At 36.4% G+C, this 58,954-nt stretch overlaps 2 protein-coding genes and 2 long non-coding RNA genes across 5 annotated transcripts; 2 read left to right on the top strand and 2 right to left on the bottom strand.

The window, feature by feature from the left end:
* Positions 1–18,296: 18,296 nt before the first annotated feature.
* LOC125192345 lies at positions 18,297–19,646 on the bottom strand. Of its 2 annotated transcripts, XR_007171369.1 has the most exons (3): positions 19,213–19,583; positions 19,025–19,143; positions 18,297–18,415 (listed from the first exon to the last, which is right to left on the bottom strand). It is a non-coding gene; the product is annotated as an uncharacterized LOC125192345 (long non-coding RNA). The 2 variants fall into 2 exon arrangements; XR_007171368.1 differs by lacking the exon at positions 18,297–18,415 and having other exon boundaries at positions 18,872–19,143; positions 19,213–19,646.
* On the top strand, positions 18,415–20,928 carry LOC125192346. Its single transcript, XR_007171370.1, has 2 exons — positions 18,415–18,782; positions 20,668–20,928. It is a non-coding gene; the product is annotated as an uncharacterized LOC125192346 (long non-coding RNA).
* A 13,911-nt stretch (positions 20,929–34,839) lies between these two features.
* Positions 34,840–37,403, bottom strand: LOC125196590 (receptor-like serine/threonine-protein kinase SD1-8). Its single transcript, XM_048095173.1, has 7 exons — positions 36,647–37,403; positions 36,370–36,501; positions 36,178–36,299; positions 35,910–36,120; positions 35,583–35,820; positions 35,357–35,507; positions 34,840–35,281 (listed from the first exon to the last, which is right to left on the bottom strand). Exons 1-7 carry the CDS (start codon positions 37,386–37,388, stop codon positions 34,973–34,975), a joined length of 1,905 nt encoding a protein of 634 aa, XP_047951130.1. The 5' UTR covers positions 37,389–37,403; the 3' UTR covers positions 34,840–34,972.
* Positions 37,404–47,778: 10,375 nt separating this feature from the next.
* Positions 47,779–50,808, top strand: LOC125197315 (G-type lectin S-receptor-like serine/threonine-protein kinase At4g27290). The gene is made up of 7 exons (XM_048096050.1): positions 47,779–49,045; positions 49,116–49,244; positions 49,323–49,447; positions 49,526–49,736; positions 49,822–50,059; positions 50,133–50,280; positions 50,349–50,808. The coding sequence occupies exons 1-7, from the start codon at positions 47,779–47,781 to the stop codon at positions 50,655–50,657; spliced, it is 2,427 nt and encodes an 808-aa protein (XP_047952007.1). The 3' UTR covers positions 50,658–50,808.
* Positions 50,809–58,954: the final 8,146 nt, after the last annotated feature.

Genomic DNA, 58,954 nt, shown 5'->3' with positions numbered 1-58,954 from the left:
TCGAGGTGGGCTTTACTCTAAAAACTCTCTTTTATTTTATCAAAATATTGTTTGGTGTTATAAGGGTGGTTTAACTGTTATGCCATGCCTATGTCTGTTTTATTGTGATATTGTGCGCCTGATGCCTAGTTTATGAGTTCGCTCCATTGGGCTATATGGCTATGGATATGTTTATACGAATTCGGGTTTGAGTATGGGCCGCAAGCCCTACCAGGCTGTGTACACGAGGGGATCGGGAGCCGTCCTTGCTAGTCGGCCGGTCTCGTGGGCGAAAAGTGTGGCCACACTTTCGTCGCACATTGGAATGATTGTGGTAATGGATTCTGATGAGGAAAATGGGGAGTTATTTTGACTGGCCAGTCTATGGAAAATATATTTTGTGATACTCGTGATATTCTTTTATAACTGCTTAAAACTCGAGTTCACTTGGTAAGGGTGGCATAACTTATAAAATGTTTTGGCAATGAGCTCACGAGTATTTCAAAATACTCAGCCCTGCATGTGTTTTCCTTATGTGCGGGTTGAATGATGACGATCGGTGGCGGGTGTTGAGCAGCTTAATTAATTAATATGGATATGTTGAACTCTAAGTGTAGTTGTGTCACCATACATAGCTATGCTTTTCTCTTGGTCGTTTTCCGCTGAATTTTTGATACTCTTTAGAATTTCTTTTTGGAATAATTGCATTTTGCTTTCGGTTGTGGCCTTAGCCCTTTTCTTGTGACTTTGTCTCGGATACTATGTCGTACTCTTAAGGTTTTGATCACCGTTTATGATATCTATATTCCTTTAAACTTTTAGGTTGAGTTGTGGCATTAAATACTCTGATATTTCTTCCAATTCTTTTGGTCAGTACTCCTTAAATGAAACCCTAGCCTATGCTTACTTCTTTTGAGTCGGTTTGGGTAGCAGCCGCCGCATTTATTGTACCCTAGGAGGGCGGGCTGTTACATAACCCTTGCAACTTTATTTTTCTCATAAAAACATTCTTGAAACATAAACTCATTTTTCTATCAGCCAAAACCGAACATAAAAACCGACAGAGACTAATAGTTCACAAGCACTCGTAAAGCAACACATAACATCATCATACTATAAATCACATCACTTTCACTTTATGCAAATAGCACTTTTCATAAAACTGCACATTAAATATCAAGCTCGCACTTAACATCACATCTTAAATAGAAGCACACAAAAATACTTCTCATAAAAACTTTATAGTAAACTGAAAGCCCACATAATCATATCTTAAATAGAAAGCTCGTAAGATACTTAGTTACGAAAGCCCACCTTGTTCGCTTAATTTCCTTAACTTGAATTTCTCGCTTTGATATTAACTCGCGGAGATAGTCCTTTGTGAAAACATAAACATAACAACATACTGATTAGACTTTAAGAAAACTTATACTTATAGGAATGCATGCCCTAATTAATTTCTTTTATTCTTTGCTTACTTCTTGGAAAATTCTAGAACTTGCATATTAATTAAATCGAGAAATTTAATTAATAGCACTTCTCTAATAAACTTAATTATTTATGTGTCTTGAGAATATCGTGGGGCGACATAGTCGGCTTTCCGCGTCCCCAGCTTCATCATTTTCCATCTTCGAAATTTTAACACTTATTCCGGGAATTAATTAATTAAGCTTCGAGCCCAATTCCTTAAATTAATTCCACTCCAAGAACTAAAATCTCAGCCCAACTTCCCAATTAAAATTGGTCCATGCTCCATTCTCCTTTAAGCCATTTCCAGCCCACTTCATCACCAATTCCATTGAACCCATCTAACTAATTAAGTCAGCCACCACTTCAATTAATTATTAAAGCCCAACTAAAATAAATAATTTGGCCCAATAAAAGAAAAGGAAGTATTAACTTATAATACTCCCTTCCTCCACACCGTGACTTCTCTTCTCCCTCATTTCACCTTTTTTTTCATTTTCCCCAAAATTAGAAATCCCTAGATTGAGAATCGCTGAAGCAGCAGCTGATACGCTCGGATTTTGCACTATTTTAAGGTCATTATTTGGTCCGTTTTTTATGTCAAAGTCACTCTACACGTCCATTATTTGCATATTTTGTCTATTTTGGTATTTTGACGTGTTTTGTTAGAAACGTGCATAATTGAGCCGAAAAAGGGGGCCAAAACGCAAAGTCCGGAAATCTGGAGTCGACGGCGACCGGATGTGTGCGGCGACCGCCGGCGCCCGGCGGGCAGATCAATGCAGCGGTCCGCCTCGGAAAAATACGCTTGGAAGAGAAGTCTCGTACGACAACCGCCGAAAGTCGTGCGGCGGTCCGCCACCGAGGGAACAGACTCTCTGGAGTCCAACGCAGCGACCGCCGGCCAAGGTGCGGCGGCCCGCCGAAGAAAGGCAGCGAATCCGAGAAGCCCTAGATTTGCGCCCAGATTTACCATATTTTGGAAATCTTTTCCTTCTACAACAAGGATTGGATTTCCCCTGTAAATAAGACCTCAAGCTTCATCAAAAAGAGAGAGAGCTTCTACTTGAAAAATACTTCATAGAGATCAAGAGCTAGAGTACTTCACTTGTGCAAGGAGTTGGAGAAGGATTTCAAGAACATCAAGAACGACAAAGATTCAACCTACGGGTTTTATTTGCTTTAGTATTATGTTCAAATTGTCTTCCCTTCAATCTATGTGTTTAGCTTATTCCATTATGTGTAACTAAACTCACAGGATTCTAGGGATGTGTTAGTAACGACTTTGGTTATACAATTCCTCTTTCTATTTAATATCCGTTTTGTTTTTACTTTGTTTCTTCCCTAAGTAGTTTTGATGTTGCATGATTGAGTGAAACAATGTTGCATGATTGAGTGAAACAATGTTGCATGATTTAATATAACTTGCTTCATAACTGTGACAGAGTTAGATTCACTTAGTAGACGCTACAGTTAGCTTCCCTTAAAACGGCACTGTTATTTGAGAGTGAGGACTTTTCAAGGGTCTTAGGAGCTTTTTGGAGTTACGTGTTAGGATTGACAACCCTAACTTTGTAATCAACGTTTGTATCGCATGAGCATGAGCTAGGTGACTCGTCCTTTCAAAGTATAAACTGTGTTAGGGTATTCTAGTTGGAATTTGTATAACCATAACTGTGAACGCACATCCCTGGGATTCCCTTATCTCTATCGCTTATCTCCGTGTTTTATTTGCAATTAGTTGTTATATGCTTTTTATTGTTTTCAGTTTTTAAAAGTTTTCCAAAACCTTTTCGTTTTTCCAGATAGTAATTGAGTCTTAGTAGAGGATAGACACTTTGTGTTTGCCTTCCCCGTATTCGATATCCGGTACTGACCATTGGCTATACTATATATACTCTGTATACTTGCAGGTTTATTTAGTGCTAATAAAAAGTGCATCAGCAGCGCCTCCAATCTCTTCTTCCTCACGGCTCCTCGACGTTTCTATGTCCGCCTCCGACGGTGAATTCACGCCCGACGTGATTCTCCATCAATTACTCTCGACAAGTTACAGAGGAGCTCTCGGCGTTTTCGATTTTCCGCCGTGCTTCATCGGCCGCCCCTTTGACAGCAGCAACCTGCCACTGTTTCCCCTCTTTCGTACTATCCAACTCCGACTCCCTTCCGAGCCGGCATCGGGTCTCCTTTCGCTTCGCGTCGGCAAAAATCTCACTGATGCTGCTTGCGTCGTGAGACTGGACAGTGTCGCTGATGTCCGTCACTCCTCAACGCCGCCGTGCGCCGCCTCGCAGTGTGGCCCTCTGTCGCTGCCGGTTCGTCGCTGCCCCGTGGTGATTTTCGGGGCTCCGTCGTCACTCGGCTTCCGCCGGACAGCCTTACACACTAAGCTAAGTCCTCTATCTCTTTCTTATCCTTTTAAAGCTCGGTCGATTAAGCTTTGAGTTCTTGGGCAGTAGCTATGTTGGAAACATTTGATTATAGTGTTTTAAGGTTGTGATCTTGGAGAGAAAAATTAGCTCACTGGAATGACTCTTTACATATATATGCTACACTATTCCCTATTGACTGTTATGTTTTGACTATGCATTGGCTCATAAAGATCATATCTTTGGCTATTGACGTTATTTCTATGACTTCCTAAGTGATCATGCTTCTATGATTCTAAGTTCTGGAATTTACTCTTGTGATTGTTCTATTTGATGCAAAGGGTATGGTGGTGTTTACCTCTTGGAAAGACAAGGAACTGTGGTGAGATTGGGGAGTTCTCCTTGCTGACTTCAAACTCTCGATCCAACTTACTCATTGTTAAACTCTCTCCTTAACCTCTATTCTTTGGCTACTGATTGTGAAGTGGATTTGTGGAGAGAGGATAGAACTGGATGGCTATGTATCCATGTATATATAGGCTGAAAATCTGCTTGGTTGTTGGGATTTTGGCAGAGGGATTGCAGTTTGTTGGGATTGGGTCTGCCTTAATCTCTGCCAAAGAGGGATCCTGTCCCCTTGGTCTTTGTTGGCTAATTCTGGTATGGTTAAGGAAGTCTGCCCTTTTTGGCTTGGTATGGTTAAGGAAGTCTGCCCTTTCTTGGCTTCTTACTAGCTGTTGTGACAGCCTTTGTAGAGTGTACTTGTGGCATTATTAGAGCTGATTTGGTATCTTGTGAGGACCTAATTGGGGTTTTTATTCTCTCTTGTCTTCTCCTTGCAGCAAGATCTCTCTTTGTTGATTCTTCAACAACTTTAATTTAAGAAAACTTGGTGTTATTAGGAATACTAGGTACATGTCTAATAATTATCTTTGTTTCATATTTTCCACCACTAATTTGAGCAACTTTCCTTACTTGACTTGTTGAAGTATATGATCTTTCACTAATTTGGCATGTGGCTTCTTTTGCAGGTTTGAGCTGGCACTTTGGAGTCTTACAGCTGCAAATTCGAGAGAGATGGTGGGGGAAAGAGGAAAAGAATCTCTTCCTACGACTCTTTGGTTTGATTACCACTTGTAGCTAGAAATAAGATCCTAATAGTTGTAATTCATAATTTCCTTTTGTATTTGAAGAAGTAAAAGACAAGTGTGTATGTATTTGTCTCCACACACCTCCAATAGCACGCCTCTTTTTACTATGGCACCTATTTAAAAGTGTAGCATAACTTTTGCACTAATTTCTTCTATTTTTATTAATTTTTTTTTTACTCCAAAAAAAATCGATGCACGAAATCTCGGGGTGTTACATTCTACCCACCTTAATAAAAATTCCGTGCCGAAATTTGCTTACATCCTTTAAACCGTTCTCCATGTCTCTTTCACTTATCTCCAATTCTCACATAGCTTCTTATCTGTGGTTTTCCTTAAAACCTTTAACGAGAAGGATCGGCCAATTTTTTTTTCTACTATTGCGCCCCTTGGCGAAAAATCACTTTAGGTTTCTCTTTATAGCTCCAATCATATTTCTCGATGTTCTCCTTTTGAGCCCTTTCCCATATCTACTCCTTCTGATATTCTCATTCTTTTTTATCGCTCGGGAAAGCGACAGTGATCTTGGAAATTATATTAAGTTCGAGGTCGAACCATGTTTTAGAAGACATGCATCCTATGGCACTCTATGTTCTCTGAAAAACGTCTATGTTCTCTACTCTAAATGCCTCGCAGTTTGAAAACTCGATTCATAAAAGATATCACATTCTTCTTCCAAATTTCTGCCTGAAAATAAACATCACTGTAGAAAAACTTTCTAACTCTCACTTTGAAAATCAAAACCATTTTCTCACTTCAAAACTTACTTTTTTTGCAAAACACAACATACTTTTCCTTCTTTATAAACTAAAACTGTCCCACAAATGGAAAACTTAGCACCTTCCTTTAAAACTAAAAACTGTTCCAAAACGGGAATACGCTAATCCTTCCTGAAAACTGAAAACCGTAAAACTGTTCCACAAAGGGAATATACTTCCTTTACTACATAAAACTTTTTCAATCACCCTCTTTCTTTTGGAAAATGTAAAAGTTACCTCCTTGCCTGGTTGAGCGTGATAAGTCGGGGTGTTGAGCCTTCGACATTTAACCTGTTAGTCTAGGGGTACGAATCTAGACAAGGACTGAAAGAAGACTCTTGGGTCCAGAGCAGAAAGAACATTGCTCTGATACCACTCTGTCACGACCGCATTTTCTAAGGATAGAAAGCCCGGTTGATCGCGACTAGGGGTGGACGAAAGAAGCGGGGAAGAAAGGGGAAAACTGTGGCACAACTGAACATGAACTGAAATAACTTGGAATATATATATATATATATATATATATATATATATATATCAGAGTGCATGGTACACAGAAGGTAAACTCGACTTTTACATTGCAGCGGAAGAGTCAAGAGCAGATGACATTGTGTATGGAGACACGACGCATCCAAGTACTATTCTATCGAAGGATCTTCATTTGTCTGTGCTCAACACCGCCCGCTATCATCACTGCTCAACCTATACATTTTTAAAACATATGCAGGGTGGACACGTGCCGAAATATATTTTACTGAAAAACTAGTTATGTCAAGCCACTCCTGAATGAACTCAGGGTTTTACTTAAAACATCCGAGAACACTAAAACGCTTTTCTTTTCCTTTGCCAAAAGCGTTCTGTTGATCTATTATCCTGGAACATATGTCGTATCTGAACTAACTTCTGGTGAATCGGAATGTATGGGCTCGTCCCACTTACAAACCCGAATTCAACTAACTCCTGGTGAACCGGAATGTATGGGTTCATCCCACTCACAAACCCGAATTCAACTAAAACTGAAACTCCTGGTCTAGTACAGATATGCTTTTGTTCAAAACAAAACCTGGCGTAACATAACCCTTGCAACTTTATTTTTCTCATAAAAACATTCTTGAAATATAAACTCATTTTTCTATCGGCCAAAACCGAACATAAAAACCGACAAAGACTAATAGTTCACAAGCACTCGTAAAGCAACACATAACATCATCATACTATAAATCACATCACTTTCACTTTATGCAAATAGCACTTTTCATAAAACTGCACATTAAATATCAAGCTCGCACTTAACATCACATCTTAAATAGAAGCACACAAAAATACTTCTCATAAAAACTTTATAGTAACCTGAAAGCCCACATAATCATATCTTAAATAGAAAGCTTGTGAGATACTTAGTTACGAAAGCCCACCTCGTTCGCTTAATTTCCTTAACTTGAATTTCTCGCTTTGATCTTAACTCGCGGAGATAGTCCTTTGTGAAAACATAAACATAACAGCATATTGTTTAGACTTTAAGAAAACTTATACTTATAGGAATGCATGCCTTAATTAATTTCTTTTATTCTTTGATTACTTCTTGGAAAATCGATGCACGAAATCTCTGGGTGTTACATTAGACATATATATAGAGGGTTTAGGGTATATATTACGTTACAACCTCTCGACCAAATTATGCTAATGAACTTTTTTGGGCATTTCACTAATAATTACTTACGGTACAAAGTCTTAATAGGAATTAAATAAAATTTAATAAATTTTCATAATGGAATTATTGTGTAACGGCTTATGCATTGATACATACTATAATTTGTACAATAGTTATAATACATTCATTTGATTTAAATTAGTGCCTAAAACCATATAACTTTCCATTAGTAACGACAATACCTGAAATTAAATTGAGTAGTAATACTATTATTCTTTATGATTCTTGTAACTCAATTAGTAGCCTCTATATATATGAATTTCAAACCCTAATACTATGATTCTTTTAATTCATTTAATCTGTAATATATACGTTAATAACTTTCTATGTTTTTACTTATAATTATTTCTCGATTTTCATAAATTTTCTTCATCTTTTTTATTTAATTTCCAAATTTTGGGGGTATTACAATTTACTTGTTACAAACCGATTGCTGCATGAGTTTCTACGGTGAGCTCCCACCCCGGTATCTCGTCGTGAGTTACTGCTCGATTTCGCCTGAGAAACAATGCTAGCCTGTGGTAATATTATAAATGGAATAGTGTATTGAGGGAATTCGTACTCTTTGTCAAGATTCATGTGTAAATGAAATTTTCTACTCCCTCCGTCCCGGCTAAGATGACACACTTCTTGGCCGGCATGAGATTTTAGGAGTTATTGGTTAAAGTGTTTAATTGGAGAGATAAAAGGTGGGTGTAAGTATTAAAATAGAGAGATAAAGATAGATGAATATTTTAATAGGAGTGGGAAAAAGTGGTTGAGTGTATTAATTGGAGAGAGAAAGTTACCAAAAAGGAAATGTGTCATCTTAGTTGGGACAAACTAAAAAGGAAAACGTGTCATCTTAAGCAAGACGGAGGGAGTAATATGGATACATTTTGCGGTTGTTATTTAACTCTCAGCCATTCAAAATTTTCACATTTCTTATACTCCCTCCGTCCCAGTTTTATAGTCACATTTTGCCATAAAAGTCCGTCCCACATTTATAGTCACATTTAGAATTTTTCATATTTGGACATAAAATTTTACCCCATTATTCACTAAAATTACACCCAAATGACATTATCAACATAAAAATAAACCAAAACAAAAATAAAAAACCAAAAAGTCAACAAGGGACCCACCTTCAACCAACTCACTTAATTCATTACACACTCCTTCATCTCACTTAATTTATTACACACTCCACCATCTCACTCTTCCATCTCACTTTATTTATTACACCCTCCACCATCTCACTCTTTCATCTCACTTCATTAATTACACACTCCACCAATTCCTTAAAACTCGTGCCCTAACTAAATGTGACTATAAATGTGGGACGGAGGGAGTATATAATTTGTCTCAACCTAAATAACTTCTTTTGATAGACTCCTATATAATAAAAAAAATCGATTCTCTTATTTATAAAATTATTTTTTCATTATACTCAATAATTCCATTTAAAATCTTTGTTATTTAATAAAAAGTGAACTACATATTTAGGTTATGAGTATAGTACAATTTTGGTCCTAGACATATGGCCGATTTATGATTTTGGTCCAGAACATCCATTTTTCAAAAAGAAAGTCCAAAACAAATGAAAAAGGGTATCGTTTGCATCCATTTTTTACGGAACCGTTAATTCTTGACGGTCACCAGTCATTTAGCGAAAATTTGATCAGCTTAGTCTTAATCTGAGATTATTAGTTGGTTAATATTATGTTAACTATTTTGCTAAATAATTGAATATTAGAATTTGAAAAAAAAAAAAACCAAATCTCCTCTTTCTTCCAAAATTAAAACCCTCCATTCTTCCAAAATTTTCGAAGTCTGAAAAACATGAAACATCACTCTCTTTTCTATCTTCTCTCGCGCCCCCTCCTAAGAACCCTAACTTCGATTCTAACCTATTATTGTTAGTTGTCATGAGTTGGATTATGCCCAACTCGTTGTTCCGTCACGCCGACGGTCTCGATGAAGTGAAACACACATACTCGAGAAAGAGGAAGATGACAGAAGGACGTCCGCCTGACGAACAAGGAGCGTCGGCTTCGTCGGATGTTGTGGGTTCAAACCCTAGTTCTTCTCCTCCGGTTCCAGAAGTCCGTTGTTCTCCAATTCCAGAAGTTGAAGACGACGAGGAAGCAAGTCGGAAAATGAACCCTAGTCCTTTAGTGGACAATCCCGATTTTGAGAGGAGGAAGAAGTCCCAATATCCCCATATTCCGAAGCCGCCGGGTCTTGATGGTTTTTGGTTGTTGATGGTGTTAAGGTTCATACATTGCCTTTATGACAATATTTTTTTGTGGATGTAACTGAGGTTGTTTTTGAGCGTGTATCAAGTGTAAATGGCTTATGACAATAGGACTCTGTTGTTTTTGATGCAGTGCCTTATGCCTATGGCTTTTTGATCGTGTAAATGTTCAGGACCAATTCGAAGTAAAAAATGAATATGAAGGACCACTCTGTATTGTACTCTGTTGTCCATTTATTGGTTCAATTTTATGTCAGTTTATTGACATAGTCGATGAAGAAACAATCACATACAAAGAAGCAATACTATAACGTATGAAACCAACATCACTTACAAAATTTTTTACCTGTAAGTCTACAATTGGTGTGCGTAAATGTTCAGGACCAAATGGAAGTAAAAAATTTATATGAAGGACTACTTTGTCTTATATTTTAGGATTGTCCAATTAGGGCTTTCTGGTGATTTTTCCAAGAAGATTATGAACGATTCACTTCAAAATTGAAATATGAACAACAGTTTACAACAACAACAAATTCAAATTACTTATCTACTTCAAAATTCAAATACGATTCACTTTGCAAACACTACATCAAATTACTTGAATATACACACAAGTGTTGCAACAACAACAAAACAAATAACAAAGCTCAAAACATTCACTAATTTCTGGATTTTTTTCTTAATTTCGGTAAAATTCAAAGCAAGCTCCTCAAAATCGGCACCACCGACTGAGGTTGACGATGAAGAGGCCCGAGCTTTGACATCACGATTTGGCTCGCACCACTTGAAGAAACTGCATTCCTTCCTCTCACATACGAAGTAAAGCTTCCCTCTCGACGATTTGCCTTGTCCGGTGACAATACGAAGCGCTGCCGTCTTCTTATAGTAGCAGAAAGCGTAGCTAAATCGGAGGTCTCCGAAGTCACGAACACGATCATGGTCGGTGTCGACGTCGACGGAGTTCCGGCCACACGTCGAACGGCCCATGTTCGAAGGTGTTTGGTTGTTGCAGAGATGGAGAAAAAGAATTAGGGTTCTTTGGGAGGAAGAAGAAGAAAGAGCGGGAGAAAAGGGGTGGAGAAATTTGAATGAAATGAGTGTTGGATTTTGTGTTTAATAATACAGTATTTTCACTATTTTCATATAGGATTTAAAAATGTAAAATCCAAAAATTAAAAAAAAAAAAAATCAATTTGCTACAGTAATTAAAATAAGCTAATCGGGTCAAATTTTTGCTAATTAACAGTTGACCGTCGAGAATTGACGGAACCATCAAAAAAGGACCTATTCGAGATCGTTTTCATTTATTTTGGACTTACTTTTTGAAAAGTGAATGTTCTAAACCAAAATCATAAATCGACCATATGTTAATGACCAAAAGAGGATTATACTCTTAGATTATATATCATCCACCATGTACATGTACTCCCTATACTTTAAAATGCACTTTTGCACTTTTTCAACACTTTTTCCAATAAAAATGCCGCCAAATCCATTAGACGCATTTTGTATAATTAGTTATATTACTCTCCAATAACCTAAAATGAAATTTGCTTTGCTATAGGACCTAGAGTATGTTTTTTGGTATATAATTTGTGATTTATTCAAATTATTTACGATTGTTTGGAATGGTTATAGTGTGCTATTCATGATCTATATTTGAGTCGATCCAATTCATGAATCCGTAATTTAGCTGGGTTTATTAGTTGTGAACTAAAATTAATTTTTCATAAAATGCAATTCTTACGAACATATAGTATAATTTTCAGAATAGTTAAATTCTAGTACTCCCTCCGTTCCAAGGAAAATGACTTCTTCTTTGAGCGGCACATGATTTTATGCAGTTTTATTTTGTGTGTTAAGTGGAGAGAGTAAAGTAAGAGAGAGGTGATAAAATAGAGATAAAAGGTGTTTCCATAATTAGTAATGGGTCATCTTAGTTGGAACAAATTAAAAAAAATGGGTCATCTTCAATAGAACGGAGGGAATAATATATAAGTGTACATACATAAAACATATTTAATCTTCTAAAGTTATATACTTGCATATTAAATTAGAATTTGATAAAGAATGGAAATTATATACTCCATCTATACCATAAAAATAATTTTCTTTTTCCATTTTAAGGTGTCTCATAAAATTAGTTCATTTCTATTTTTGGCAGATTTTTTTTCTTTTATGAGGTGGGCCTTCACTTATGACACTCGAGTCACATTTTATTTCTATCTTTCTAGTACTTTGCCAATTTCGCAATAAAAGTTATGGTGTCCAAATTTTATATTTTTATGAGACTCAAAGAGTAATTTTTAAAATAGCTAAATTATAGTACTCCTGTAACAGCCCGAATTTCTAGGGTATAATAAATACGGCGACTGCTACCTAGGCGAACTTAAGGCAACAAGAATGTAGACTAGGGTTTAATTTAAAGAGATTTGACCAAGTGTTTAATGAAGTACCGAGGCAATAAGTCAACGGCTTAAATACGAAAATCAAGATTTAATAGATAACATAGGCTAAGCTCAAAAGTCAAGGGTTTATTGTAACTCCAACAAAACGCAATATTTCACAATATTCCAATCAGAAGAAATAAGTTCAAACCAACCAAAGATAAATAGTTTCAAAAATTCAGCGGAAGCAATCCAAGAGAAAGCGAAGCCATGTATGAAGACACGACTACACTTAACGTTCCAAACATCCATTTTATTCGATTCAACTGTCTCAACACCACCGACCGCCCGTCGCCGCTCAACCTGCACATAGGAAAAACACATGCAGGGCTGAGTATTTTAAACATACTCAGTGGACTCATGCCAAAACGTTTTAATAGTTATGCCACCCTTACCATAGTGAACTCGAGGTTTAGCATTTAATTGAAAAGATAGCATCGAGTATCACAAAATATTTCATGGACTGGCCAGTCAAACAATACCTCTCATTTTCTAATCAATCAACAATATCATGGTGCGACGAAGTGTGGCCACACTTTCGCCCACGAGACCGGCCGACTAGCAAGGACGGCTCCCGATCTCCCGTGTACACTAGCCTGATAGGGTTTGCGGCCCTACTCACACCCGAATTCGTTTATATAGCCCTATAGCCTAATGGAGTGCACTCGTAAACTAGGCATCAGGCACACACAATATCCAAAATAATCATAGGCATGGCATAACAGTTTTATCCACCCTTGTCGCTCCACTTTCATAAATTTGCAACATAAGAGAGAGTTTAAAAATAAAGCCCACCTCGATTTCTAGGCCACAAGTATGTTCTTCTTTTTGTTATCACTCCGTGAACGCGAGTTCTCACCTTTAATTTATGTATTACAAGTAAGACTCAATCATGGATCAAAATCATGCATGTTCTCACGTCTCCCTTCTTCCCATCGATTATTTTCAATATCACCACTTAAAATCAAAGTACGATTATCATATCGTTTTTATTCGCACAACAACTCCATACTCATCATCAAATCGTGTCACGCATGAGTGTTTTCCACACACAACACACGCACACACACACACAACACATGTGCACGCATACCGAGGCGTGCACACACACACACACATATGCATCCCAAATTCATCGATTAATTTCCCTTCACTCATTCTAAATGCATGAGGACTCAAGAACACCGATTGATCGGTAGAGGAAGAAAAGATCAAAATAAAAATACCTTTTCAATAGAACAATCGGTAGGAAACAAGTAGGATCTTGATTCTTCAACGAATTCTTGAATTTCAGCTTCAATTCTTCACACAAGATGAAGAAATAATGGAGAAAGTAGAAGAAAAATTTGAGAGAATGGGGAGAGGGAGAGAGAGCGACGTGAGGTAGGGGGGCGATTGCTGTTGTGATCTAGGGTTAGGTTTCTCACTCTTATTTATAGAGTGCAAAATATAATCTAATAATTAAATAAATAAAGATTTGGAAGAGATTTGGTGGTTGAAGTGGCGTGAATTAGGGGAGAAATAAGGGGGTTTCGAATTTTAAGCTATTAAATTAGCCTATGATTTAATTTGAATATTTCACGGAGTAGAACAAAATATCACGGAGCAAAATAAAATAATAATTCTCCCCAATTAAAAGGAAATAGGCGTGATTTTCATTCCTCCCACAAGGAATTTAATTAAAATCCTAATTTAAATAGGATACGGCAAGATTTTCTTAGATTTGGCAAGATATGCTAGGATATTTGAATTTATTTATGGAAGAGAATAAACAAGGGATCAAATAATATAATAAAAATCCCTTCTCCCATAAAATAAGGGTTTTTCGAAAATCCCCCCTAGAAACAACATAGGGGTCGAAAATCTCATGGAACAATTAAGGAATATTCGGACTTTATTCGCACAACAACTCCATACTCATCATCAAATCGTGTCACGCATGAGTGTTTTCCACACACAACACACGCACACACACAACACATGTGCACGCATACCGAGGCATGCACACAAACACACGGTCACACACACACACATATGCATCCCAAATTCATCGATTAATTTCCCCTTCACTCATTCTAAATGCATGAGGACTCAAGAACACCGATTGATCGGTATGTTAGGTTTGGTATACTGAAAAGCATGTTTCGAGCAAGTTTTGCTCGAATAGAATATTGCTTGTATACGTAAAACTCTACAATCCACTTTTAACCCGATTCAGTATTATTCGAGCAGTCTCGCACGAATAGAATCACCATTATTATTACATTGTGTTTGCTTGTGCATTTATAAGATGTTTTACAAACATTTAAATGCATAAGAAGTAAACAAAGTCTAAGTCTTTTGCTTAGTAGACCGGTTGTGGGCGTCGTCCACTTTAAGGTAACACGGTCAGATCTATGCAATGCTTTGCAAAAGAAAAGAAGAATTTCACAACCTAGATAGGCTTTGGATACCTATCGTGAAAGGTTGCAATGTCAGTCCGCATATTTCTAAGCCTTACTTGAAATAAGATGACATTGGTGTGGTATAGCACTGAACGGATCTAACAGCAAGACGTGTCTTTATGCTATCTACTGAAAGACTAGGTCTTGATAAAATACTATTTCTTAATCTACATATGTTAGCATTGAGCATACGGTATTGATTATGCACTAATTTGACTTATCAAATGGTGCGGGTTTTTCGCAACCCAATAATCCTGATATATTGGGTAGTGGTGATTAACATCTAGCGGTGCTAGGATTGCTATTATGTTGAATCGTGCGCGAGGTGAGTCTCGTTTGATAATGTCCTCAAGAGGAGCTCGAACAAGGTTTTATTATTAGGAAAACTGGCCAGTTGGAGTTTTATTACTCTATGAATAATAAATAAATGTTTCTTGCTAAGTCCACTCTTGGAATTAATAAGATGTTAATTAATTAAGTCCATAGCAGATATTAATTAATTAATGGACATTTATATCTTAAGCGTGGGAAATAAATAATAAACAAATTAGAAACCCGGATTACTTGTAATTTCAGATTTGGATGTGGAGAGCCCAATATTACTTCTGTAGTGGCTGCTCGTAATATTCCAATATAAGCTTGTATTAAATTGTGGGTTCAATTTAATTAGTAAAAAGCTAATTGGGGGAGCCCATATCCAAAACCTTCCATAGATCCCCTGTCTGGGCCCAAAAGGAACTTAATATAAATAGGAGAATAAAGGAGACAGAATTAACACAATTTTTATTCTCAAAAAAATTTTCGAAAATTTCAAAAATCTCCAGCTGTGGGGAATTTCGAATTCTTCACCTATTCTCATAAGGATTTCTTCTGTCTTCGTTATTTAAGTCCTAGTATTCTAGTAAGATTAGCCCACACTGATATTGGAGTACAGTTCGGGAACCAGAGAGAAGATCCGTGGTCTAGTATCGAAGATCATCACGTGGAGAAGGCGCAAGCAATCGTCTATTCTTTGGAGAATCGAATCGTTAACTCTAAACCGTAGAAATCATTAGGATTTTTTTTCTTAGAGCGTGAATTATTTGCGTTCTAGCATGCAATTATCTGTTTAACATGTGAATTGATTAATCGCATAATAAGTCAAATAGATTCGTGTCTGATTTATTTGTTTTGTACAAGTCTTCAGTTGTGCAAGGGGCACCAAACCCCAACAATTGGTATCAGAGCCAATTTTTGGCTCTGATTATGTGGATTAATTTCATGTTATGTGAATTGCTTGATTGCATGTTTTTATTCGTTGTGTATTTGTCGAATGACATAAAATGCTTGTGAATACGTCTGTTGCGTAAATCATACTACCTCCGTCCCTGAAAATTTGATACAGTTTACTATTTCGGTCCGTCCCTAAAAATTTGATACACTTCACTTTTATCATTTTTGGTAGTGAACCCCATATTCCATTAACTCATTCCTACTCACATTTTATTATAAAACTAATACTTTAAAAATAGGACTCACATCCCACCAACTTTTTCAACTCACTTTCCATTACATTTCTTAAAACCCGTGTCGGGTCAAAGTGTAGCAAATTTTGGGGGACGGAGGTAGTATCTTTTATGATGCTTTGACCTAGTTTGGAAACTAATTGATAATATGTTATTATTACTTCCATCATTCCATGTAATGATTACAAAATATGTACGTGATTCTTTTCTAATCAAGACGTACAGTTTGTGAATTCAAATTTCATGTTACGTGATTTAAAACTGAATTCAAATTGATTGGGAGCTCCGCGCGCAGCGAGTTGTGCCGCTGCGAAGGCAACGACGCAGCAGCGTCGGAAGCGCAACAAGGGCGCTGATCGGAGCAGTTGACGTCAAGTTCTGCTGATGCAGCAACGGCGCAGCAGTCGCAGCGAAGCCGCCGTCGCAGCAGCGACGACGTCGCTGCAGTAGCGCCGGAGATGAGGCAACGACGTAAGGAGTTTCGCACAGCAGCGACGGCTTGATTCGGTGCCGCGCAGGGTGTCCTGTGGTCTAGAACGGTGGTTTGCTCGTGGGCAACACCGGTGGCTGCAGAGACGGCGCGAGGAGCCGAGGAACATCAGCCGAGATGGCTGCATCGTGCAGGCAGCTGTGACATCTCCGACCAGCAAGGGCAGCGGTCAAGATTCTTTCCAAAATTATTAGGTTTCCCAACCCTTAAATTAATTTTGGAAAGTATTCAAGATTATTTTAGAAATTAGATTTGAATATATCTTGTAGATTTTATATATTATATATGTTTGATTTTGTATTAAATCATGGATTAATTATAGATTTTATCCTTATTTTATGGATTTATAGGAATTTAATTCCTAGGTGAATCCTAGTTAAATTTGGATAATGACAATCTAATTTTTATCTAAATCCTATGGATTAATGTGGATTTATCCCTAGATAAATCCTAGTTGGATTTAGATAATGAAAATATTATTTTATTCTTATCCTATGAGTTTATATGAATTTATTCATAGATAAATTCTAGATGGATTTGGATAGTGATAATATAATATTTTATTCTTATCATATAGATTTATATGGATTTGTTCCTAGATATATCTTGGATAGATTTGAATAACTATAATATAATATTATCTTATTCTATGGATTTATGGATTTATTCCAAGATAAATCCTAGATGAATTAGGATAAACATTTATATTAATTTATTTTATCCTATGGATTTGAATAGATTTAATTCTATTAAGCCAAATCTTAGATGGATTAAAATAAGTATTAATCCAATTTATCCTTATCCTTTGGATTTATATCCTAGATAGATTAGGATAAAGATTATATATAAGAAATCCTTATTCAATTGGATTTAGATAAATTTATTTATCTAAGAAATCCTAAGAAATGTTTGATATATTCTGGATGTCTATTCTAAATAGAATTAGATTTGTATAAATCTTGGTTGATAGGATTTTATTTTTATCTTATGGATAATGGTGGAATTGTTTCTATCTAGTAATATCCTAGTACGATTTAAATAATGATAATCCTAGATCAACGTTATCTTGAATTGTAGGATTTGATTTTATCGAAATAAAATCTTGAATAATCCTAAATGGATTTAGATAGTTAACTCTATCTTGATAAATCATATCAGTAATTGGATAATTATGATCCAATATAAAACTTAATTATTCAATTGATTCTCCTTTGACTAGATTAAATAATTGTCGTTAATTATCATGTATGTTTAAATGCCATGCATTGAATAGATTTATCTGGTTATTTTGTGTTTATCTATTTTAAGTGGATTATCTGCTTATTTGATAATTATGCAAAAACCATATAAACATATCTAAGCGAGAATTACAACAAGTGCGTTGTATACGGTCTCCATCGGTTGGACTGTCAAATTTTGTGAAGCTGATTTTCTAATATTAACTGTAACAACCCAAGTTTTTGTATGCTTAAGCTATGAATCTTAGGTTACAAATTATTATTATTATTATTATTATTATTATTATTTATAACTCCTGGAAAACGACATAAAGAAATTTCCTATATTAGTTGTTAGAAAAAAAAAATGAGTTGTTAAATAAAAAGTTTTCTTGGAGTCCTTTAGTGTGATTTATAAGAAATAAACGCGTTGCGACGAGCGTTGACCTAAGCAAAATAATAAACAACGAAATCATAAATCTCAACCCGAGAATTAAAATATCCAAGGGCGTACAAATAAAAGTCTGATAGAAAATAATTTTTGAATATTTGGATACTAATCTATTACAAGTAAATTAAGAGACATGCAGATGAAACGCTCGCCCAATGCATCTTCGAGTAACCACGAGATCTTCTTTCAATTCCTACGCCCATAAAAAGAAATAAAAATAAGTGTACATATATAAGTTAGTCAAGGATTCTACCAAGTAAATGGATTTATGAAGAAATTGAAAGAGTAGGTATTTAAAAAGGGATTTCCGTAAGACCATGAGCTTATAAGCTCTCCTAAATGCCACATGTCAGAATATTTAACACTTGTCAAGAATAGGGATACTTGTCAAAATTATCCTTGGATATAAAAGAAGTTAGCCTTCCCGATTTTCACTTGCTATACACATGATAACCGAGAGAAACATGGAGGAGGAATTTTAGAGAAGTAGAGAGCAACGAGAGAAACATGGAGGGGAATTTCAGAGAAGTAGAGAGCAAGTTCTTCTTCAATAAGTTTAAGTAAGTAATTGGTAGAGTTCTTTTTGTATGATTATGCATCATATAGCAGCATATGAAGAAAATAGAGAATCTGCCTAAAACCTAAATCCTCTAACAGTAATACATAATTTACATACAACTTCCAAACCAAGATTTAAGAACACCAAACTTATGATTTGTTCAATAAATATTCAATAAATATGCTCTAAGTAGCCTAAAAACATGAGAGTAATAAGCAAAGGCCTATGGAATTAAATAACTACATGGTTAGAGGGCTTCCCGGATTTCCGGCATGGCGCTCCAGCGACGGCACACCGGCAGTAAGAGGGCGGCAGCTACGCCGAGCCAATCCCGATAGCGACAGTTTCACGATCTATCCAATCTGAGTTTTAGGATGAAAATGAATAGATCTAAAGCTAAAATTTAATGAAACAGAAGCAAAGAACTTCACCTTGACAAGGCTGACAGCACACGTGATTACGTGAAGGAGGGGCTGGCCATAGCAGCGTCGAGTAGATCCGACGAGGGCAGAAGGCGGTGTTACCACCGCATGCAGTGGCGACCACCACCGTGCTTAGCCACGGTGGGAGTGGTCGAAGGCGTTGGATGGCGGTGGTGTTGATGGAGGGAAGAGAGAGAGCAGCGATGGCGGCGATCGAGAGGTACGGTAGACAGATCGCGAGAGGCAACCGGCGTCGCCACCGGTGATGCCATGGCCGCAGCAAAAATCGAAGGAAAGAGAGAGAAACCAGATTTGTCAAGCTAGGGATTTGACGGAGAGGAGTCGAGAGGACGAAGGGCGAGTATTAATTGGACTCAATGTTGGGCCATAATAATTTTGATTTGGGCTGGTTTTACTTGTTAAATAAACCAAATAATTCCTTGGCCTAATTTTAAAATGAATCCATGAGCTAGTATAAATTATTGCCTTCGTGATTAAATCTTCCTATTTAATTAAATAATTAATTTTGAATTAATAAGTGATCCGTGAAATTAAAGTGTTGGATTCGAGTAAGACATTAATGTTATGAAAGTAAAATGTGTATTCGAAATGATCAAGGACAATCACCCGACAGTAATAAAGTAATTTTTTATTGTACAAGATCGAATCTCTAAGTAAAGAATAGATGTGAAAATGAGAAATCCTTTGTTTCGATCTTACATTTTTATAAATTAATTCACGGATTAGTTTGTAACTCAAAACTAAAAGGGAACGTAGAAGAGAATAGAATGCATATCATCAAGTTAGTATCTTTCTTGAAACTGAAGTTAGCTTGTTATTTTATTTCTAAAGTGAAGACTCTTGAGAAAAGAAATGATGAGAAATGAGAGAATGATTTACGAGAATCGTGGAAAAGCAAAAAGGTGAACTTTTCTATCCTACATACTAATGTGGATAAAATATCAAATATTTTTGAGATAATATTTAGTTATACAAATGATGTTGTCTTGCCATAAATGATTTGTTTTATGTGTATTAAGCCTATCTGTTTGGTTGGAACTAAGGAATCGAATTCGGATCCGTGTGAGGGTGGTGTCCCTACTCGGATTAGTGTACATAGGTGACCGTTGGAAGGTGGCCACCTTCCACGGCACAAAGATGATATAGTGGAGGCCGTTGGGAGGTGGTCACCTCCCCGGCTGGAGAAAGATGTAGGTGACCGTGGGAGAGCACCATCTCCACGGCACTTGGTGTTCAGATATGGCAAAAGTACAAAAAGAACTTAGACTGATCAGTCGAACTTTAGCTCACAAAGAATTTAGTAAGCTCGGGCCTTTTAAGAGAAAACCCTCGAGTGTTACTGTGATGGCATGACAACATTTTCAATTTTATGTATGTATATTTCGGCAATGTGTCCACTGAGTATTTTTATACTCAGCCCTGCATATATTTCTAAATGCGCAGGTTGAGCAGTGACGGTGGAGAATGCTGAGCAGAGTTGTGATTTTCCTTTTATTTTAAGTAGAGGCTCTCGGTGGTGCATGTCTCCATACATGTGACCGTGTTCATTCCGCTGCGTACTAAAATTTTAGTTAACCTCGATTGTTCTTCTGTACTCTGATAATTATTTATTGAAAAGTAAGATTTATATTTAAGTTCTGGTGATTAAGAGTTTGTTTGAGTTGTTTTCCCCTTTATTTCTAAATGAATATTAGCCATTGTTCATCCCCTTTCTGTTCCCCTATTCTTACTTCCCACCCCTAGTCACGGTTTCCCGGCTTTGCTATCCTTAGCAAAGTGCGGTCGTGACATTAACGCCACCTACAAAGTAGGGACAATAATCCTACGAAAACAGTAAGTTCATAAGGGCGGACTTCTCACATAATAAATAGAATGAACTAGAAAGTGGCTTCTCAATATTATTGCCACCTGCAAAGTAGGGACAATAATCCTAAGGAACTGCGAGTTTCAGGGTTCAATCAGAATTTATGAGATAGCTTGGTTTTGTTATCAACACATGAACATTGTTATGGGAGTGTGTTGTAGAAATAAAATGTTGTAATGCTAAATCTGATGGTCGTGCTTAGGCAACATTAGACGTATTAACCTCCAAAGGAGGATACAATTTAATGCGTCGGTGTTGTGACCAGTAAAATTGTCAAAATTTTAATGTGTATTAACCTCCAAAGGAGGATACAATTTATTAATTTTGCTGTTGTAAGATGCATAATTGTTTTGTGGTTATTTGTGATTATGTATTGAGCATGAGTATGTGATAATAAGTTTATTTGTCAAATCTTCATTATGTCATTTAATATTTGTCTGCGATCCTTAAAGAAAGAAAACTCGAATGCCTAAATTATGTAGACCGGAAACGAAAATGGATAAGTTTCTCATCGCTGAAAACCTTGAGTTTATACTCAATGATTCATGTCCTCCATTTTCTCGACATAATTCCACGAAGAATGTTCGAGAATGCATTATGCATGTACTTGACAAGCTCTTTGAGGAATAAGGTCAAGCTATTTTCCTTTAAGTAACTCGACAAGTCTTGGTTAATAACGATGAAAGATGGATATCAATAGAATCTGTCAAGATGATTCGATTGGAATATCCTAAAGTGACAGAATGTTTTGAGGATCTTTTCATCACTCAAATAGTTTCTGACACAAGTCATCGCCTAAAGTAACAAGAAATGACTACAAGAAGGTTTAACTGAAAAGTAGAAAATCTTCAGAATAATAGTCGTTATGTTACTGTTAGAGCAAAGTAACATGATAGATGACAAATTCATAAAGGCTGCATTTTTTTTAAGTCCTAGTTCATTTGAACAAAAGACTAGATGTGGAAATGGGAGAGCCTGAATTGTCATAAAAGTTTGTTTAAAGCGAGAAAAGATGTTTTGTGAGTTGGATTGACCTATTTTATAGAAGGACAATGACTTACATGACAATGCAACTTCTAAGTAAGAGATCTTGATCCAGTTAGGTTTTTGTTGCAGTGGGAGCTATTAATGCTCAACTATTGTTTTATGGTTGATGCTTAAGGCATCATAGTATTAAAATAATATAAGTGCGACAAGGTTGAGTATTCAACAACACATCAACTTCTTAATCATTGAATGATAAAGTATTTATGGCTCTTAGCCTTAAGGCCAAGAAAATACTTAGAAATTGTTCAAACTGATCTAGACTATCAAGATTTTAACATTTCGATAAATAGCTTGAGAGTTGAGAAAGTCTATTTGATGCACTATGAGTTAGAATCATTTGATTTTTCAAGAGATTCAGAATACTTATAGAAGTGCAACATAGAAAGACTAGCAAGTCTCAATGGTTTACACCATAAGGAGACGAGCAAAGGGTTATGATCAGTAGTGGGAGTCTAATCTCCATTAATGAATCCAAGCATTCATCTAATGAATGTGATAGTTATGTAAGAAGGAATCAAAGTCTTTCTAAGACAAGTTTGATTATGTGATGAGTTGTACTCATTAAAATCTTATCATTGGTGGGATAAACATTAAAGAAACTACCAACATCAGTACCTTCTACAAAACACGAGTTGTGGACTAGAGCGTCTCTAGTCTAGCACATCTCAAGGTGTAATGTTGTTCCAACACGTGTTGGAAAAGTGTCCAAGAAATTGGAGTTGTGTACTGAGGCATGTTTTAAGGTTTGTCCCAAATGATGTAAGGTTATAAGTTCTGTAATCTTCAAAGATATAATTCTTGTATGAAGATCTAGAGATGAACTACAAGCCTAACAGCGTGATAACTCTCAAAATAAAGAGAGAGATATCGGATTTTCCACATTACCAAGAAGTCATACCATTAGAAACTTTTGCACTAATAAAATCAACTTCAGTACCTAAGATTGTAAGAACCATATCGTAGTGGGAGCGTTCCACTGGAACACAACAAGTTCATGGGTTTAAGAGTAACTTGAACATAATCCCTTTAACTACAATGTAGTATTGGTTAATTTGGATAATCATCTTTGAAAAGGTGATAGATTCCATATTACAATCTAAAATAGACAACATGTTTTACAAGACTTGCAAAACTACCTATAGGCTGTGTCAGTCAGTGGGAGCTAGTATATTTGCAAGTGTAAATATGGATCTCAAAAGGCTAGACAATGACAATGGGTTATGCCCAAAGAGAATTATCTTCTCGCTATCGTTGTGCCAGGATTTATTCGATCCTATTGTCTATTAGAACTTACATAAATTAGAATGTATGTATTATGATTGTTAAGACAGCCTTCTATAAATAGAAGTCTTGAGGAAATCATCTACTAGAACATTCTAATGGATATGTAATTAAGGGCAAGAAACGCATGATTGGAAGCTTATATAGACCTTCGTGGTCTTAGGCAAGCATCTAAATCAGAGTATATGTGTTTTATCAAAATTGTCAAATATTTGGTATTTGACTTGTGTCCTTAACAGTGCTATAAGCACAAGGAAGTTGAAAGTGCATTACATATGGTATTATTGGTACTCTACGATGATGAAATCTACAAAAAGTTGCAAACAACTAAGATTGGCATCTAGCGTAGGAAACTGGTTGTCTACCCAGTTTAAGATAAATGATTTAAGAGAAACTAATTACATTCTTAGCATCTAAGTCCTTTTAAGATTGCTAGAAAGAATGTTGAGATTCTCTTAGGAATCCTATATCTACACATTGCTTGGAACATTTAAGCATTAGAAATTCCATGAAAAGGTTTATACCTCTCAAGATGGAATTGTCTTGTCTCTAGTCAAGTGTCGTTTGACACTTAGTGAGATCAAGAATTATGAGACTAGTTCCGGAGATAGTTGTCTCATGTATGTTATAATGTGTACTAAGTTTGATATTAGTTGTGCTTATGCATAGCAAGTATACATCATATTAACCATGGCAAAGGATTTTTATTGAGGTAATGAATATACCCTAGTGCTTGAGAAAGACTAGTAACTATATTCTAGTTTACCAGTCATTCATGTAATGTCCTTGGGGTTACACTGTCTTAGTTTTATGACTAATCAGTGATCGAGTAAGTCATTCTCTGAATATGTGTTTCATTTAGGAATATCTTCCTAATAGCTTTAATCGTAAGTTTGAGTATGCCTATGAGTATTATTTTTATTACTCTAGTGAAGGCTAACTCAAAGGACACACGAGTTTATTAAGCTAAGCAATCACATATGGGGATGAAATTAATTAAAGATCAAGTACGCAGCAAAGACATTATGGTGAAAAAGATATAATCAGAGAACAACCAAGCAGATTCTTCTTTCACCTTGTGAAATGAATGGTAGTTCGATATATCTAGAATCAATACCTGCTTTGTGTATAAGTGGGAGAGTTTTTGGCAGTGGGTATACTCGAAAGCATGTTTTGAGTATAAGTGGGAGATTGTTAGGTTTGGTATACTGAAAAGCATGTTTCGAGCAAGTTTCGCTCGAATAGAATCTTGCTTGTATACGTAAAACTCTACAATCCACTTTTAACCCGATTCAGTATTATTCGAGCAGTCTCGCACGAATAGAATCACTATTATTATTATAATTCAGTCTTGAAACCTTCCCATGTCATTGCTTCTACTTGGTCTCGTGTCAGGGTCTTCGTTCTAGTATCCCACCAAAAGTCAGCTGCTTCGGTTAGTTGGTGGGTAACACAACTCATTCGTTCCCTATCATTGCATCCCAAAATTGCGAAGATACGCTCTATCGCGCGGATCCATGATTCGGCCTTGGCCGGTTCTCCAAGTCCATCAAACATAGGTGGTTTCTGCTCCAAGAACAGCTTCACTATTTCCCGATTAACCGGGGGTGGGGGAGGCGGCGGTGTCTGAATTGACTGCGTCACACTCTCCTCGCTCGAAGGCTGAGGTGTCGGTTGACGGTTATTGCGTCTCGGCGGCATTCTGATTTATCAATACACGGATTATTCTCAAAATTCTAGCAACAGTCGCGTGGTATAACAAGGTGCATGGGACAATTGTTTTGGAGTATTTTGGCCAAGCACAAGATCTCAAAAGTTCGTCACATAGATGGATTTCACAAGTAGTGTCAAAGCATTATTATCACAAAATTGGTTGCGCCATAGGGTATCAAAAGAATCATTGGTTTTTATCAACAAGGTAATTGTAATCAAGAGGCAATTATGCAATTTAAGTGGCAAGTATAGGGCGCAATAAGGTATTCAAAGATAGTGGTGTGATAATATGATGGCATGATAACATAGTGATAGACAATTTTCACAATGGCATGGGAAAAACAATATGGAAATCCATTGCATTATAAGGTAGTGAGTAAAAAAAAAATTCTCCCCATAGCATATCAATCAAAACGTTGCCTCAATGAGGTCTTAGTATCAACGGAATTTCAAAAGAGCAAAAATAGAAAGGTACGGCAAAAGTTTAGCAAAAATCATCAAAATATGGGGGAAGCAAAACAACGTTCTCCACGACTATCACTCCTAGTCAATATCATTCATATCCTCCTCGGGGTCCTCATCCTCATCAACATTTCCCATGTCCAAATCGTGTCCTTCCTCGTAAGGTTCCTCGTCCTCGCTTGATCCACCAACATCCGGGGGCGGAGGGGTTATCGCACGCATGTCCTCCACATTCCCATTTATGACCAATGGGTTAGACGTACGAGTCCTAAGCCTTGGTTTAGTAGGGACACGATCAACATGCGGCTCCTTATCACGACGATATCTCCATCGACGGGCCTGACTCGGCGGATACTTGTGCGCTGGGGGACTAAGCGGCGGTCCATCCCTTGCAGCTGCCATGGCTGGGAGTAGCACTCCTATCAAGCCAATCATATCGCCTCGAGGCGTATACTCGGGCGGACTGAACCACGTAAACGGTAACGCAGCTTGAGCAGTCCATTCACTCCATGGAGAAGGCAGGCTGTGGATCAATTTCGAGATCCCCGCGTGATGGGTAGCTCCTCCATACGCGTATGCATCCATCCAGCGATCGTAGAATTCGGTGACGTAGGTTAGGAGAAAAGACTTTCCATCCCACTCAAAATCTTGGTAGGTCTCGACAGGGAAAACCTTGTTCTTCGCGTAACGGTCGTGCATCGGTGTGTAATACCGGTTAAGCATCTCAAAAGAAATCTCAGCATCAGCACAAGGATCGAAGAAAATATCAATAGTGTATGAGGTTTCAAATGATGTTGAAAGTATGATGGATATATATATATATATATATATGATTTTGATCAAAACAAAAATGGCTTTAAACAAAGAAATACAGGCCAAATTTCATCCTTAGGATTTGGCGAGATCATCTTGAGATTAAAAAATCTAATGGCTCAATTAATTCCCTAAATTATATTATTTTATTGACTAAAAATCCAATAAGGTCACTAAAGTCATTAGCTACATCTCGATTGTTATGGCAACTCCTATAATCTTGCCATTTCTCTTTCTACTAACAAATCATATGCGTGAATTATGAGTTAACATTCATCAACTTCATCTCCTTCGTATCTTTATCTTCTTTAGCCGATGTACCATCAAATTTCCACTATACTTTTTTCCATGAAGATTTATTATTCGTCGATGTCGTATTCCAGATTAATATGTTCCATCCTCAATTCTATATCATCGTCGTTGCAGATTCCAACTCCAATCGTGTTCCAAATTAATCTGTTCCATTTCCAATTCTATATCATTGTCATTGGCAGCTCCCAACTCCAAAAATGTAATCCGACACACATTCTACTTCGCACGTAGATAATCAATCATACTCCGATGACGTTCTTGAGAATACAAGGTTTGGTTATGTTTTTTTTTTCATTTGTTTATTATGCTTCTATTCATATATTTGTATTTGTTTCTGCCATTGTCTTCTGTTTAATGAATCTTTCCACCTATATTATTTGATCAATTTTTCCGCTATGCTTCGATTTGGGTTTAGTATGACGCATTTTCGTAGAAGATAGTTGTACGCGTTGTATGCCATGATTTTTCTTTATTATGGCCTATTATCGTTCTAAATCCAGTAGATGGAAACTTGTCTTTACTTCATCGATAGTTTTTAAGTGTGTTCTGATTATGAATTATTACAGATTTAAATACACCTGAATGCCCTATAGAGCTTAAACCATTTGTTGGTCGTAGCTTCCCCACATTGGACAACGCCATTGAATTTTACGAGAACTATGGTTGTCGTGTTGGTTTTGACACAAGGAAGAATGGTTCAAAGAAGGCTAATGATCTCACCATATGGTTTTACATAGTGTGTAACAGAGAAGGTGAACAGAAATTTAGCGATCAACAACCCAAACGACGACGTAAATCGAAAAATGTGGATGTAATGCTCGGGTTGCATTCAAATTCGATTCGGACCGTGGTTATGTCATTCAACATTTGAACGAAGAACACAATCACCCAATGGTTTTGATACAACACCAGAAGTTCATGAGATTAAATCGTCAACTTGATCCAGTTCATCAAAAATTTATTACGGATTGTGCTGGTGCTAATATCGGCCCTTCTCTCACTTTCAAGTTGTTGACTGAATTGATGGGTGGATATGACCCAAAAGAATAGATTAAGTTTTTGGCATACAAAACAGTGGTTTTATGTCATGACTCGAATATTGGATTATTATGACCCAATATACCCACATATTTTCATGACTCAAAACATCGTTTAGCATGACCCAAAAGCATAACTGTTGTTTTTAGTTATTGCTATGCATTCTTCTGTTGTGCTAGCTTTTTTAATATGTTTAAAACATGATACCCGTCGCGTATTTGTTTTTTTTTTAATATGTTCATAACACGAGAATATTCTTCGGTCGTACTACTAATCAGTTTGTTTCATGCGAACATTTCAATCAAATTGTATAAGGCATTCTGGTACTAAGTAGTTTTACGTCATGCCTCGAATGTTGGTATATTATGACAAAAATTAACCTAACAATTCTATGACACAAATATTCATTTATTATGACTCAATGTATCGAGTAATGTTTATCGCATCTTACATATGAAATAGTATATAGTACCAATGAAATCCAGCCGTCGTATAAACATGATTTAAAAACAAGAGAATTACAAGCTCTAAAGAAATGAACAAAAAGTTTCACTAATTTTAGTTACGACATAACCATTTGGCGAGATCCGTAGTTAGCTATCATATTTTCTACGTTGATCATTTTTTTCTTTGTTCTCCTTTGCGTAATGTTTAGATGCCGCCTCTTTATTCAGTAACGCGCTATGATTATTTCCTGCCACCATAAACACACGGTTGTATTTAGCTCTTAAATACTGAAGCACACCTTTGTTTTTAGTCGATAGTCCACAATTCCATTGACCCTCTCTTTCACCCATGTAGACTTCAAGGTGTCTAAGCAAATAAACCCAACTGTCATCAACATTGTCTGTCGTTCTCCAACTCATCTTCAACCTCTGAATAGGTACGTTGATCACTGATTTGCATTGACTGTGATAACCAATCATTGTCAAATACTTACAAAAGAACGTCCTCTGCAAAACATGCAATGTGTTAGTATCAACAACAATGGAGTAGTACTGTGAGGACTAATGTGTCATCCATACCAATGTCTCTGGAATACAACCGTAGGTGAATCGAGCTTTGATTCCTTCCTATAGCCGTGAAGATACTAATCTCCGAAACAAACTAAAAAAATAGTAATATTAACTAATGTTTTCGTATGTCATAGATCTGCAATAATAATTTCTACATACTGTACGATAAAACCATGATAGAACCCTATTTAGATCATTAATCAATAAAAGTAAAGAATTATTACACAAGATATACCTTGTTTACTCCAGTATGTGGTGTACCAACACAATTTTGTAACTCATTTATGTTAGTTATGTTTCCTTGTTTCACGTCGATTCTTCTTGCGAGACCACCCTGCGATTCACTATGTTTGTCGAACCGAATACTTTGGAAAATAGTATCAAACATCATACTAAAAGAGCAATTATATGAAATATATCAGCTTAGATAAGCTGGTCATGGGTTGCAAATATTAGTACGACCAAAGAATATATTAACAATAACCAAAAACATCAACTATGTTATTGGGTCATACTAATCATATATTTGAGTCATGGAAACATATGGTTATATTGGGATATAATAAGCTGCAACTGGGTCATACGACCAAAGAATACACTACCAATAACCAAAAACATTAGTTATACTTTTGGGTCATACTAAACGAGGATTTCAGTCATGGAAACATTTGGTTAAATTGGGGCATAATAAGCTGGCACTGGGTCATACGACCGACGAATACACTAATAATAACCAAAATCATCAACTACGCTTTTTGTGTCATACTAAACGAATACTTGGGCCATTGAAGAGGTTTGGCCTTTTGCTTATGGAACAAAAAACCACAATTAAATACCACAGTTCCAAAATCGAAACAAAACTACATGCATCCAAATCCTAGAAAATGAAATCGACATACCTTTCGGTGCTTTTGGGATCCGCAGAATCTTCTTCTTCACGTTCGTTCTCTGATACACTACGTGCCGAACAACCAACTAAAGTGAAAATTTTGCCTGATTTAGTCAAATTTAAGCCTAGCATTGAACAAAATCTTACTAACCTTTTCCGTCATGACTAGCGAATCTAGATGCTCGAGTGTCCACCATTGTTGAAGTAGGCTTTTGGTTCACCGTCTTCGCCGATTCCAAAATCGTGGAGGAATCGGTTTTGTGGAGGAAACAACGATTTTGTGAAGAAGACGACGATTTTGAGGCGGATACACTTTGATTTGGAGGAGACGACGAATCTGTGGAGGAGACGACGATTTTGAGGGGCCGAGACGATTTTTTGTTGATTTGGTGGTAGAAAAAGAAGAAGATTTGAGGGAAATTGGAGAGTTTTTGTTGAAAGAGAGTGAAATAGAATGGCGTGTGCAGTAATTACTCCCAAAGCCCAATTAATCAGCGCCTAAGAAACGGAACGACGGTTACTAATATTTTTTATTCCTAAATTACCCCTAACATGACACGGATCGGTCTTATTATGACCCATACAAAACGAGGAGTCACTCCAGATCTTAGCCATTAATCTCCAGATCTCACGGTCTAGATATGGTCTATATTTCTATACTTATGGACTGATTTTGGTAGATGAGGACCCCATATATATATATATATATATATATATATATATATATATATATATATATATGGGTCGAACGATGGAGGTGTGAAGGTAATATCATATCAAGAATGAACGGAATTTCATTTCCGAGGCAAAAGGTTCGTGTATATATATATATATATATATATATATATATTTTCGCATTTCGGTAGTTCGCGAGTTCGTTCTCGTAAGTCGTTCGCCTCGCATTCGGCGTTTTTATGCCTTCAAGTTCGATATCGTAATACAATATTTCCATTAACAACACGATTTACAACTAAGTATAGCATGCTCAAGTTCAACTCATATCGTTGTTTACCGAACAATCACGCAATCACAAATCATATAGAATTTCATTTTTTCGATTCGTAGAGATCTTAGTGCAAAATCACTTGCATGACAACATTCATCATTTGTTTTGCATAGTCGCAATTAGCAATTTCACATGCATGCATAATCGTCATTTCATACTCCAACACAAATCTCAAAATATCACAATAACTTCCATTTGCTTCAATTTCCAACATTTCATAATTCAAATCAATATTCAAAGATACGGGTTACCTCATTCTTCGTGGTTGAGCGGAGAATTTAATTGAAAAGATAGCATCGAGTATCACAAAATATTTCATGGACTGGCCAGTCAAACAATACCTCTCATTTTCTAATCAATCAACAATATCATGGTGCGACGAAGTGTGGCCACACTTTCGCCCACGAGACCGGCCGACTAGCAAGGACGGCTCCCGATCTCCCGTGTACACTAGCCTGATAGGGTTTGCGGCCCTACTCACACCCGAATTCGTTTATATAGCACTATAGCCTAATGGAGTGCACTCGCAAACTAAGCATCAGGCACACACAATATCCAAAATAATTATAGGCATGGCATAACAGTTTAATCCACCCTTATCGCTCCACTTTCATAAATTTGCAACATAAGAGAGAGTTTAAGAATAAAGCCCACCTCGATTTCTAGGCCACAAGTATGTTCTTCTTCTTGTTATCACTCCGTGAACGCGAGTTCTCACCTTTAATTTATGTATTACAAGTAAGTCTCAATCATGGATCAAAATCATGCATGTTCTCACGTCTCCCTTCTTCCCATCGATTATTTTCAATATCACCACTTAAAATCAAAGTACGATTATCATATCGTTTTTATTCGCACAACAACTCCATACTCATCATCAAATCGTGTCACGCATGAGTGTTTTCCACACACGACACACGCACACACACACAACACATGTGCACGCATACCGAGGCGTGCACACACATACACGGTCACACACACACACATATGCATCCCAAATTCATCGATTAATTTCCCTTCACTCATTCTAAATGCATGAGGACTCAAGAACACCGATTGATCGGTAGAGGAAGAAAAGATCAAAATAAAAATACCTTTTCAATAGAACAATCGGTAGGAAACAAGTAGGATCTTGATTCTTCAACGAATTCTTGAATTTCAGCTTCAATTCTTCACACAAGATGAAGAAATAATGGAGAAAGTAGAAGAAAAATTTGAGAGAGTGGGGAGAGGGAGAGAGAGCGACGTGAGGTAGGGGGGGCGATTGCTGCTGTGATCTAGGGTTAGGTTTCTCACTTTTATTTATAGAGTGCAAAATATAATCCAATAATTAAATAAATAAAGATTTGGAAGAGATTTGGTGGTTGAAGTGGCGTGAATTAGGGGAGAAATAAGGGGGTTTCGAATTTTAGGCTATTAAATTAGCCTATGATTTAATTTGAATATTTCACGGAGTAGAACAAAATATCACGGAGCAAAATAAAATAATAATTCTCCCCAATTAAAAGGAAATAGGCGTGATTTTCATTCCTCCCACAAGGAATTTGATTAAAATCCTAATTTAAATAGGATACGGCAAGATTTTCTTAGATTTGGCAAGATATGCTAGGATATTTGAATTTATTTATGGAAGAGAATAAACAAGGGATCAAATAATATAATAAAAATCTCTTCTCCCATAAAATAAGGGATTTTCGAAAATCCCCCCTAGAAACAACATAGGGGTCGAAAATCTCATGGAACAATTAAGGAATATTCGGACTTTGGATTTAATTTGGATAATTATCCCAAGCAATAATTAAATCCAAGAATAATAGAATTTATTTCCAATAAATAGGGGTGGTCGAAAATTCCACTTAATTAAATAATGCTACTATTAAATTCTCACTCATCCCTTAGGAAAATAATTCACCACAATATTATTTCACCCCGCATCAAAATATTCACATATTCGAATTTCACCTCCACTTCACATTTTCCACCGACTTTGATCATTCCACGGCCACGTCGTATTTTCCACAATATTGACTATTCAATAGCCACGTCACATATTCAACAAGTTTGACTATTCAACTCAAACTCAACTCCATATGGCAATTAGGTCACAAAGAATATTGCAATAAATCACTCATCATTTAATCCACATATATCATAGCATAAACAGCATTAAATGCCAAAAAATTTCACGTCTCAAAAATTAGGGTTCGAAAAAGTGGGATGTTACAACTCCCTTCGTTCCATAGTAATAAAGGCATTTTATTTTCGGCACGAAGATTAAGAAAAATTGTGTTAGGTAGTTAAGTAAACGGAGAATAAAGTGGAAAATGGAAAAGGTGGAGAGATAAAGAGAGAATAAAGTAGGTGTGGAAAAGTATGTTGACTTTTACTAAAAAGAAAAACAACTCTATCACTATGGAACGTACCAAAATGACAAAATGACTCTATTACTATGGAACGGAGGGAGTAGTATACTACTAGTATAAATGTACTTACATAAAACATATTTAATCCTCTAAAGCTATATGTATATATATACATATAGGAGGTGTCCGGTTTGCGAGATTGTTTCCCATGATTAAATATGTAGTGTGTCTGGTTTATGAGATTCAATTCCACAACTCAATCTTAAATTATATCTTGGTACTATTTTATCTAGGAAACCAAACACCACCATAGTCCATAGATAACTAGAGTCTAATTATGCAAATCAACTACTTATTCCAGAACTACAGAACTAGAGGCAAAATTAGGATTTTTAGATCTAGTTTTTTATGGATGAGATGTGTAGATGTATAAATTACTTTCGTCTTCATCACAAGCGTATTTTACTTCATCCATATTAAGAATGATTTAACTTCAATCTAGAATATATTACTTCATTCCAGTAGTTTTTACTTCATTCCAGTAGGATTATTACTTCATTCTAATACAGGGGCGGATCCACACTTATAAAAAGAGGGGCAATTGTCCCACCTCATATTTTCATATCCATATAGATATTGTATATTTTACCATTTATTTCTTCCATTTTCTCACTAAATGCCCCTTCTCAAATTTTTAAAATTTCCTCATCTATAAATTTGCCTTCTCCCTATAAATTTCTAGCTCCGCCCCTGTTCCAGCACGTACATGTGGTTTCGTTGTCGTGTACCGCTCTTTCTCTCTGCAATGTCTATCACCGCCTCCGCGGCGCTCTCTTGCCGCTGCAGTGAAACGACTCCACGTACACCAGCACCGTGATTGGTCTTGTCTTCATTCGTTTTCTCGGCAGGAATCAATTGAGGAGACATCAAGGCCATCTCATCGATGCTGTGACAGTCCCGATATTCAAGCAATACAACAAAATGAAGTGACAGTCTAATTGAATAGCTGTGGAGGAGTCAGGGAATAAAAAATCGTCATTACTGAGTTGGAGGCCAGATGAAGACATTCTGCAAATATGTATGTAAATATTTTTTGCAAACAAGTGTCAAATGTTGATATTGCTCTTTTTGGATGATTAGTAGAAAGTTCACATTCCTCAAAATGTACTATATGCCTACATAGTGAAGGCTCCTCTTAGTATATAAAGTAGAAAAAATATGACATTAAATAAGAAGACTTTTGAATGATTTAAAATATGAAAAAGTGCAATGTCAAATTAACACCTTAATTAGCTGGTTATTACGTTGGAGGCATGGTTGCTTTGGAAAGAAAACAAGATTATAGAGTTGATGGATGAGTCTTTGAAGAATACATTTGTAGAGAGTGAAGTGAAGAGATGCATGCAAGTCGGGTTATTATGCGTTCAGAAATTCGCACACGATAGGCCAACCATGCCATCAGTGTTTTCGATGTTGGCAAGTGATGGAGCAGTTTTGCCTGAACCGAAAGAGCCAGGATTTTTCATCGAAAGAAGTTCAAGGAAGTGATGAGGACATTATGCAAATATGGCTTTGTGGAACATTGAAGATACATTGCACCTTAAACTCTTGTCAACTTGGAATTTAGTCTTTATTTGTTAAAGAAAAGTCAATTTCCATCTCGGCCAGACATATTGTTAGTTCATTTTTATTTTGTGGAAAATTGAAGATAAATGCACCTTAATTGCTTGTCAATATGTAATCATGTAAGCAGACATCTTTAGCTTCGGAGTTAGTACTATTTAAAATTGTAAAGCAGGGAACACATATATTAGAAGCTTTTACATGAAACTAATCTGTAAAACAGATTAATAGAATTGGTCTGATATAACAAAGAACAGTAGAATTGATACAAATTTCATGTGAGTTCTCCCAATCAGGACAAATCTCTGCTTTCTCTATTCATCTGGCCTCCAAGTCTGTAATGGTGAGTGTATCATTCTCCGACTCAATACGTCGTGATGTACTACTTCTCGAAGGACTGCAACTTCTTTCCATAAAAAACCCGGGTTCTTTTGGTTCGGGCAAAACTGCTCCATCACTTCCTAACATTGAAACCACGGACGACATGTTTGGCCTATCATCTGCGAATTTCTGAACGCATAATAACCCCACTTGCATGCATCTCTTCACTTCACACTCCTTAAATGTATCATTCAAACACTCATCCATCAACTCCAAAATCCTGTTTTCTTTCCATAGTATCCATGCCTGCCACAAATATAGCCAGTTAAGTTGTGTGAGAATGTGTGTGATTGTACTTATAAATGAAAATGTATATTATACATGGCCCAAGAGGTTAACAAAGTAATCCGAGTCTCCATATCCTCTGTTCTTTTTTCCGCTCATTATCTCCAACAAAACCACTCCAAGACTAAAGATGTCAGATTTCACCGAGTATTTCCCATCAATAGCATACTCCGGTGCCATGTAGCCACTGCATGAAAATATTGATCTCATAAGTCAATTATAGAATAGATTGAAGCTATTCAATCGCTGAAAGTAACCTTACTATGTCCCAACAACTCTTTTTGTTCTAGCAAGCGCCTGATCCTCTTCAAAAATTCTAGCTAAGCCGAAATCTGAAATTTTCGGAGTTAAATTTCCATCTAGTAAAATGTTGTTCGTTTTGAGATCCCTGTGTATAATCTTTAATCTGGAATCGTGGTGGAGATATAGCAGTCCCCTTGCGATTCCCATGATAATGTCATAACGCTTAGGCCATGTCAAAAGTGTTCTGCGATTGTAATCTGCAACGCCATGCAAGTGTTAATGATGGATGCATTTTTTCTTTCAGATATGGCAATGTAAAAAAATGAAGAGTAAATCTAAAGTGTACCAAAAACAAAAAGATCCAGGCTTTTATTATGTAGGTATTCATATATTAGCATCCTTTCCTCTTCTTCAATGCAACATCCTAATAGTCTGACAAGATTTCTATGTTGAAGTTTTGCAATCACCATAACTTCATTTCTGAACTCTTCAAGGCCCTGTGTTGAAGATTTTGACAATCTTTTAACCGCGACTTCTTCTCCTGATGGCATGTTCCCCTGCTTATGCATGTTAGTCTACAAGTATTGTTCAACTTCTGCACATTAGAACATTACCTTGTAAACAGTACCAAAACCTCCTGCTCCAATCTTGTTTTCCATTGAGAAATTATTTGTTGCTTTCACAATAGTTGTCATTTTGATCACAGGCAATTCCAAATCCTCTTCCTTGCTTTTTACTGTGAAAAGGGCATGATGAAATAAGAAGTGCTTCAATATTAGCTTGAGTTTATGCTTGACTATTATTACCTAGGATCTTTCGCCTTGCCATCAAATGTAGACCTCCATTAATAAAGGCTGAGACGACAGCACCAGAAGCAATTGATATCAGTATTAACTTCAATTTCTTGTCCTTATCCTCCTTTAAACCCTTGTTAAAATCTACAGCCAAAATTACGAGTCGATGTAATTAAGAGTAAAGGGAAAATATGAGGACGTGAAAGGTTATGTCGTTGAGATCGCATTCCATTATTTCATTCCATCAGGTCCATCATAAACCCAAGCAGCTTGTATTAAAGTGACGTACCTAGTTCAAAAGCTGGCACACGGATATACATGTTTTGCTTGCTATCTGCTGCAGTGAGTTGTTTGGTATCAATGAGATCACCAAACCACATCAAGCAGCCTATGTCTCCGTTGGTGATGAATGGATTAGCGTATGCAACACAACTACAGTTTTTGGAGCACTCGGTTTCACACTCACCGATGCTCATTGTTGTATTCAACCAAAAGCTGAGCACATCAGGATATTTAACCCCTCTAACCTGCACAAATCCATCTCCTCCAAGGCAATTCATTGGTTTAGTTCTAGTGCATCCGCCCGACCAATCTTGAAGGTCCCAATCCTTTTGGAACTTTGGGGCATACCCCCTAAAACACTGGCACTTGATTGGCCTGTCAGATCTGCAGATTGAGTTAGGACCGCAGCTAGCATATTCATCGCACGTATCTTGAGGAAATGAGATGACATGATTCCACTTGTCTCTTCCGGCATTCATGGTATGGCGCTGGAGTGAACCAGATGTATCCAATGTAGTTCTTACTGGAATGGAGTTCTGGTACGGCTCTCCTATGGATATCAGCCTCTCTTGTTTGAAAACCAAGTCTGGTTTGTAAACGGAATTGGGAAAGCGTGTGCCACCACAAAAATACATCCCATTCCACAGTCCGACTCGGTATCTTATTCTTCCGCCTCCTCTCACAGTCAGCACTTCAGCCAAGCCTCGGTTTTCGGATCTTATGAACAAAGTCACCGGGAGAAGGATCATCTGGACTTGTCCATGATGTCAAATACTTTTCGACACCAGTGTCAATATCGTCCACCATCGCCATTCCTGGTATTAAGGTGTCTGTTGGATAATCAAAACTCTGCCATAGGTACTCTTCTGTTGTTGTGCTCGTGTCGTCTACAAGAACCAAGTTTCCCGAGTCCAGGAGGTGTAACACTGGATTTGAGGCCACCCTCGATGAATTAGCCAACCAGATGATGCTTCTGCCACTGCTTATAACAAGACTTGCATTTTCAGAAATCATCAAAACTGGTGATTCTGAGGCAGTGATGGGATGGTTTCTGTTGGCAACCCACACTACAACATCTGGTGTGTTCCTGTACCATATTCCCAGGAATCTCTCCAATGATTTTCCAGGTGAAAAAAAGCCGATTTCGAAAACTTGGTTTTGAGAGATCAAAGTGTGGCCAATAACAAGGTTTTGATTTGGAAAAAGACTGTCATCTGCTCCAACTATTAAACTCAGAAAGGGGGACAAGTGTAGCAAGGAGCAGAGGATTGTAGTGACAAAGAAGAGTGCCATGTTCAAATCCAAATTGGTATTGTAAACAAACAGGGAGCAGATAAGCCTGAATGTGTGGTTTGAACAATGATGGTGACATCAAATTAATCAGGAGGCGTGGCCAGTTAGAAAGGGAAGTATTAATCAGGAGGCGTGGCCATGTGTTGCACTAGTATTAGTCATTGACTAACAAATGTCAACTTCAATCAGTTATAGTGATACAAACATGAATTGTTTTCGAGCATATCACTTTTCTCTTAAGATTTGGGTCACCACAAAAGCAAATATTGGAACACAAATTTACCACATGCTTGACAAATGACACTCTCGCTTTGCACCTAGATAGATTATTACGTAATTTTAATTAATTGAAACTTGACCTTTAATTCTTGTAAATTAATTCCATTAAAACGTAGTACATGCGTTAATAACTAACTAAGTTTTTCTTATAATTATTTCTCGATTTTCATAAAAAAAATTATTTTCCAAATTTTGGGTATTACTACAACTAGTATCACCCACGTGCGTTGCACGATCTATTTTATTTTTCTCGAGTTAATATTCATATTGTTGATTAATAAAAAAAATATGAAAAACGATATAGTTATACGAACTTTAAAAATAAAAATAAAATAAATATTTAATACATATTTTATTGTTGTTAATTTAAATATTAATAACAAATTCTGGAGAGATTTTTTATTGTATTACGTTAAACACCAACGGAGTAATAAATAATATATTTATTTTAATTAATTATTAAATTACTTAATTAGAGTAGTATATATAAATGGTAATTTATTTAATTATGGAGAATAAAAAACGGCTAAAACTTTAGAAAAAACATTCAAACAACATAATTGACATTATCAATATTTTGGAAGAGATCACAGCTTCTACCTCTGCACCACCACCATTGCCCTTTCATTCTTCATATTTGTTTCCCCACCGTAGATCGGACGCTAAAACCGTCGATCCTTTCTTCAAGAGATCATTATGTAGATAGGCTAACCTACTGCTAATGATTTTGAGTTAAGTTTTTGGTCTTGTATTTATAGAATCGTGCATTGAACATTAACCATTATTTATAACATCAATGGTCATTAATATGGTCATTATGTTGTACTGAAAAGTCAAAATGGAATTTTATTATTAGGATTATGGATTTGTAACTGCTATTTAAACGACTAATTTGTATTTGTATATGACAAAATGACATATATTACTGCGATTGTTGGCGGTTACAAATGATGTGGCTAAGGATTAATGACATATTGCTATTTAAACCACATTAATTTATTTTACGGTTTTTTTGAAGTATGACAAATGACATATTGTTGCTATTTTTTTGCTAGTTTTTGAAATTACCGTCCTCTTAAATGTTTGAAACTTTGAATTGCATAGGACCTATTAAATCTAAATGACATGTTAAATTCTCCAAATCATTGTCCCACATCGGTTTGGTGATGATCCTAGCTTCTCTATATAAGTGTGGATAACATTCCCCCTTATGAGGCCTTTTAAAGGGTGAGTGGCCCATTTTTAATATGGTATCAGAGCAGGGCCCAAGTCGATGATGGTTTATCTCTTTATCTCTTCTCTTGCCTACCCACGTGATGGAAGTCCGATGTGTCATTCCGGCCCACACGTGAGGAGCGTGTTAAATTCTCCAAATCATTGTTCCACATCGGCTTGGTGATGATCCTAGCTTCTCTATATAAGTGTGGCTAACTCTCCCTCTTATGAGGCCTTTTAATAGGTGAGTGGTGCATTTCTAATATGACAGTTACTAAACATCCATGCACATTTATTATAATTATTTTGTAGAATGCAGCCGGAAATTTGTAGCTGATTTTAGGACTCATAAACCCCATTTTATAAATTGATATCCATAGCTGAATTATCAATGCACATTTATAATTAATTTTTATGACCTTTCATGTTCTACATTGATTATGACATGTTTTATAAATTTTCAAATCCAACCTATAATTTATAGATATTTTAAAATAAGGCCAAAACTCGCCTTTTATATATGTATAGATTTAGAGTCCAGGTTAAAATTGGTCTCAACATTACGCTTTGCTCTATCTAAACCCTAAGTAACGGTGAACAACTTTTAATTAGATTTTGACAGGATTAGGGATTTAAATTAGAATATTTAATTTTTTCAAAAATAATAAAAATTTCATTCATCTAAAAAGCAGCAATTCGACCCCAACAAGCTGCAAAAATTCGGCCAATAAACTCCAAATCTCTCACCAAATTCATCCAGAGTCAACACACATTAGCCAATTTCACAATCTGCAACATTGAAATGCCCCCAAAAAATCCAACCCCAAAATGAAAAAACCTTTATTGAGCTTCTTCGCGGGCCGCTGAAGGGTGGCCTTCTTCCTTGACAAATTGGGCGTGACTCCGCCGGTGGAGGCGGTGCCGATGCGGATGAAGGCGCTGGAGGGGGCGAGGCCTCGAGCGCGGCGTCGGTATCGTCCTCAATCATCAGGGAGAGGGCGGGGGAGTCGGAGAAGTGGAGTGGGGTGTATTGTGAGACTTGGCCTTCTTCATCGCGGGGACAATTGGAGATGCGGCGGCGGAATGAGGGAAGGAGGAGGAGCGTTTGCTGGGGTTGGTGGTGGAGGTTGGGCGTGAGACATAAGAGAAAGTGAGGAGAAGCTCGAGTTGGAATCAATATTTATTTGTTTTGCATTTTGTGTGTTTCAATTCATTGTTTAGTACTAAACCCTAAACCCTAAACCCTAAACCCAACCCTAAACCCTAAACCCTCCTCGTCCCCAATTAAGAGTCACACTTAAGAGTCACACTTCATTTTTATCATAAATGGTAAGTAGGTTTCACATTCCACTAACTCACTTCACTCGCATTATATTATAAAACCAATATAAAAAAGTGGATTCAATATTCCACTAACTTTTTCAACCAACTTTTCTTTACATTTCTTAAAATCCGTGTCCTGTCAAAGTGTGACTCATAATCAGGAACGGAGGGAGTATTTTAAATTAATTAGTTACTAATAAAAATTAAGGGCGCTAATAATCGTAAATTAAATTAAGAGTTTAATCTGGTCAAAATGTAATTAAAAATTGTTGACTGTTACTTTTAGATGGAGCCGTCCAAAATAGTCTGATTTCGGCCCGAGTTGAAATGTGTGAGATGCAATAATTCAAAACTGAATGTTTAAAACCAAAATTGCTAAATGATCATATGTTTAGGACCAATTTTAGTCTTTCCTTTATAATTTACAATTTGTTTGTGTTCCAAAATGATTGTTGCATGAGATCCTACGGTGACCTCCCACCCTGGTATCTCGTTGTGAGTTGCTGCTCGATTTCGCCTGAGAAGCAATGCTAGCCTGATGTAAAATTATAAATGGAAGAAGGTATTGAGGCTGTGTTTGGTACACAGAATTCAAGCCATGGAATTGGAATTGGAATTGGAATTGGGAGCTTCAATTTCAATTTTATTGTTTGGCACCGGAAAGAAAGAAAGAAAGAAAAAGAAAAAGAAAAAAAGAAAGTGAATTTGGAATTGAATTATAATTCCAAAGTTTGAATCCTAATTGGGTCAAAACAAAAAAATGGGTCAAACCAATTTCATTCTCCCTCTCTCCCTCATCTCTCTCTGCGACAGGAACCTAATCTCCCATTCTCTGGAGAGCTTCCCTCGTCTCACTACAATCAATCAGGTATTATTCGGCATCGAAAATTTGTTATTATTATCACCATCCTGTGTTGTGCTTGATTTTGTTTCAATTTTTTTAAATCTCCATTTTTGCAGATCTGTCAAATTTTTGTTCAAATTGATTGTAGTTGTTAGCTAGGGTTGATTGTGTTATTGTCTCGAGATTGAGGGTTCTAGGGTTTTGTTAGCTAGGATTTGATTGCCACATGCTTTATGAGGCTAGTAATTTTACTAACTCCTAGAATCAACTGAGTTGTGTCACATAAATAGAAAATAGAAAGTTGATTTCTTGATCATTTGATCTTTGTGGATTCATTTGTAGTTGTAATCAGCCGCCACTTTCCCAATCATATTGAACACTATTTATTTATTACTAGTTAAATAGTTAAGCCATATATTAGTTGGTTAATCATGGAAGCACGCCCTTCACCATAATTGTATATTTCATGTGACATTTTGAAGAAGAGGTCAGTCTACCGCCCTTGATACTCATTCCGCATCTCACCACCAGAAGCTGCAAAATTACAAAAGCCATCTTCCCAAACCAATATCCTAATCCAACAAAATTCATTACCACTAATGCATCAGTTTAGATGTTACTGCATCAGTTTATAGATTGCTAATGAACCCTTTGCAAAGTTGATTGGTTTGGTTGATAATATCGGTTTGGAGGGATCTTGATTACAACCGTTACGTTGTTTACTGATCCAGATATCCTAGCCTCATAAAGCATGCAATAATCAAAAACCAAAAACTTTATCACCGCCTCCGCAGCACTCTCTTGCCGCTGCTGTGAATCGACTCCACGTACACCATCACCGTGATCGGTCTTGTCTTTATTCGTTCTCTTGGCAGGAGTCAGCGGATGGAGACGTCAAGGCCATCCCGTCGATGTTGTGAGTCTCGGTATTCAAGCCATGACAACAAAATGAAGTGGCAGTCTAATTGAATGGTGTAATAATAAACTATTTGAATGAAATATATATACAAGCATTTGAAGTCCTACTGGAATGAAGTGAAAATCTTGTCCAATGAAGTAAAAACTTTTTTAAATGAAATAATAAATCTACTGAAATGAATCATATTTTTTTAAGTGAATAAAGTAAAACTCAGTTCAACGAATTCGAATGAAGCATGTGTTGAATCATTTCAAAACATACTGGAAGTAAGTAAAACATAGTACTATAGTTTCAGGGTATCATGTACCGAAATAAAGTAATAAATCTACTAGAAGAAGTAAAATGAGCTTATAATGAAAACCGAAATAATTTTTGCACCAACGCATCTCATCAAAAAACTAGATATAATGGCTCTAGTTTGGTCTCTAGTTCAGTTTTTAAAAGTAGTTCGACATATATCATAACTCTAGATGACTAAGTATAGATTATGATGGTAAATTAGTGAAAGCATATAAATTTGGAAACCTTGTGCGAAATATAAACTTATCAAAAATTAAAACATACTCCCTTCATCCCATAAGAGTACGCAGTCTTTCCTTTTTAGTCTGTCCCATAAAAATATGCACTTTCCAATTTAAAAACTCTTCTATCTCTAATGAGGTGGGACTAGGGGTGGTGAAACGAGTTGCCCGCGGATATCCGCACCCGACAAGTCGGGTACCCGTACCCGATTTTAGCCAAATGTGTTGTCCCAATACCCGCCCCACAACATATCGGGATTATGTTAGAGTTTGTATACTAGAAATCACGTTTCGAGTGATTGAATACTGTAAAACTCTTATTTTATTTTCCAATGAATAAAACAGATTATTTTTGTCATAATGTTGTTATGTTTTACATTAGTGGATGTTAATGCATATTTAAATGTATAAGTTAACTTAACAAAGTCTAAGTCTTTGTTTTAGTAGTCCGGTTGTGGGCGCGTCCACTTTAAGGTAACACGGTCAGTTCTAAACAAAGAAAAAGATGAATTTCACAACCTAGTTAGAATTTGACTATCCATCGAGAAAGGTTGCAATGTCAGTCCGCATATTTCTAAGCCTTATTGAAATAAGATGACATTGGTGTGGTATAGCACTGAACGGATCTAACAGCAAGACTTGTCCTTATGCTATCTACTGAAAGGCGAGGTCTTGATAAATATTTGTTTCTTAATCAATGTAGGTTAGCATTGAGCATACGGTATTGATTATGCATTACTTTGACCTATCAAATGGTGCGGGTTTTTCGTAACCCAATGATCCTGATATATTGGGTAGTGGTGATCAATATCTAGCGGTGCTAGATTGCTATTATATTGAATCGTGTGCGAGCTGAGTTTTGTTTGATAATGTCCTCAAGAGGAGCGCGAAACAAGGTTTTATTATTCGGAACCTAGTTAGTTGGAGTTTGATTACTCTATGAATAATAAATAAGCGTTTCATGTTAAGTCCACTCTTGGAATTAATAAGAAGTTAATTAATTAAGTCCATAGCAGACATTAATTAATTAATGGACATTTTTATCTTAAGCGCGGGAAATGAAAGTTAAACGAAAACCCGGATTACTTGTAATTTCGGATTTGGATGGGGAGAGTTCAATATTACTTCTGTAGTGGCTGCTCGTAATATTCCAATTATAACTTATATTAAATTGTGGGTTCAATTTAATTAGTAAAAAGTAAATTGGATGAGCCCATATCTAAAACCTTCCATAGATCCCTGTCTGGGCCCAAAAGGAACTTAATATAAATAGGAGAATAAAGGAGACGGAAATATAACAATTTTTATACTTAAAATTTTCGAAAATTTCGAGCTCCTCTAGCTAAAGAGGAATTCGAATTCTACTCATATTCCCAAAATGATTTCTTCTGTCTTCTTTAAGTCCTAGTATTCTGGTGAGATCAGCCCACACTGATATCCAAAGTGCATAATATTCATGGATTGACTAACACAGAAGTTCAACAATGGAGTGCATTGTTATTCCTTCCGTTCCCTATTAATAGTTTCATTTTGACTCGACACAAGTTTTAAGAAATTATTTAATTTTATAAAAAAAATGGAAAAATGTGTTAGTGGAATGTGTACCCCACTTTTGTATATTGATTTTATAATAGAATGTGAATATGATGATTTAGGTGAAGGGTGAGGTCCATTTACTTAAAATGGAAAAAATGTAAATGAGGCTTTAAATCGCGGACACCCTAAAATGATAAAATGAGATATTATTTCATGGACGGAGGTATTAGACAATGCGGACGCATGACGCTTTTGTTTGGGTATGACATCCATTCGTGCGATAGAAATTTATGTACTCCCTCTGTCCTATTCATGATGCTCATCTTTCCTTTTTAGTTTATCTCACTCAAGATGTCCACTTTCTATATTTAAAAATAAATCACTATTTCCTCATTAAAATACTCACCTGTCGTCTATGTTTCTGGTGGACCTTGTTCCTTATTCTTTTGTGGCTGTGATGTCGTCTATGTCGTCTACATTAGGACATGCCAAAATTTAAGAGATGAGCGGGACTTCATTCTTTCTATATCAAAATTTAAAACCTAGACAGACTTGCACAAAATTTTCAGCTACAAATTGTTTTCAAGCATGCACAGAATATATTCACACACTCGAAATTTGGTCTGAATAATTAGACAAACACAACCAAGAAATTCAAACCCAATTCCTGGACGAAGACCAACATCTATGAATAAATCCAAAACTAATAATATGATAATTGTAAATAAGATAAAATAAGTACTTCTTCCGTCTCATTAAGATGTCCACTTTTTTTTTAATTTATTCTATTAAAAATGTTCACTTTCTATATTTGAAAATAAATCTCTTCCTTCTTTGACTTTATTAAAATATTCAATCATCTTTTTCTCTCTACTTATTTTATGCTATTTAAAAATATGAACATCTTGAATATGAAGGAGAGAGTACTTCGCTGAAATAAAATAGGATAATCTTGTATATTCATGTCAAACAAAAAAGCTCTAAGTGCATAAAATATAATTCATGGGTAGACTAATTCAAAAGTTCAACAACACATTGCTATTAGTCAATGCGGTCGCTTTTTTAGGCCATGGCAAGACAAGAAAATAAAATGATCCATCTAACATCAACCATTCATCATATTGGATAGATCCCACGCTTATTGGATAGATCCCACGCTGTCCCTTCATATATGCAAATAAGAGTATTATTTCTTTTCAACACAAATTTTAAAAAATATTAAAAAAAATTGGATGAAAGATAGTTAGTGGAGAAGTGGATGAAAGATAGTTAGTGGAGAAGTGGACTTGACTTGTATATATTAGTTTTAAATGATATATAAGTAGAATAAGTTGATGGAATATGTGACCTTTTACCATTTATGGAAACAATGAACCGAGACTCTTATTCGGGGACGGAGGGAGTATAACTCAGTTTAGTCGTACCTCTTTATACTCCCTCCTCCACCAAAAAAATAGTACTACTAATTTCATATTTGTAAATGATACGAGTTTTAATGAGAAATCAATAAAGTAAGAGAAAAGATGAGAAGAAGTGAGTAAAGTAAGAAATCTAAGAAAAAAAATCGGGTAAAGTATGAGAGAGGGGAAAAGTGGTTATTAAAGAGTAATTTTCCATTTTAAAAAATAAAACTATTTTTTTGGACATAACAAAGTGGCTAAACTATTTCTCGGCGACATATTTAGGAAAAAGTGATTAATTTCTCCGACCTTTCAAAATTTTGGATTAAACACGTTGTCGTTTCAATATATGGGATTGAGGCATGTGAATTTTTTATAATAAGAGATTCTTGATTATTTTTCCTTTTTATATCTTTTTTTCTTATTATTTCCTTTATAACATGTATATATGGATTGACCAATCTTTCCAATAATATTTCCACCCCAATCTATCAAATGAAATTTGAAATTTCTCTCATTCTGATCAAGGTCAATTAATTTAAAACAGTCAATTCCCATGACGGCTCTATGTGTAACTCCCAAATTGCGAGAAAAATCAGTCGTATTTGACTAAAAACATACCTCTATTCGCAGACCCAAATGGAGGAGATTAGGGGCTAAAGCCTTTAATGAATTTATTTTTTAAATATTTTTCTATTAATTTTTTTTAATTTATTGATGTTTAGTTAAATTATTATATAACAGCTCTTACAAATGATGTAAATTGTCCAAACATAGTATATTAGAAATAAAAATTAGAAATCTCAGCCCCTACTGATGTACTCCCTCTGTTCCATTAGAAATGAAACGTTTTCCTTTTTGATTTGTCCCATTAAAAATGAAACATTTTTAAAAATGGAAACAATATTCTCTTTACTTTTTCTTCTCTCTTATTTACTCTTTCTTCATTACTCATAAAACAACACTACATAAAATCTTCTGATGAAAAGCAAATGTTGCATATTTAATGGGACGAAAAGAGTATAATTATGTGTCCGCCCTGACTATTTGATCATCTCGCATTATCAAAGTCATCGTTGTAATTTTTTCTAAATAATTTACCACTAATCTATTACTTTAGTTTTTCCTTTGAATTAATTCTAGTTTGTCACAATATTAGTCCAAAGCCCTCACCATTATATATAAGCAATTACAGTTAAGCTCCATTTCAACACCAAAAAAAACATACTAGCTTTTTACAAACAAACATGAGATCATTCCTTGAGAAATTTTCCGGCAAAGAGGAGCAGATGCCGACGGCTACCGTATTCCACGAGAGATCAGAGACCAGAGCACTACTGTTCCATATGCCTAAACAACATACGCGGTGGCGATGACTACCAGAAGCTGTCGGAGTGCGGTGCATTGATGTATGGCTGCGATCGCACTCGACAACTTCCCATTTCATTAAGTCAAAATCAATACGAGAACGAGAGGAATGATTTCATAAACGAAGGTAACGGTATTAGGGAGGAAAAATATTATGGTAAAGGAAATAAGAAAAGAGAATATAAAAAAGAGAAAAAACCAAAAATCACTTATTATAAAAAATTCGCATGCATATGCATCAATCCCATATTGCAAAAGGTCACCGAATTTAATCTCAAATTTCGAAAGGTCAGCGAAATTAATCATTTTTTCTGAAATCTCTCATTTTTCGGCAGAGTAGTATTTTATTAGTATATAAATGATCTTACATAAGTCTGACTCTGATTTATATATGGAAGGCTTCAGACTGCAATACTATATTTCTTGGACGATCCATCTAAAATGGCGCCTTTCACTTTCACTGCTCTCCTCTTCTTCTCTTTACTTCAATCAACTTCAGGCAAAGCACTACTTCTCCACAACCAAACGATTTCCACCGGCCAGACTCTGGTTTCCGAAACCCAAGTTTTTGAGTTTGGATTTTTCCGTCCCGGAAATTCCACCAACACATTCTTAGGAATTTGGTACAAATCCATCCCCGCTACCGTAGTCTGGGTCGCAAACCGAAACAATCCCATCTCCGATCCCCAATGCCCCGTCTTCTCCGTCTCCCCAAACGGCACTCTCCTCATCACCACAGACGGATCCGCCGTTATCATCTGGTCGGCAACCCCATCAGCAGCGGCGTCACGGCCGTCTCTACGCCTTTTAGAAACCGGAAACCTCGTCGTCACGGATGAGGCGATCGAAGGAAGCGCCTACTTATGGCAGAGCTTCGATTCTCCAACTGACACGTGGCTTTCCGGTATGAAGCTGGTGGACGATCGCGACGCCGGCGTCAGCACCAACTTGACGTCGTGGCGAGACTGGAACGATCCTTCTCCTGGAGATTTCGTTGCGAAGATCGAGAATCATGGCTTGCCTGAGATGGTCGTTTATGAAGGCTCGAGGAAAAAACTGCGGACTGGGAAGTGGAATGGCCTCTCCTTCAACGGCCTCCCTCGCTTCCGCACCTCTGTCTCGAAAGCCGAGCTGGTCTTCGAAGAAGAGAGATTAATTTCCCTGGCAATGCCTTATGAGAGCTCGATTATCATAAGAGCGAGGCTGGACTTATCCGGCTCGGTCTACCACTATGTTATGAACCCTGGGAAGGATAAGTGGAATCCCGTGTACCCGTTCCCGCGAGACGAGTGTGATGGGTATGGTTATTGCGGCCCTAATGGGTTATGCGCGGTGGAAAATTCGCATCGGTGTGAGTGTTTTAAAGGGTTTGTGCCGAAGTTTGCAGACCAGTGGGGGGTTCGGGATTGGTCTGGCGGATGTCGAAGGATTAGCGCGTTGAATTGCGAGAGTGGGGATGGTTTTTTGGAGGTTAGAGGGGTGAAGAGCCCTGATCTGTTGAGTTATTGGTTGAATGCTAGCATGAGCCTTGATGAGTGCAAAGATGAGTGCTTGAAAAACTGTAGCTGCTCTGCTTGTGCTAATCCTTATATAACTAATGGAGGCACTGGCTGCTTGATGTGGTTCGGGGATCTCCTCGATACCAGAGAGCTTCCTGCAGCGAATGGCTTCCAGAACGTCTATATTCGCATACCTCTTTCGCTTATAGGTAACTAACTGTTTTTATTTTCGGAATGCAAGGCCTCAATAGTCATTCTTCTTGGTTAATTTTCGTGTAGATTCTACATCCGATGTGGAGAAGAAGAAAGCGCCTGTGAGCTTAATACTAATCTCAATTGCTACTGGAGTCATTGTTTCGACTTTTATCAATCGAGCTTTGCTTTTACTTGCAAGATGGAAGAAGCGAGGTAACAATGAATTGTGTTGTCTTGAAAACTCAACTAGACCTTGATGCATTAGTTCTTTTGTCTTTTCATGCATAGTAGGGTTGAAGAAGAATAACGAGGATATAGAATTGCCGTTGATCAAAATGACAACTATTCTGCAAGCAACAAACAATTTCTCCCAAGAGAAAGTGATAGGAGTAGGAGGTTTTGGTCCTGTGTATAAGGTAACTAACATTGACACATTGTCCAAGTTGAGCATTGCCTCTGCCTTAGCAGACATCCTTATTATGATGCATGAGCAGGGAAATCTGTCAGGAGGAGAAGAAATTGCAGTCAAAAGATTGTCGAAAGCTTCTAGACAGGGTCTCGAAGAGTTCAAGAATGAAGTTGTCTTCATAGCGAAACTTCAACATAGAAACCTTGTTCGGCTTCTTGGCTGTTGCATTGAAGGAGAGGAGATGATGCTAATATATGAATACCTAGAGAATAAGAGCTTGGACCGTTTTGTTTTTGGTGCTGCACAATATCCTTTTCTCTGTTTAAATGCAATAAATTTATCCTAGTTAACGATGTTGATAAAGTACTTGTTCATGTGAAGATCCGGATCGAAGGAAACTTCTAACGTGGCCTAAGCGCTTCGACATCATCATGGGAATCACAAGGGGAATGCTTTATCTTCACCATGATTCCAGGTTAAAGATTGTACACCGGGATCTAAAAACGAATAACATTTTACTAGATGCAAGTTTAAATCCGAAAATATCAGACTTTGGGTTAGCAAGAACATTTGAAGAGGATGAATCTATATCTAGAACGAAGAGAGTTATTGGAACATAGTAAGATTTCTTTCATCTCATCAAAGGACATTGGTAATTTCCATGGTAGCCTAATAAATGACTGTTTTTGCAGTGGCTACATGGCTCCGGAATATGTATTTCATGGAAAATTCTCAGTGAAGTCCGACGTCTACAGTCTTGGAGTGGTGCTGCTAGAGATAATAAGCGGGAAAAAGAACAACGGATTCCAACACAATGATCATCTTAGCCTCCTAGGCCATGTATTCCTCTTAGCTACAAATGTTTATGCTATATTGTTTCAGTATAAATTAAGCTTATGTGGTGGCAGGCATGGATGCTATGGAAAGAGAAGAGGATTATGGAAGTGATGGACCATTTTTTGAAGGAAACATGTGATGAATCCCAGGTGAAGAGATGCATACATGTGGGGTTATTATGCGTTCAAAAATTAGCAGAAGATAGACCCATCACGCCATCTGTAGCTCTGATGCTAGCAACCGAGGGAGGGATCCTGCCTGAACCGGAAGAACCCGGGTTTTTTTTGGAAGGAAGTAGTAAACGGAGCGATCCACAAAGTTGTACAACACCACCAAGTACGAATGCCACAGTTACCATTACCGACTTGGAGGCAAGATGAGATTGCCACTTTCATTGCATACTCAAACTCACACATCTGTGCAATATTAGCAAACTTGCTGGAAACAAGTTTAGGTAGCTAGGGTCGCATGAACATAGTGTTATGTTATCGCATTGTCTATAAAGTTATCAAGTATGATCAAAGTTTAGTTTATCCAATACTTTCAAAATTTAAATGATAAATTATGAAGTTGGAAAATTGCTTAGTTGTCCCATTTGACCAAATTGATGCTACTACTTTTAGTTTTTTAAGCTCATAATGATATCGTTCAATAGTCCACGTTATTATGTTAATATAGCATTCTCAACAGTTTCCCTAGAACCTTCCTTATTTCTTCCTAACTCCTGCCACATCAGCGCCACATCAGCACCATAATTTATCTCTAGTTTTTAGTCAATTTTTAGCCAACTGCTCAATGGTTTTTCTCTTATTTCTCCCTTATTTCTCCCTAACTCAACATTTCATTTTTACATCATCACTAATTTAATTGTTTTATTTTTGTATATAATAAAGCTAGCTAATTTAATTAAATGAGATATCTCCTCGTCGGACCGAGAATGAGAAGACGATTCAGAATTCATTAAATATAGATGGAGAGAGAGAAAATAAATGAAGAGAGAAAATGGATGAGGATGAGGAGAGAATGAAGAGAGAAAAGGGATGAGGATGGAGAGAGAATGAAGAGAAGGTGTGTATTTATAGGGGGGAAATTAAAAAAAAAAACAAAAAATATATTTATCGCCGAATTATCGCCCACAGTGGTCGGCGATAATTCGGTGATAATCCGGCGATTTTTCGCCGATTGGCGATAAAACGGGAGGAAAAATCGCCGAATTATCGCCGACATCTCCCATTGGTCGGCGATAACTCGGCGATAGACGGCGAAAAAACGCCGACTTTTAGCCGGCACCATTGGGAGTGCTCTTACGTCACTATTTATTGTCAACGCTAAAATTTTGCATTCATGCACCAATTTAGCGTTGAATTTGCATTCAAAACAGTGGTCATGAGACCATTGAGAATTTTTAAAACTTCGTGATTTATCATACAAATTTTATGAGATCCGGGACAAATCGAAATTTGACTAAATTCGTGATTTCATAGACAATTTACCCTAAGAGCACGTTTGTTTGGCAGGAGGTAAAGTTGTTAAGAAAAATGGTTATTAGAACTATGATTTCTAATATTATGATTTCTGAGATTTATGATTTCTAAAAAAATGATTACAAAGAATATGATATGAATGATGAAAAATATGATTATTGTATTTGGAAACATGTCAGGATTTTGAAATTATTATTTTTAGTTATTGAAATTATTTTAATGAATCAAATAAAGTTAGGGATGTATTCATATTCATATGATAAATATTGTTCAAAAACAAAACACATGTAGTCCATTGGATCTTGTGATATAACGATTAGATTAATGTCACGACATCTAATAATGTAGATTATTAGTCTAATAATGTAACTTAGCAAATAATGTAGTACTCCTTATTTTAGTAAAATAACGTAGCTTAGCTAATAATGTAGCATCTTAGTCTAATAATGTAGACTAATACAACCATTCAATCCAATAGTTGTGATATGTTTGATGCTTAACACGAAGGAGCAGTGACGGAACTACATAGAGCCAAGCCCCCGCGCCGCACCAGATGCCGATGCTTATACAGCCGTGCTCCGACCGGTCTCCGCCCCAGGTTGAGCCGCCGAGCCCTGTACTCCAACCGTCCTATGCTAATCTGTATAATTTTTGGGATTGAAAATTGTGGAAGAAGAAGACTTTGCCGCTGTTCTATTCTAATTTCTGGAATTGAAAATTGTGGAAGAATAAGACTCAACCGCTGCTCCGTTCTAATTTCTGGAATTGCAATTTGGGGAAGAAGAAGAAGATATAATGGGCTTATTTATTTTTTGTGGAAGAAAGAAGATATAATGGGCTTATTTATTTTGTGCGTTTAATTTATTATTGGGCTGTCTTTTTATTTTGGCCTTTTGACTTAATAAACTAAGTATGCCCTTTGACACATTGAGCCCAAATCCTCAGAGAGAGTTCACGCCTGCAGGCTGGAGATTTGCGAGACAACGCAAGCTTTACGCCTGCCGCCGGAGTTCTGCAGCCGTGCCCTTCTATTCAAAAAGTATTTTCTTCGATGTAACTTATTAATATAGATTTGCGAAATAAAATGGGAGACGAATGAATGAATGATATATATTAGTTTAGTTGTATACATTGAGAGGAGAATTTTTTTAAAAATGGAAACAAGACTATTTTTAAGCGATTTCAAGACATGACGACTCGTCGAAAATAGTTATCAATGATATATTAATTGTATACATTGAGAAGATAATTTTCAAAAAAATGGAAATAAGACTATTCTTCAGCTATTTCAAGTCATGACAATTCGTCAAAAACTGTTATCATCTACTATGTTGTAAAAATTGAATATACATTATATGTAACATTAAATATTTAATATTTTTTAAAAAAAATTTAGCCCCGGCTTATTTTATTTTCTGGTTCCGTCACTGCTAAGGAGGTATTATGATCCTAAGGCACCATACTGAAATATTATATCTAAATATATAGTCAAACATGGGACTATGTAGATGATTACAATTAATAAATATTAGCAGATTTATGAGTTAGAAAGAGGGATATTATGGAGTGTGTATGAGTAGGTCAAGTGGTAGAGAGGTTGATATCTAAGACTAAAAAAGTCTTAGACTCGAGTTCTCCGAGGCGTGATCTTTAAATTTAAAATTTACTTACTTATTAAAAAAAGGGAGAAATTATGGCGATCACTGATTTTTTTTCCAGTAAAGAGTGAGAAAGATGTGGATGGAATAATACACGTTTAAGAGAAAGAGAAATGAGATATTTGAGAAATAGTGGAAGAGAACCACTTTGAGGGAAAGAATACCTAGGTATATAAGAGGAAAAAGAATCCTTAAATTACTAGAGTACATAACTTTTCATCATTCTAGAAAGAGTGAACTGTCTCATGTCTCATTAGTGAGTAAAAATTTCATGGTCACTCCATGAAATTGGTGTGTCTCACCATGATGGCATAATGACTTGGTGTGTCTCACCATTAATTTTTTGACAAATGGAACTAAAAGGGCCCACATGCCACATCAGTTGGATTTAAATATAGAAATTAATGACACAAAATAGACACATCCATTTAATAATAGGGGTAACTGCTTTTAAGGTCGTAGCCTTCATCAAATGACTATAACTTCTTCATCCGAGTTCTGATTGAGGCGTACAAGGTACCCACGCGAAGCTATTTCAGAGACGAAGATAATGATAGTAAGATAAAAGAATTTGGACATTGTTTTAATAGGAAACGAACAGTTTGAATCATACTGGAAAACCTGACATGGGAAAATGGCAACCGACAATAAAGTTCGTGGGAAAAACCGGAATTCATGAAAAGTTGGTGGCTTTAAAAGCAGTTACCCCTTAATAATATTATAGAAAGTGGCATATTATTAAATTTGGAAATTACCACGTAATTAATTGGATTGCTATATACTACTACAATATATATATGTATATTAATATCATAATTAGTATGATAAAATTATACACATAAAAAAGTAATCATATTGCATTATTTTTCATTTTTCAAGTCAAGGAAAAAAATTACTATACTATAACAATTCTTTAATAGTGTATATTTTAGATTCTATGGATAAGACTTTTTTTTCTAGTTTTATATTTATATATACAAAAAATTTACCCATAACTTTATGACATGTAACTTATTTTGTTAGCATAATAAATTATAAATTTTATTATATATTTTATTGAATATAATATTATTATACACAGAGTAATAGAACACCAATTACATAATAATATTATTATACTATAATTCCCATATTATTATAAATGCAATATGATTAATTTTTTATGTGATTATAAGTATTATTATTCTCAAAATAATGGAAGCCAATATATAATAAATGCATTATGATTACTATTTTATATGTATGTATAATATTTTCATATAATGAGGTCAAATACTTATACATATACTCCTTTGTACTTCGTTGTCCGTATAATGGCAATTCAATTAATTTTATAGTAATTTCTAAATTTAATTATGCCACTTTATATAGAATGGATGTGTCTATTTTGTGCTATTAATTTGCTAAATTTATATCTATTTGATGTGGCATATGGGGGTCCATTTGTCAAGAAATTAATGGTGAAGTACACCAAGTCATTATGTCACCATGGCATGGAGAGACCATGGAATTTTTACTCCTCATTAGTCCCTAATGCTTTGAGTTATGACACCACAGACCCTAACAAAAAAAAAATAGCGCTAGAGGACCTTAACGTTTAATATAATCACGAATGCAATGTTTTTATCCACTTTTCGAATGAAAATGCCCAAATGGCTTGAAGGACATTTTCGGTTGTCCCTAAATTCGCTAACATATGAATTCTGTCACATTTCTGTCAGCAACTTCTTATGTGATTTCCTAATAAGTTCTGGTATTTCATACGTAATTAAAGTTTTGTCATTATTTGCACAGAAAAAAATTCTTATATCCCTCTATTTCTAGTTAGTGGTAATAATATACTCCCTCCGTCTGCCATTAAATGTCCGAATTTTTATTTTTCGTTCGTCCGCCAATAAATGTCTCATTTCACTTTAACTATATTTGGTAAGTGGACCCTACATTCCACTAACTCATTCAACTCACATTTTATTATAAAACCAATATATAAAACCAAACCCGAAATATCGGGTAATTGGATATCCGATATCCGATTTTTTGGATTTCGGAATCGGGTTCGAGTATAGGATTTCTGGATTATTGGGTATCGGGTTACCCGATATCCGTTCGGGTATACCCAAATTACCCGAATTACCCGATTTTTAAAATTTTTAATTAATTTAATAAATTAAATATTTATTCTTTTATTTAAAAAAAATAAATAATTAAATATACTTCCAAAATTCTTCACTCTTAAGTCACATTTAGGATTAATGTTTGAATTGTGATGTTTATCATGGATGAATAATGGATGAATAATGGATGTTATAACTTATGAATTTTTAATATTTGAAAAATAAAATTAAAAAAACACAAAATCGGGATTGGATACCCGATTTATCGGGACTGGATACCCGAGTCGGGTATTTGGGTACCCGAAATTATTTTCGGATCAGGTATCGGGTATTAGATTTTGGAAAATTCGGGATCGGGTACCCGAAATTTTCAGATCGGGTATCCGCGGATACCCGATTTGACAGGCCTACTTTTAGTAATCAGTTTATTTTCTTTATTTTCTTATAATTTCACTAAACATGGGAAATCAGTTTATTTTCCTTATTTTCTTAGAATTTCACTAAACAAGGTAATTTAATAATTCGGAATTATGTTACTTTCAATATCTTTACCGAACAGAGAAATTTATTAACTAAAAATTAGGTTACTTTCCTAGCACGCAATCCATGTCAAACAAATATGGCCTAGAATTATTGTAGTTGTTGTGCAATTTATTGCATTGGAAAAGAAGAAAATGTCACCTCTATGATTCATGATTTATTTTTGTGAATGCAGTAAATTATAATCCCTCCAAATCTGAAAAATATGAACTATTTCATTTTTAATCAATCCCTGAAAAGTACTATGACCTTTTTAATTTTAGACTCCACTACATTACTAATAATGTGGACCTCACTCTCAACTAACATTATTTCTATTACTCTTTTTATTTCCCTCTTTCTTACTTTATCAACTGTGTATTATAATTTGTGTCCAACTAAAAATTTATAATTTTCAGGGGATGAAGGGAGTATTACATTTAGTACTTTGGCTAGAATCCTGCCACTTAGTGACGTCCTTCTAGATCCATACCCAGTACCTCCAAAACATTTCGTACTCCTGCTCGGGTGTCTCCTTCAACCGTTGTGTGTTGTACTTCTCGGACACCGGGTCCCATAACATCTGAAACTTCTGGTTGTTGTTGACGACAACTCGTCAGAAACATCACTGTAGACTACGCCAACATCACTCCTCGGGGTATATATACTTCCTTGACCCGCCGCAGACATCAACTTCTTGCCCTTGCCTCTTCCCCGACTTATCATCATCTTCATCTCACTGATTTCATAGTCATTCGTGTTCACCTCCTTGAGTTCGAATGTGATGTCATTTGACCACGTGAACAGATTTGGCGAAGCAACATGTTGGTTGTAGCCAACCTTTTTTGTTGGACAAATTAATTTTCTCCCTCTGTGTGGATCGAAGTGGTTGAGAAGCTCGTTGGTATCCATTGTTCATCATGAACTTGAAATTGAAAAAGTTAGAAAGTAAAAGAGTAATGACTTTGGAAGTGAAGTAGGGCTAGTGTTAGTACTCTCTCTGTCATATAAAAATAGATTAATTAGAGATAACACGAGTTTTAATACATAATTAGTAAAATAAGAGTGAAAGAGTTAATAATTGAAATAATGTACTAACGAATGGTGGAGTCCATAAATAATAAAGTAAAAAACGGAGAAAAAGTTTCCATAAATAGATATGGACTATTTCTATGAGACGAACGAATTTTTTTTTTCTAATTCTATGGACGGGGAGTATATAATTTTGATTTAAAACAAAATAAAAATAACTTTCGGATCGCCAACACCCACCCTGCGGCGCGGCTTCTCGCTCGCAACAATGGCGAAAGGCATCCGCGCCCCTCCCCCGTCCGTCGTTCCGCCCCGCTCATGTCGCCACGCCCGTTGTGGGCGTCCACAATGGGCCGCGCAGCCCGCCACCCAGCTCGTCCGGGCTTTCGCACGCCTATTATGGATGCTCTAAGAGCATCCACAATGGTCGGACTCGTCCTCCGTCCTAGTGGTCGCCACATCAGCATTTCTTAGTCCAGCCATTCCTTATGCAGCGGTTCGGACCAGTGTCGTCCCTATCAATTAAAACTCATTTTTCATTTTATTTTAATGTTATTGTTTTTTATTTTTGTTTTCAATTACTAAATTACCAATATATATTATACTCCCTCCGTTCCATAGTAATAGAGTCATTTTGTCATTTCGATACGTTCCATAGTGTTGGCAATTGAAACTAAAAAATAATATTAGAACTATCCCACATCGGTGTACAAAGAGAACTGAAATCAGTATATAAGTCTCATGGGCCCTCCTCCTATCACCAATTGATTTTAGGATGGAATCCATGGATTTCTATCACATAGTAATAGAGTCATTTCCTGTTTTAGTAAAAGTCAACACATTTCTCCACACATACTTTACTCTCTCTTACTTTATTCTCTCTTCATCTTTCTACCTTTTTCGTTTTAAATTTCATTCTCCCTTTACTTAACTCACCTAACACAATTCTCTTAATCTCCGTGCCAAAAAGAAACATCTCCATTACTATGGAACGGAGGGAGTACTAAATACCACAAATTTAAACAAATACCTACATTACTTAATAAGAACAAAAACTACTCCTTCCGTTCTATAGTGAAGTCATTTTGCCATTTTGATACGTTTCATAGTAGTGAAGTCATTTTTTCCTTTTTAGTAAAGTCAACACATTTCTTCTCATATACTTTACTCCATTTTACTTTATTCTTTCTTCATCTCTCTACCATTTTCATTTCTTACTTTATTTTTCCTTTACATAACTCACTTAACATAATTTTTCTTAAATCGTTGTCGAAAAGAAACGACTCTACTACTATGAAACGGAGGGAGTACATTATACTTAATTAAAAAAACAACTAAATGACTAAATTTAAAAAAACATACGCTAGTCACTAAATCTAACTTCTTGGTCATATTCTAGATCATCTTCTCAATCCTCCGGCGGTGTTAGAGCATCCACAATGGCGGCTAGCGCACCGGCTAGCCGATTCGCGTCGCTAGCCGGTCGGCTAGCCGAACCATTAGAATCGGCCAGCGCCTTTTCGCGAGAAAATAGGCGAGCGCACGCCGATTTGCGACCGCTGGCCGCCATTGCAAGCTCGCGATCGGCCAGGACAATTTTTTATTTTTTATTATTTTGAAATTTTTTGAAACACTATATATACGCGATTTTAGTTTCATTTTCATTTGCACCACTTGCAGCCTACAAGAGGTACTGCCCGCACGGAAAGGACTACAGCGGGGAGGAGTGCCGGAAGGGGTGGGAACGCATCGTGGGCTGCGGTCGGCCGATTTTCGGGGCTGTACGCCAACGCCCTCCGCATGATGAGTAGTGGGCAGACTAAGGAGGACTGCCGGAGGACTGCTATCTGGTGCTAAAGGACTTCGAGAA

This window comes from Salvia hispanica, chromosome 6, assembly GCF_023119035.1.
Source record: "Salvia hispanica cultivar TCC Black 2014 chromosome 6, UniMelb_Shisp_WGS_1.0, whole genome shotgun sequence".
NCBI classification, from domain to species: Eukaryota; Viridiplantae; Streptophyta; class Magnoliopsida; order Lamiales; family Lamiaceae; genus Salvia; species Salvia hispanica.
The sequence above is the reverse complement of the archived record's forward strand: the minus strand, read 5'-3'. Positions and strand labels throughout refer to the sequence as shown.

What these genes read in the sequence shown, in the direction of transcription:
- LOC125196590 (XM_048095173.1), bottom strand. Translation starts at nt 37,388, where the DNA reads ATGATCCTTCTCCCGGTGACTTTGTTCATAAGATCCGAAAACCGAGGC. An exon ending in TGTGCCAGCTTTTGAACTAG is followed by an intron (nt 36,502 to 36,646) that starts GTACGTCACTTT and finishes TTTTGGCTGTAG; the next exon opens with ATTTTAACAAGGGTTTAAAG. An exon ending in GGCAAGGCGAAAGATCCTAG is followed by an intron (nt 36,300 to 36,369) that starts GTAATAATAGTC and finishes CCCTTTTCACAG; the next exon opens with TAAAAAGCAAGGAAGAGGAT.
- LOC125197315 (XM_048096050.1), top strand. Translation starts at nt 47,779, where the DNA reads ATGGCGCCTTTCACTTTCACTGCTCTCCTCTTCTTCTCTTTACTTCAA. An exon ending in GTTTTGGTCCTGTGTATAAG is followed by an intron (nt 49,448 to 49,525) that starts GTAACTAACATT and finishes ATGCATGAGCAG; the next exon opens with GGAAATCTGTCAGGAGGAGA. An exon ending in CTTGGACCGTTTTGTTTTTG is followed by an intron (nt 49,737 to 49,821) that starts GTGCTGCACAAT and finishes GTTCATGTGAAG; the next exon opens with ATCCGGATCGAAGGAAACTT.